This window comes from Styela clava, chromosome 9 (genome assembly GCF_964204865.1).
Source record: "Styela clava chromosome 9, kaStyClav1.hap1.2, whole genome shotgun sequence".
NCBI lineage: Eukaryota > Metazoa > Chordata > Ascidiacea > Stolidobranchia > Styelidae > Styela > Styela clava.
This window is the reverse complement of record NC_135258.1, coordinates 6,302,742-6,372,985: the sequence shown is the minus strand read 5'-3', so window position 1 is coordinate 6,372,985 and position 70,244 is coordinate 6,302,742. Positions and strand designations below refer to the sequence as shown.

At 36.2% G+C, this 70,244-nt stretch overlaps 6 protein-coding genes and 1 long non-coding RNA gene across 7 annotated transcripts in view; 4 read left to right on the top strand and 3 right to left on the bottom strand.

Annotated features, from left to right (window-relative positions):
• The window catches only part of LOC120340133 (uncharacterized), a 4,003-nt gene extending 3,591 nt beyond the window's left edge, over positions 1 to 412 (top strand). Inside the window, exon 5 of the mRNA XM_039408391.2 lies at positions 197 to 412. Coding sequence (XP_039264325.2) covers positions 197 to 276 — 80 coding nt within the window. The 3' untranslated portion in view covers positions 277 to 412. The remainder of the gene's footprint in view (positions 1 to 196) is intronic.
• Positions 413 to 5,855: 5,443 nt separating this feature from the next.
• Positions 5,856 to 8,232, top strand: LOC120339839 (uncharacterized). The gene is made up of 4 exons (XR_013477947.1): positions 5,856 to 5,888; positions 6,293 to 6,397; positions 7,224 to 7,344; positions 8,026 to 8,232. It is a non-coding gene; the product is annotated as an uncharacterized LOC120339839 (long non-coding RNA).
• Positions 8,233 to 11,540: 3,308 nt separating this feature from the next.
• LOC120340018 (cytochrome P450 2U1-like) lies at positions 11,541 to 20,336 on the top strand. Its single transcript, XM_039408271.2, has 9 exons — positions 11,541 to 11,777; positions 13,317 to 13,462; positions 14,286 to 14,382; positions 15,071 to 15,180; positions 15,699 to 15,820; positions 17,287 to 17,408; positions 17,918 to 18,062; positions 18,611 to 18,774; positions 19,709 to 20,336. Exons 1-9 carry the CDS (start codon positions 11,691 to 11,693, stop codon positions 20,024 to 20,026), a joined length of 1,311 nt encoding a protein of 436 aa, XP_039264205.2. The 5' UTR covers positions 11,541 to 11,690; the 3' UTR covers positions 20,027 to 20,336.
• Positions 20,337 to 24,104: 3,768 nt separating this feature from the next.
• LOC120339283 (vitamin D 25-hydroxylase-like) lies at positions 24,105 to 28,587 on the bottom strand. The gene is made up of 5 exons (XM_078116141.1): positions 28,515 to 28,587; positions 27,334 to 27,455; positions 26,479 to 26,623; positions 25,113 to 25,276; positions 24,105 to 24,604 (listed from the first exon to the last, which is right to left on the bottom strand). Exons 1-5 carry the CDS (start codon positions 28,585 to 28,587, stop codon positions 24,290 to 24,292), a joined length of 819 nt encoding a protein of 272 aa, XP_077972267.1. The 3' UTR covers positions 24,105 to 24,289.
• Positions 28,588 to 28,900: 313 nt separating this feature from the next.
• LOC144427305 (cytochrome P450 2H2-like) lies at positions 28,901 to 31,031 on the bottom strand. Its single transcript, XM_078116293.1, has 3 exons — positions 30,773 to 31,031; positions 29,585 to 29,730; positions 28,901 to 29,313 (listed from the first exon to the last, which is right to left on the bottom strand). The coding sequence occupies exons 1-3, from the start codon at positions 31,016 to 31,018 to the stop codon at positions 29,211 to 29,213; spliced, it is 495 nt and encodes a 164-aa protein (XP_077972419.1). The 5' UTR covers positions 31,019 to 31,031; the 3' UTR covers positions 28,901 to 29,210.
• A 13,083-nt stretch (positions 31,032 to 44,114) lies between these two features.
• On the top strand, positions 44,115 to 45,546 carry LOC144427110 (uncharacterized). Its single transcript, XM_078115781.1, has 3 exons — positions 44,115 to 44,676; positions 44,905 to 45,049; positions 45,358 to 45,546. Exons 1-3 carry the CDS (start codon positions 44,517 to 44,519, stop codon positions 45,506 to 45,508), a joined length of 456 nt encoding a protein of 151 aa, XP_077971907.1. The 5' UTR covers positions 44,115 to 44,516; the 3' UTR covers positions 45,509 to 45,546.
• A 3,505-nt stretch (positions 45,547 to 49,051) lies between these two features.
• LOC120339831 (phosphatidylinositol phosphatase PTPRQ-like) lies at positions 49,052 to 58,079 on the bottom strand. Its single transcript, XM_078116567.1, has 15 exons — positions 57,943 to 58,079; positions 56,758 to 56,875; positions 55,930 to 56,046; positions 55,514 to 55,599; positions 55,295 to 55,437; positions 54,483 to 54,621; positions 53,880 to 53,983; positions 53,305 to 53,393; positions 52,574 to 52,647; positions 51,990 to 52,172; positions 51,326 to 51,463; positions 50,558 to 50,704; positions 49,885 to 49,984; positions 49,476 to 49,611; positions 49,052 to 49,230 (listed from the first exon to the last, which is right to left on the bottom strand). The coding sequence occupies exons 1-15, from the start codon at positions 58,016 to 58,018 to the stop codon at positions 49,225 to 49,227; spliced, it is 1,656 nt and encodes a 551-aa protein (XP_077972693.1). The 5' UTR covers positions 58,019 to 58,079; the 3' UTR covers positions 49,052 to 49,224.
• Positions 58,080 to 70,244: the final 12,165 nt, after the last annotated feature.

Genomic DNA, 70,244 nt, shown 5'->3' with positions numbered 1-70,244 from the left:
CTGTCTGTGTAAGCTCATAGGTTTCCGTCCCTTTACAAAATTTGATGTAAAGTAGGCGAACAAAATTAGTTACCTCCATATTGTACACATACTTCTGGAGCGCCGATTTTTGTCACGAACAGCCGATTTTCTATCCAACTAATTTTTGGCTCTCACCAAGAACATACAGTATTAACCTTTTTTACTTCTATTTCAGAGGAATTCGACCAGTTCGTGGCTGAGCAAGAACTTGAACAAATTGCAGATTCCGACGAGCTGCTGTTATCAGATCATTAAAATGGAGTTTTCTGACGGACAGACCTACCAAGAGACGACCCGTTTTCATTTGATGTTTCATTTTTTTTTATTGTTTCTAACAGATATTGCAGATTCAAAAAAACAAAAACAAAAAATATAAAAAAAATGGCGCCACTATAAATTGCAGTTGTATTTTATTTTTTCCTGTCACGTACAGTATTAGATAAGATATCTTTAAGATAAACGTTGTTCTGGGAACCGTATATAGAAGCATGTTCGATCAGTGTTGGGTACTATAACTTCGAGTCGCGTACATCAAGTCGAATTACTCTTTACTTACTCCCTTTTCGAGTCGAATCGAGTCTGAGTGATAGAAGATTTTGAAATTGCAGTGTTGGGTGCTTGAACCTCAGGTCAAATCAAGTCACGTGTCATCCAAATTTAAAGTCATATTAAATATTTAGATCAGGGGTGTGCAACCTACGGCCCGCGGGCCAAATCCGGTCTGCAAGGAAAAATTGTTCGCCTCACGGGAATTGCCACGTTTCGAAGGTGTGCAGGCCTCAAAACGAGTTTTTAATTTAGAATAATCGGTTCGTGCGAGTAATTTCAATATCTCACAATGCCCCAACAGCCAGCTTGTACGAAGAGAACAACGCATGCCACAAGATCAATAACCGAATAATTTTGTACCTGCAACTACCAGAAAGGATATGTTAAATAAAGGTAAAGCCGCGGTTTCATCCAGTTATTTGTATTTGGCCCTCCTGTATTAAAGGTTGCACACCTCTGATTTAGATAAGTTACACTCGCGGCTAATCTACTATGAGACCGAGTCGTTTCATTCAGATAACTCGACTATCTTCGATTCATTGATAAATAAATATGACTCGTGTCCAACTTGAGTCAATTCAATGACTGTAGCAATATATGCGAAGCCTCTTGGCTTCAAATAGGCGGTGTCAATCCATTAGAAATTATGGAAGACTCGACGATCAGGCGAATACATTTGAGTACTAATTACTGATCGTCGAACACTTGACAGAATGCTACAATAACACAGTTATATTAATGTCCTTATTGCGGTGTTTTAATACTTCCAAGATGGTCTAGGACAGTGGTTCCCAACCGCTGGTCCGCGGACCGGTACCGGTCCGCGAAGCATTTTCGCCGGTTTGCGGGAAATTTCATTTTGTTGTTTTTCTCAATCGCTTTACCGGAGCCGAAAAGACGAAGTTGCGTTAGTTTATTACGCAATTTCTCTTCCGCCGTCATATTGCTGTTTGATACGTGCGGGATGGCCCGGCGACGTCTTGGCGCCGAGTAATCACACTTTTGGATTTTTCGGTTTCGATTCATCGCGACAGCGCTCCGTAAAATCTCGCAAGATTCAGAAAACCGGAAATCAGCATGCGTGCTTTTTCCGTTCTGCATGCTCCAAAAAAAAGTTTGAACACGATGCTAAATGTAAACGATGTTATGAGTTCTGTCCAAAGCATGCAAAGTCAATGTAATTGCTTATGTTTATGCAGGATTGCCAGAACACATGTTTGGTAATTGGTATACGATTGCATATAAGTGAGAATCAAAATTACTGGCTCATGACTAGGGTTACCATACTTTTGTGATCTCGAAGCGGGACGCGTCCAAAGACCATAGCTGTAATTTTTGCGCCTTTAAATGTTACATTGACGGCCTACATTTAAAACCATCCCGGCCGTCTTCATTGACCATATTGTAATCGAAAGTTCATGCGCTGTCTGTCTAAATATCGTTTCAGTTTATCGTTTCAGTTCGATAATAGAAATAAATTTACGTTAACGTTATTTAAGTACCCTTTTGGCGTACGCGGCTTACACGTAACAAAATGTAGCAATTATCCGCTAACAAAACAACGAAATAATCGAGATAGCGATCGGAGACCGCCGACTTATCAATCTTCCGCAAAAAAAAAAATCCTTGTCATTGATTAATTTAATTAATAAAAAACAATAATTCATTAATTAATTAATAACTCGCTAATTATACGACATAATTCATCCGAAATCAATAGCCTCCTGGTCCGAGATATCATGAATGCACATGCAAAATTTGGAGCAGATTCAACCTCTCGTGTCTTACAGACAGACAAATAAACAAACAAACAGACAAATAATTATCAACATACTTACCGATGAAGATCGATAAGTAACAAAACCACGCATCCACTTTCAGTAAGAAGGCTAACGGTACGCTACACAGCAACAACAGTTTTAGGAAAATTCGGATATTGGTCTAATATTATTTTAATTCATGGTATTGTTCATATATCATGCTGACTGGTTGAAAGCCAAATCGGGACATTTGGCTAACCTGTCGGGACCCGTTGAAAAGAGGGGCTGTCCCGCCAAAAGCGGGACGTATGGTAAGCCCACTAATAACGGAAGTGATTCCTGTCCCAATTTTACACGATATTTGTGAATTAATGACACTTACAATCGTGGTTTCATCGGAGGTTTCCTATGATTTCCGAGGACGACTGGATTCCACAGATAGATAGATGTGAAACTTATCAAACTTAACCAAAGGTGCGATACGGATTGTATAATGAGCAATAGATCGATTCTGCGTTTTCATTTATTTTTTTAATTATCTAAGTATCCCATGCAACTGTTGAAAATGATAAAAGTTGTATTCGTGTCCGATTTGGAAGTCGGATTTGGAACGATTCAAGATATAAGGGTTCTAAAACGCTTAGGGTTCAGGTATATTAAACTGTACTCCCTCACAATGACGTATATTTGCAGCAATTTGAGAGTTCATAGCTATTATAATGTTTAACTGAAAGGACTCAAAGAAGGCAATTGTGCCATCAGAAAAGAAAGCCTCGTGTGAATCGGCACAATTGTTTTTTGAAATTGGTGGCACAATTGTTTCTGTATTCACATATCAGGATTCGATTTGTTATAATTGAGTGCGGAAACGTTCAGGATTCAGGTATTAAACTGCACTGCTTCACAATGACGTACTAGCCGTCAATCAGGGTAAACATATTGCATATATAAATCATAAGACAATATAACACGTTACATATGGATTATTAGGAATTCAATCTCTGATTTATTTGATTCTTATAATGAATAAAATGAAAGTGAAATGTCGGCAATTGTGTTCAGGTGACAAAACATTCAATAAATCATATGGAAAATAATGGGTACATATGTTAAATACAAAAAAGCGAAGGAAAATGAATTAGAATAAACTAGTATTATCTTGTATAATTGAATTTTAATGCATTTTAATGCAATTGAGTTTTAATGCATTCATTTACCTTTGTTCTATTGAAATAGATACAAAGTTCCAATTATAAAAATTTATATAACTTTAGCTAAAAAAATAAAAAAAATATATGACGATCTGTTATACTTTTCACTCCAAAAAAGGTCTATGAAAGCGGCCACTGCTGGTCAAGGAACTAACATCGTTTGAAAGATCTCGAATCCTTCCGGTTCAGCATTTCCTAACAAATTTATTACACACTGGGTGATGTGGCGGCAACGGCTTTGAAATCGATGCCAACATTGTTAGATCTGACGCTTCAACTACTGGAGTCCGAGATTTCCCAAACTTTCTGGGCCTCAGACCCATGTTTGTCAATCTTATTTTGGACGGACCCTCTCGGCCTGTATTTTGTCATCATATTGGTAAGAGCTGGAAATGGTGCCTCACACACGTATGTCGTTGCATAAGGGAATAAAATTTTATTTAAGGTTTTTGACAGCAATGGATAGCTCTATTCGTCCGCAACGCCCAGCCAAAAAGGCTTTTTGATTGAAATCAATCATTAAATATCGATCAGCTCATTTTTATGCCGATGCAGACCACTGGTGCAGTCACCACCGATCCGACTTTCACAGAGCGATTCACGATAAAATAAAATAAATTACGTGTGATTGAATAGAGTCTATTCAATAGTCTGTAAGCAAGTCAATGGGCCATTTGAGAATGCATCGTTTGTGAAAGTTTGAGCTTTTATTTGTCACAGATTACGATTCGATTTGAAATAATTAACGTTCAGGATTCAGGTATTGAATTGCACTGTTTCACAATAGCGTACTAGCTGTCAATCATGGCAAACATATTGCAGATATAATTCATAAGACGATATATAACACGTTACATATGGATTATTGCGAGTAGTTCAATCTCTGATTAATTTAAATCAAATAATGATTGAAATGTAAGTGAAATGTCGGCAATTGTGTTCAGGTGACAATACATTCAATAAATCATATGGAATAAAATGGTTGCAGATGTTAAGTATAAAAAAGCGAAAAATGAACTAAAATAAAGTAGTACCTTCTAGCATAAGTGAATGGATTTTAATATAATTGAAAAGAAGCCAGGGTGTCGGCAATTGTTCTCATGAAAGAATGCATTCATTTACATTTATTCTATATAAATTTGAAATATATAAAATTAATATAGATTTCTTATAGAAAACAGGGATATAATGTAAGAATAGAATCTGAATTGAATATAATTTAATTGAAAGGATTCTAAGTAGACAATTGTGCCATTGATTAGACACAGCCTGAATAGAAACCATTGTGCTTAATTAAAATAATGCATTCAATAAATCATGCATCATTATTGTAGTATTGTAATATAGATATATGTACTATTGTATGCTATTAGTGAGTGCACAGGATACTGATTATGCAGATAATAAATATAAAGCCACGCTTTGAACGTCAAGACTACACTTTCGTCGAAAATCAACGACCAACTCTTCAAAAGAAAGAAGGTATTAACTCTTCAAAAGAAACAAGGTATTTATTTTTATTCTTTTGACCAGCAATTCAGGATCATCGAGATTCGAACCCAAGTCGTGTAATTGTGACGGAACTGAGATTAAACTATGTGAATTGCGTTAAATTCCTGAACCACTCAAATCTCTATGTTTCAATGACATTTAGCAACATGGTAACGAAAATATTTAAGATTGAAATCACTTAGACATACTGTGCATGACGTCTTGCAACAAGCAGTCCCGCTTCCTGTTTGATATAGTCTACTCTGGCAATTCGCTTAGTCTCGCAACAGCATTTCAGCAAAGAGAAATCGGTACCGCTTTGGTACGCGATCTCCCTAGCTTTAGGTTGATCCAACTTGCTAAAGTTTAATCTCATATCTCATAAATATAGGCATCTCCAATTAATACGTGACTTGGTGATTTAATTTCATTTTTAATGAACAATATGCAGACAGACAGAATGAAAGTTGTAACTAACTAATTTCGGTGCCATTCCGGTATGCGATCTTAGTCATAAAAACTTCTTCGAGACGTGACCTCACTTGCTTAACGTGATATCAATCGCATATGAAAATGGCACGTTTAATCTCATAAAGACATTCTCATAGAAATCAGTTACTAAGCCGAACCTAACTAAAATCAATGAGATCGCATACCAAAGTAGCCCCGAGATTTCGTTATATCGCACGATGAATTTGATGGGTTTCTGATTATTAGGCTTAATCACGTCATCAAACTAATTGTCTACTAATTTGTTTACATTATACGTTTCAGGATAAACAAAATCTACAAAGAAAATGCGTCTGAAAGCTGGTGGGGGTGGGGGTGGAGGTGGGGGTGGTGGTAAAAGAACTACGTAAGTTAATTCTAAATACATTTTCGAATAGTCAATTCATCCAACTTAGCAGTTTATTACCTTGGCGGATATTAAAACGTAATGTTTTAATGGAACATTACGTTTTTAGAAAAGACATATAGATAATTCATTTGGAATTTGGCCGTGATATAAAAAATGACTCGATAACTAAGTATTTATTCAAGTTATTTAGTTCGACAAAATTGAAGACTTAACTAATGTTATTCCGATATTTTCAGAAAGTCTGAACCTAAAACAATCAAAAATTGGATTACAAATTTTCCTCTTTGCTTAATTTTTGAAACATACGGTGCCAAAATGAGTTTAATCTGTAAACCTACTTCAGGGCCATCATGTGTATATTCATCATTAATTTGAATAATTACGACACTTTATTTTTATAGATTGGGCAGCCATGCAAAGCATGCATATACAAAGGGAAATATTACCTTAGAAATAATTTTGGCGATGGAAAAGAAATCAGTAAGCTGAGGGTGCTCAAATGGAAGGTAATCTGTCTAGAGGTTATTAAAGTGTCAGCCTTAACAGTTTTGGCATCGCATCCCATTTCAGGTTCAAATCTCATGTCCACCACCTCACCCGGGGTGTAATAAATAAGTTAGGAAATGTTGAACCGGGAAGATTACAGTGCTTCTGATAATAGCAACTTACTCTTTAAATATCTATCGGTGCAGGTTACGCGAGACTAACTGCCTATCATTCCTCAATGCATTTGCGTTAGTGGATTCGCATGCGTATCTCAAAAATCCTTGAACTCCTCTCAAAAGTACTTGAACTTCTCACAAAAGTTTATAAACTTTTCTCAAAGTTCTTGAACTTCCCTCAAAGTTGTTAAACTTCTTTCTAAAGTTGTTAAACTTCTTTCTAAAGTTGTTAAACTTCGAGTCGCGTATATCAAGTCAAAACTTGTCTCAAATCCGAGCACCAATAAATTTCACCAAACTTCTAAGTCGAGCTCGATTAATAGTGTATTTCGTAAATGCAGTGTTGGGTGGAAGTTGCGTATAATACAAAGATTCTGCAGCAGGGATAAACATGACCAATTCAAGAGTCCTGCTGTAGACTTAAACAGATGTTTTCATGTAAGGTTTTGCCTGACTATAGTCAGACTTCATCAGTCAAGTCATTGCTGTAAAATGCTAGAAGTACAATTATTTCTCTCGCAAATAATTATGCACGAAGAATTTGAATTTGCGGTGCGACTGCAAGCGTGTTCCTATAGCTCACCTCAATCATTGAGACGCACGAATAGTGCCAATGACATTACCTGTGTCTGTAGTTTCAACATTTCAGCACAACTTTCTCTTTGTTCAGGACGAAGAATCCTATAAGAACATAATGTCCATGATCGCTGATGGAATTGCAGCAGAATCTGGAGATGGTGAAGCTCAGATTATGATGGAAATGTTGGACGAACTTGCCAGCATGCCTGACGGTAATTTGTTTATATGAAATGTTTGTTCCAAATAAGAAGGAACTTGATATGTAGGGAGTTAAAACGGCGCTCCAGAAGTATGTGTACCAATGTGGAGGGAACTAATTTTGTTTGCCTATTTTACATCAAGTTGTGTGAAGGGACTGAAACCTATAGGCAGAGGGTTATTCACTTGGATAACACAGACAGTCCCCGAACTCGCAATAGAACTAAAATAAGAAAAATCAGAATAAAATTTTGGCCTAACACTAACCTGGTACACATACTACGGGAGTATCGTTAAAATGTTTAGAAATAATCCAGAACTTTACGATTCGGTATTTAGTCAAATAACTAAACTTGATTCACTGTAAGTTCATGAATTTGGTTACCTGAGTCCAAATTATTATCTATGCCTATGACGTTACAATGCCAGAACAGCTAGCTTGTGCCTGTGTGACGCATGTTATATTATGATTAAAGCAAATTTTTGTGCCTGCAACTACTAGAAAACCTATGTTAAATAAAGGTTTCACCCAATATGTTTATCTGGCCCTCTTGTATTAAAAGTTGCACACACCTGCTCTAAGTTGACAGCGCGTAGCAAGATTTTTGTCCCAAACAGACGATTTTCTATCCAAATGTAACTTTTAGCTTTCGCCAAGAACATAAAGTTTAAACTTCTATTTTATTCTATTTCAGAGGAATTCAAGCAATTCATGGCTGAGCATGAACTTGAAGGAATTGCAGACTCTGATGAGCTGCTGTTATCAAATCATTGAAAAATAGAGTTTTCTGGCGGACAGACCTACCAAGAGACAACCCGTTTTCATTTGATGTTCCATTTTTTTTATTGTTTCTAACAGATATTGCAGATTCAAAAAAACAAAAAAATGGCGCCACTGTAAATTGCAGTTGTATTTTATATTTTCCTGCCACGTACAGTATTAGATAAGATATCTTTAACATAAACGTCGTTCTAGTGACCGTGTATAGAAGCATGTTCGATCAGTGTTGGGTACTTTAACTTCGAGTCGCGTATATCAAGTCAAATTACTCCCTTTACTTACTCCCTTTTCGAGTCGAATCGAGTCCGAGTGATAGTAGATTTCGGAAATGCAGTGTTGGGTGCAAGTCAATAAACCTCAGGTCAAAACAAGTCACGTGTCATCCAAATCTCGAGTCAAAAAAATTATTTAGATCAGGGGTATGCAACGTGCGCCCGCGGGCCCAATGCGGTCTACAAGGAAAAATTGTGCGGCCCACGGAGAATTGCCAATATTTAAAGTTTCAAAGGTGTGCGGCCCGCGAAACGATTTTTTAATGTAGATTAATCTGGTACGTGCGAGCAATTCCAATATTTCACAATGCCCTAACGGCCAGCTTGTACGAAGCGAACAACGCATGCCATAAGATCAATCCACAAATAATTTTGTATCTGTAACTACCAGAAAGGCTATGTTGAATAAAGGTACGGCCCGCGGTTTCACCCAGTTATTTGTATTTTGCCCTCCTGTTTTACAGGCTGCTCAACTCTGATTTAGATAAGTTTCACTAGCGGCTAATTTTATTCAGATGACTTGACTCACTTCAAGTCTTTGATAAATAAATATAACCCGTGTCCAACTTGAGTTCGGCAATGACTCGAGCTCCATAACACTCTTTGCAGGCAACAGATCGACACAGGAATAAATTTCAAATTTGGCATTACATACTACAAAGTGACAGAAAGTTACAGAAATACATTTGAATATGGAAAAAAAATAGTCATATTTATTTCTGTTATAGCATCCCTGCAATATACGCTCAGGGTAGGGCTACTCACCTATTTTGAGAGAGGTTCCGTATACAAAGTCTAAAAACTACTTGGGTTCGGTCATCTCAGAAAAAAAATTACTTGATGCAAACAAAACTTCAGATGCATCGCTTAACAAAATACAAGAGCAATAACTAATGTACATCCTTATCGTTATGGCTAAGCTTTCACTATCTTGATGAGCGCTAACTTTGCTGAATATCGTGTTAAAACATAACTAAGCGTGACGAAATTTTTTCTATAATTTAAAAAAAGGAAGGCTTCAAGCATTGTTGAAATTTTATCACAACTAAACTATAACTACTGGTAAACAAAATATCCATAGGGTTGTTTGATTCATATTCAAATTTTGAAAGTATCACCCCAAACTATCAAATAGCATGCAAAAGCACGAAAACAGACAAATGTTTACCACCATGCCTGATAGTCTAGGTGAAAAATGTGCTTGAGTGGCCGCAAAACTTCTGATTATTACGCCACCGTTGACATCTTGATGATTTAATCAATATTAGCAAAGTAACAAGTAAGTCGATGCTCGGCAAAATATATATCACAATTTTTTGCTCATATGGTTCAGTGAACATGCTTTACTTTACAACTATGAAATGCAAAACGACGCTTTTAAAAACAATAAGCAGATATGTTCCGGACGAAACACCCGAGAGGTCAGCCAGTTGAGTAGCCTTGGCATAGGGAACCATTTGCGCAAATACATAGAGGTCGGTCACGGTCGATTGCGTCCGTTCAACGTACAGGGTCTGCATGAGATAATATTACGTGAAAAGCTTTTCTGGGAATGCAGTATTTAATCCTCACCCTCCACGGTAATTTTCATGTATATACCCTTGAATAAAATGTGGCTCCTTAATAAAATACTAACCTCTTACAGAGGGTTCCCTCTGGTTGGTATTTGTGAAAGCTGGAATACGTTGTGAAAACAACTAAGAAATGGCATAAAACGTCACGATTTGCATGTGCTGATATTTTTATACTCGATAAGCTCATCAGCTTTAAATTTTATGGGATGGGTGTTTCCAAATTTAAGGGGTGGTAAATCATTTTTATTATCGATGTTTGGAATTTAAGGGGGTGTTCGCTCTATAGGGAAGGGGATGTGTAGGGAAATCACCGCGCGTTATACGATTATGAAACCTTGCAATTATGCCCTTGTCAAATGATAGATGTGAATCATTACATTTGAATCATTATAAATTCAAATTATATAGATCAGCGTACGCAATTTGCAACAAACATACTACATCAATCGTAAGTTTATAGTTTGTTAAAATGCAAAATGTGAATTCATTTTCTTTTACAAATTAGGCCCCATGCAATCCGCATTAGTTAGGGTTGACTACGCTTCATGAAAGTGTTTGTTTGCTGTTCATTAAAACAAATATGCATTTTGAGCACGCAAAGACTGTGTCAATATATCTTGAAGGGGTAACAAATTTATATTTGATACAGTGTATAATACGTCTACGTGGTCTACGTATTGACCAAATGCTGGCGTTGCACTGCGATATCGCGCTCAAGAAGGGCTGTATAGGAACAACGACATAAGTAGCAGTAAGTAACAAGGCTATGGATGCATTGCCGATCGTAAGGTATAGACCTAATAATAAAACAAAGTGTTAGTTTCGACGGTATAGATATTTTATAGGGCCTCATTTAAATTTTGGTTGCGACGTGAAGGTTGCGACGCTTGTTTCTGGTACAGGTAAAATGTAGAAAATGTATGTACACGCATTCGCGAGAAATTACAATTGATTGCACTGAAAGCATTGAGAAAGGCAAAGATATACCCGCTTTTCTAGGCTATTCTTAATTTTGTAAAGACTGCGATGCTTATTTCGGTATGAGTGAATTTAGAAATATTTTATACGCAGGACTTGAGTTTTCAGTTCGACGAGAATCTGAACTTTTGGTTGAAACATTAAATGAGAGTAGATGTTTTTCGGGAAGTCATTGTACGTGTATATAAATACAGTTCCACATTTTCTCTTTGATCATGGCTATATTAAATGAACGACTAAAACCTTGGGAACTGCTAAGTATTTTTACTAACCCAAATCTTTTGTGTTTCCATACCCAACATGATCTGGTACATGACCAGTGAAGTAGTGGTAATTGGGTTTCAATCTTTAACCTTAACCCGCGACGTACAGGGCCAACGTATATAAAATCCCAAATGACTGTGAAATTTATGAATTTTAGCAAAAGTGAACTACGTTGACATCTCAGATTGAAACTTTAGTTTTGATCCCCATTTCCACCGTCTCACCCAGGGTGTGCCAGTAACCCAGTAGGTAGGCAAGGCCAGAACGCAAAGATTTCGGCGTTTCTTGTATAATATGTTTTTAACATAATCCTCTTTTTAGACTTAAATTTCAGAATGGTTTTGGAAATAATTTTAGCAAGCATTTCAATCTTATGCTTGTATTTAATAGTTACCCGACGTCCTAAGAACTTTCCACCGGGGCCGCGAGGATTTCCATTAATCGGATATATTCCCTTTCTTGGAGAAAATGCTGCAGAAACATTTCGACAAATGAGAGATAAATATGGACCTGTTATGTCGGTACAAGTTGGTCGTGATTACTGGGTTGTGTTGAATGATTTTGAAAGCATTACTGAGGTTGGTATTTATTGTTAACAAAGCATAAAAGCAAAGTGTCTGATGGAGCAAAGTGAAAGCAAAGTGTCTAGTGGCAATCATGCGCTTTTTTAAAGGTTCCCTTACATTTGAACCCACGTACATTTGAACCCATGGCAATTGCACCTGCATACTATTGCACCTATGGAATTTTTTGTTTTGTTTTACGGTTATTTGAACCCATACTAACCCTAACCCATGGGTTTCAGCACCCGCATATAGATTGAACCCGCGGATATACACATTGGTTGACATGTACATGGGTTCAAATGTACGGTCACCTTTTTTAAAGCATAAAAGCGTTTTTAAAATCTAGGTAAACTATTCTCCAGAGAGCTGATAGCTATATTTGCAGGCTTGTTCATGGCATATAGAATATTTTCCCGACCCGTCTGATCTCATTGCAATTTATGCCTGGGTAATTCCGAATCAATAAATACGCCATGCTCGTTTTTAAGCCGATATCACAGTATAAAATAGGTAATAGATTTAAAAGATGAAAGTAAAAAAGTAAGAGTAGCTATGATATTTTCAAGTTGCTATGGTAACTAACTTGTGTGCTGTTCTATCTCTTGGATGTTTCTGCGACAATTTTTGCAGCCGTTCAAACACTTTGTTTGGTCAGACAGATATCGAACATGGTTGTAAATATTGCCCGATTTCGCGATTTTGCGTGTTATTTGTCAGTTTTATCAGCGTTTTCAAAAATGAGTTGTAAAAATAAAGTAATTTAATTGTCTTCCGATTAGCTTCAGTTTAGTTGCGGTAATCGAAAATTTAGTCTCAGGAAAGCTGCGATAGACTAGGCGAAAAATTGACTATCAGTACCTGTAAGCGATACCTGGTTCTATATTTTAAAAATCATGTTTTAACACTTAAATCAGTTTGTAAGTGCCAATTCTCCAAAAACACTCGCAAAATAAGCATCCAAAATTTTGTAATAGTGAAGTATAGGGAATATTTTTCTGGGGTCAAATGTCGGAAAAACATCCATACCACAGCCAAGCCTATATATATGAAAACAAAGTCATATAAACGAAAGTTATGATCACGAAGAATCATTGTTGAATTATTCGACCTAGTAATATTCAAGCACAATTGTGAAATTTGGAAAACCCGATGTGTTTATGTTATCAATCTCAGTTAATTTAACCCCCCACGTACTGTCCAACTGCAACGACCATGACGAGAACGCAATTCAATACACAATGTCCAGCTGTCCTCTAAATATTACCACATTCATATTGGTATAGCTTTGATAATGCCGCCTCATAAACTCATACCTCGTTGTCCGGAAAATTGACAAATCCTAGAAAATACGTTATGAATTCTAATTGATTGAAGAGTCTTGCAGCACACTAGCACAAATATAAGACTGTTTAATTTTGGGTGAGTCTTTTGATTATCTTATACTCAATTAAGATACAAAGTACCAATACCATTGTTTTTTCGACCAATTGCACATTACTTCCCACGTATTTTCTGCCGACGAATTTGCTTTATATTTCGTTTCCTTTTCAGGCACTGGTGAATCAAAGTGAGAAGTTTTCTGGAAGAGTGAGCAATTTTATTAACGACCTGATCACGAAAGGGTACGGAATTGCAGGAGGCGATTACGGGCCAGAATGGAAGAAATTGAAAAAGTTCGGATATCATGCATTGAGAGGGTAAGTATTGTAGAACTCTCACAATAAATATGGTAACAATTGTTGTCACTTTTTTCAATCGCAAACACCGTGTGTGGCTGTAAAAAAAAAAACAATTATTACTTTTGTCTGTCTGTCTGTCTGTCTGTCTGTCTGTCTGTCTGTCTGTCTGTCTGTTAGATGCACGCGATATCTCACGAAAGCGAGATTGAATCTCCTTGAAATTTTGCATGTGCATTCATCATATGTCGTACCGGAAGCCTATTGATTTTGAATGAATTATATCGTATAATTAGCGAGTTATTGATTAATAAGTGATGGGACACAAGGTGTCACTATGGAGTAAGAGCGCTGTTTTGGGGGATCCCCTAACTTTCGATCGATAAGTCTTCGGTCTCTGACCGATATTCTCGTTTTACGTATCGTCGCATTTTTTATTCGACTGATTGAAAAATGGAAGCCAGTACACCGTCAATATCAACCCTAAATGTTTCTAGCAAAAATAATTTCAAACCTAATAATTTCGCAAACGTCACCAGGTAAGATAAGATAAATAATTTTGTGAAACCATAATTGAATTCAAATATTTGCAATTTGGCATTTTATCATAAATTTTGCCAATTTCTTTTGACCCAGTCTTGAACATTTTGACATTTTAAATTTGTGTATAATTTGAAAAAAATATAAATAGTTTTGTGTAGCACAATTTGACATTAAATACTTTGCATGCAGTATATTAGCACAAGGTTAGGGCAAATATTCTTAAACAAAGTTCAAATCATTTCCATATTTTAACATTCTATACCCCACAATTTCAACTTTATCTATATTTTTACAACCGCAGATTCGGCTTTGGAAAGAAGAGTATGGAACAAAATATAAACGAAGAGGCGGCGTGGTTAATTGAAAGTTTGACAAGTACGGACAAGAAAGAATTTCAAGTATGAACATACGAGTTCACATGACTAGTTGATTGTCAAGTATTAAAACAATTTTTCGCAATGGTTTTTCGATTTGATTTCGGATTTGACTTACAAGAGCAATGAAGCAAGCAGAATGCAGTGTAAACGTACAGACTGCGAGGGAACACAAAATATATCGCACATTTGGCTATGCTTGGAGATTTATGACGTTATAGACTAGCGGTTCCCTAATCGGGGGCTCGTGATGATCCATTAAGGGGGCTACATAACAGTAGGAAAGGGGCAAAATGCCATGCGCAAAACTGATTGTACTTTTTTCTTTACAAGAAACTTCCCTGTTATTCTTAGTTTTATTGTTTGATTAGGTTATTTCACACGGTGTTTTCGCCTTGTTGAGTATGAATTATTTGACCATAATTGGAAAAATAAAAATAACACTATAAATACTACTATAAGGAAAAATACAGGACCACGATTGCTAAACGATGCCATGATGGGGGCACGAGCAATAAAAGGTTCGTAGCCACTGTTATAGACGAACAGCCAGACGCGTAATAACTTTTTAATACAATAACGTAACACAACCCGACAAGCAATACAGGCTATAATACAACTCGTAATAATTAAGTGAAGTCATCACGATGCGCCATTTTTACTTATATACACCGAAACCAATTTTATTATTGGTTTGTTTCAATTTTAACAGACCAAAATCACTCAAGCAGTTTGTAACATCGTCAACCGACTCACGTTCGGGACAAGGCTAGACTACGAAGACAAAAGATTCATTCACATGACTGAAGTCACTCAAAAAATGTGAGTAGTGAATCTCAGAACATATAATTTCAACCTCCGACCAGACCTAGTGAAAGGGGATCCGTAACGAATAAACACTGCGTGCTGCTTCATACCACTAAATTACCTAATTTTGCATTTCAAGCAGTTGTTTTATTTGGCAAGTTCAAGCATGAAAACTCAACCTACGAAATCAAAAGAACAAAACCCATACTTTATTTAATTACTTCTGTGAAAACAAAGATAATTTATTTACCACTTGAACTACTTTTTGTTCATGATTGCACCCAACGTTTCAGTAATTTAGGATGCTTTGCGCAAAAGTTTTTCCTAAAATATGTTCCAAATGACCCTGGTTCTGTTACCGCTGGTAGGTCAAAGCCCCGCATCAAGGTCATTACACTCTGGTAGCCTCTGATATCGACCCACGACTGAGCCGTACAAAGGGCCGTTCAATGAGGAATTAACCGCCTTGTAGTCCTTTCTTTTTTGTCTGTAATAATTAAAAACTCTATATCCGATCTTACGTTATATCTCAGTTTTTCGGACAGCAGAGAAGCTAAGGTTGTTGCGTTGTTGGTTATGGCTCCGTCATTGAGGTTTCTACCAAATTTTAAACAAGCTGTGAAGGATTTTGTTGGGGATTTCGAAACATTTCTGGGTGAGAAATTAATTCAAGTGTTGACATTTGCGATCTGTAAATGCAGTGATAAATTATTCCGCACCCTCTTGGGATAATCCTCGGATCCAAAATCCCATTCTCACCACCTCATACAAGCAGTAGTGGGATTCAGCCGGTTCGCACCGGTTCTATAGAACCGTCTAACGGAATTTTATGAGATCAGCGAACCGGTTAGCACTACATGACTTTTTGTAAACATGTGTCAAACGTGACTTTTTGTAAACTCTTTTGTAAAATATGACCTTTGTATGATGGAACCGGCTGACAAAAATTTTTGAATCCCACCACTGCATACAAGATACAAGGTGTATTTATTGTGTAGGACCGATATGTATTTGCTGTAGAATTACTGATATTGTTCAGTTCTTCATCATTACCATAATACTTAATCACAACTATCAGTAGAAGTTCCACGAGACTAACTCCAAATCCTTCCTCGATGCCTTTGCGCTAGTGGATCCGCATGCGTATAATTCAAGGATGTTGTAGCAGGAATAAAAATACCATAGCCTACTATGCAAATCAAAAGTCTTGCTGCACACAAACACTAATGTATTTCTGTATTTCAAAATCAGATGAAACGTCACAGAAATACATTTGTGTTAGTGTGCAGCAAGGCTATTGAATTGCATAGTATACCTATTTATGCGCCCATTATAAAATACGTCCTACACTGTGCAAAAGCCAGTTGCGCATAAAACTAGATAAGGATTGCTTAAAAAAGTTTCTTACTTCTCAATGGTTGCTTGGAAGAATTATACGTAACCTGAAAATATGTTTCGCCCAAGTTAACTACACAGCGATAAATAACATGGTAATAATTCATTCTAAGTTTCATCCACTCATTCCAAGCATGGAACGGTACAAGCCGTCATTAATACGCACTGCGATGGCAGATTTTCTAATGGACTGACTTTTTTGGTTCGAATTCGCCCAACAAAATGGAAAAGCATTGGGTATGGAATCGAGTTATTTAGAATCTGCGGGAATGACACATTTGTAATACGTCTCGTGTGATGAACAAATTTTGTTTCCCATGAAAACTTGATTAATTAAGTCAGTGCTATCCTTGGTGTTTTTTCATTTTTTTATCCAGAGGTCACCAACGCTGTGCACATGGGCACCAATATCCTCGCCAGGGAGAACCACATGAGTTGCTCGCAGGTCTATTCTAAAATTAGCTCAAACAATCTTTAACAATATCAGTGTCTCATGGCTAAATACCATTAACAGTAATTATTATTGCTTGATCGAGCGAATTAAATTTTCAGAAGTGTGTGTGAACTGGTTGCCCTTTGCTTAAGCGGTACCCAGTAAGTAGCCCTTGGCTTCATAAAGGCTGGTTAGTTTCCAGGCTTGACCACGGGAGTGTTAGTCCCATGGGAAACGTGAGACGAACAAATAGTTTCCTTGGACATGTCTGAATTTGATTCAACCTATTCTAGGGTACTTTGAAGATATTATAGCTGATCATGAGGCGGATTTCGACGAACATGACATCCGAGACTATATTGATGTATTTTTGAAAGAAATGAAGGACAGAGGACAGAATGATCCTAGTTTCAATGTAAGATGAATTCTTTATAGTAGTAATATGTTTCATCGTATACATAAATCTAATACATAACTTTCGTCGCCAAATATAACGCTAGGCATCAGCTGCTTTGTCTAAAACTGACGTGGGCAAACTGCGGCCCGCGAGCCAAATCCGGCCCGTTGGGTGATTCAATCTGGCACACCTGATGCTGCAATGAATTTCTGCTTATAATCATGAACTGCACATCATTCTGCATGCACTTACATAAATAATGAAATCTCAAATCTGTTTTGACAATTGCAACAACCAAACTAAAACCAAATTTTGATGTTTTAATTAAAAAACAGCTCAAGGAATTGGTTGAGATTGCTATTAAATTTACTATTGGCACGAGACTTCTTGTTTCCTGTTTCGCTTTTGTAACACTGTTCATGAAATGGAACTTTTTACATCACACTTATTTGATCGCTAATCGGGATGGCAAAATTGTTGACACCTGGTACAAAAATTTACTGTTACGTGGCATTTTTTAATTCCAGAAACAACAACTTGCACATTTTGTTCGAGATCTGATCGATGGAGGAACCGGAACGACAGCTAGTACTTTGTGTTGGGTCATTCTGTGCTTCGCAAATTATCCTGATCATCAAGAGAAAATTTATAAAGAGATTTTGGAAAATATAGGTTAGTGAAGTAATAAATTCAAAATTTTATTATTCATTCCATTTTAAAAAACGACATGGAAACTTGCCCTTATGGAAAAATAATGGTTTCGAAAACTTGAAGTAGCTTGAGTCTTCTATATTAAGTGTGTGCATCTCGCGGCCCGCGGGCCCAATGCGGCCAATAAAGAAAAATTTTGCGGCCCGCGGCCCAATTTTGAATGGTATGCGCCACGCGCAACGCGTTTTCAATTTAGTTAAATATGGTAAATGTCAATATTTCCAATCTCTTTGCGTTGTAAAACCTATAGAAGAGTTCAATTTATTACAACACCCAAACAGCAAGCTAGCTTGTGCGCAGCGAAAAAGGCATGTCATAAGATCAATAACCAAAACTTTTGTACTCGCAATTACCATAGAATCTTGTTAAGTAAGTGTGGGACCCGCAGTTATTTCTATGATTCCTTCCTGTATTAAAGGTTACGCACTCTTGATTTAAATGAAATGACTAGGACTCGTACTAACCAGTGAGACTTGCTAAATAATATTTTTGGAACGTTGTATTTCAAGGGGAAAGCGGAATACCTTCAATGAAGCATCAAGACGAAATGCCGTACACTTGTGCTTTTATACAAGAAATACTGCGACATAGACCCGTGGTACCGTTTGGAATTTTGCATAAAACGACAGAGGAAGCAACTTTAAATGGATACACGATTCCAAAGAATACAATAGTGAAATATTTTCTTACTCAAGTTGCTAGCTTTACGTTAGGTTAAATTTAACAGTCACCGAAACGATTTTGCCTTTTTTCATTGAGTTAGGTTAATTTTGTCATCTGCGCACCGATTTGGCCCTCGCGGCCTTGGCTTAGGTAAGGTTACTCCGGTCGGCTTCAGCTCAATCCTCGATTATCCTGATCCGAACTATCACATATTCATGCATATCTAATTTATTGCTTCTCAAGTTATTTGGCGGACATTTTCAAATCACATGCTCCCCAGAGTGCAACAAATTTGATTGGCAATTCCGAACAGAAAAGCTTTCGATCTTAACAAAAATACCATCTCTTCGTATGTCGTTACTCGTTAGATATCAGTAACTGCTAGTAAACAGTTTTGTTCGGAGCAACGTGCATGAATAAGCGCCGTATAAAATGCTTTAAAATTCTGATAAGCTTTGAATACCCTCTAGTCAGTTACTCAAAACACCTAGTCCAGTAATTGTATACGTTTCTGCATTGAATAATGGCCACTCAGGACTTTCCTCATAAATGGGATTCATCCACATGGTAGCTAAATTTTATTTGCTTTCACTTTGCCGGCAATAAAAGTGTTTTGATTAAATATGAAAAACCTTCGGCAACAGCGTAGTTGCTCGAAGTATAATAGTGAACTATACGCTTTTAGCGGATGCCGCGACAACACCAATGAGTCGTACAATGGCTTCGTGCTATCCGGATTAATATTTTTCCGTTCTCCACTTTTTTCAGAATGTGCCTTGAATCGATTCGAATTTATGTCGATGCGAAACTCTTGGATTCAAGAGTCATCCATATATACATCCCTACAAACCTATATTCTTATATAATCGGAATACGATCAAAATGCGCGCAACTCTACAATAAAATATTTCAGTTACGTTATCTATCACTGTTAATCTTTTTAGATTGCACCAAATATGTGGGCAGTTCATTACGATTCCAGACATTTCAAAAACCCAAAAGAATTTCAACCAGAAAGATTCCTCGATCCCAACGGAAAATTTGTCAAGCCGAGTCACGTGATTTCTTTCTCTATGGGGCCCCGTTACTGCCCGGGAGAGAATTTGGCCAGATTAGAGCTTTTCATATTCTTGACGGCCATCGTTCAGAAGCTGAAAGTCGTCCCTGATAACACTAACCCTCTGCCCGCATTTGAAAGTGGTCGTTTCAACATGATGACGTACGAGTCTCCAAAATTCCATGTCAAATTTGAACAACGTTAATTCAGATAAAGAATTGTAATTTAAATTCAATCAAAATGAATAATTTTATGATAACTTGTGATGGAATAAAAATAAACTGGCAGAATCGCAACAATTTGGTTTGAATGTAAATTATTCTGTCAGTTTGGATTTCCATGTCATATTTAAATAACGATAATTCAGAAACAAAATTATAAATTAAATTTAATCAAAATGAAATAGGTTTATGATAACTTCATGCGATGAAAATAAACTGGCAGAATATCAGCTGTTTAATTTAAATGGAATTTATTCTGTCTGTTTGTTTTTCATTTGATTTTCTCACTACTGATTTTTGATTTCTTCAATGCCGAAAGTAAAAAAAAACTATAATGATTTATTATCGTGAAGTATAAAAATAAATTGGGCAGTGGTGTCATGTAAGATTTATAAGGGCGTGTTCGAACCCCAGTGGGGCTGTCAATATGAAACAACACAGAAATAATAACACGAAGGCAACCATACTGACAATTTCGCCATCAAATCCTAACGGAAAAGCACACCCGTGGCGTAATAAATTGGGAAACCAATGTCAAAGCGTGAGCAATCCCTCTTGAACGGGATGATCATTGCTTGCCAGTCGTCGATCTTTTCACAAATCGGCGCCATTGGTCCCGGTTCTGCGACATTTTCAACAACTGAAACATGTTGAGGTCCGCTATGTCTTTAACATTGTTGTTTTTGGTCATACACATACACGCTCCCTTCAATACCCAGCATTCTGATCCATTTGTTGCTATTGTTCAGAGAAATCATTGCAGTCTTCGCCATAGCTATATGCGTCGTCTTACTTCCTGCTTGTCATTTACTTTGTTTGTTGGAACTACACCTAGATAATTGAATTCTTCTACATTTTCAACACTCTGGTTTTCCAAGATTGAGTTTTCATCATTTATAATCTTTGTCAGTTTCATAAGTTTAGTTTTCTTGATAAGCTTCGCTTGTGATAGGGGTTGTCATAAAGCAGGAGTGGGGAAGGTTTTTGGACCAGGGGTCATTTATGTGTGATGTGGAAAATTACAATGTATGAACAATATTTTCAGTGGTACAAAAGCAACCGTGGACAACAATAGACCTAACTATAGACTTTAATCGCAATCTCAACAAATTTCATGAGCTATTTTTTAGCTAAAACTTCAATATTTGGTTTCAGCTTGGCTTTGTGGCAGCATCAGCCGGGCCAGATTGTATCACCCAACGGGCTGGATTTGGCCCGCTGGTCGTATTTTGCTTATGTCTGTTATAGAGGTTAACACACTAAAAAGTAATAAAAGAATAATAGCGATAATACCGACTTACTAACGAAACGATCCATATGTACTCTTCGTACCGAATAAATACACAACCTAAACAACTTTCGGTCCGTTACAATAAGAAGGATCGGGAAGTACTTAGAGCTTCCGCCGTCAAGAATGTCGTCTTCGATCGCCTACGAATTACCCAATACCGGTTTAGCCCCTCAAGGAGAAATAAAAACATGGTCAGAGAATATAATGTTTATTTTCACGTAATTCGGAATTTTTATGGATTAAAACATAAACATATGAATTGACTTAAGAACGAGCAATGGTACTCCCATAGTGTGTGTACAAGGTTAGGGTTAGGCCATAATTTTATTCCGATTTTTCATATTTCAGTTCTATTTTGAGTTAGGAGTTTTGCAATCGTGTCAACGCTCTAAAAATATTGCTTGGAACTCTGGAGCTTCGTAAATCAAATTGATATGGCCACCAAAAAACGAAGGCGGTGCTTGTTTTGGATCTGGCAATATATTCAATTTCTGCACAATTGCCGTGAGGAATATGAACAGCTCCATCTTGGCTAAATGTTCTCCCAAGCAATGTCTTGGACCCAGTGAAAACGGAATCACGTGACTTGATTTTATGACCACATGACCACATGTTTGGCAAAATCTGGAATTTGATTGGAAGGATTAGTAAAAAATATCAGAGAAATTTAAATTTATTAATAGACAAGTTTGCTTATAAACAGGTTCCGTCGCAACTCTGATCACCTAGCGTTGGCTCACATGTTGAAATCACGTTGGGGAATAGTTAAGTGCGAGAAGTTTCAAGTCCATGAATCTTAAACAAATGACTGGCTAAACTGTTTTACTAATACCGTGCCCGACATTGACTGGATATCGGACGAGAGTCCGTGTTACACCATATAATTAAGCTGTCCTATCGGCTTCGGAGATATTTTGGTTACTTTTCCGTAAATTAAGAAAAATATTTGCGACAATTTGAATAATTCAGATTCCATTCAGATATTCAATTCAAAATGTTCAGCCCTACACAATAGTAAAAAACGTTTTCAGTATTTGAACATTTACCGGAGTATTCTTTGGAATTGCGTATCCATTTAATACAACATCTTCTGTTGTCTTATGCAGAACTCCCATAGGAAGCACAGTCCTATGGCGCATTATTTCTTGTAGAAATGCACAAGTGTATGGCATGTCACTCTGATGATGTTCTATTGACGGTATTCCACTTTCACCTACAAAAGAAAAGTTTATTATTTATTGATGTATAGTTGTATGAATGTATTCTGTCTGTTTGTTTTTCATTTGATTTTCTCACTACTGATTTTTGATTTCTTCAATGCCGAACGTAAAAAAAAACTATAATGATTTATTATCGTAAAGTATAAAAATAAATTGGGCAGTGGTGTCATGTAAGATTTATTAGGGCGTGTTCGAACCCCAGTGGGGTTGTCAATATGAAACAACAGAGAAATAATAACACGAAGGTAACCATACTGACAATTTCGTCATCAAATCCTAACGGAAAAGAACACCAGTGGCGTAATAAATTGGGAAGCCAATGTTAAAGCGTGAGCAATCCCTCTTGAACGGGATGATCATTGCTTGCCAGTCGTGGATCTTTTCACAAATCGGCGCCATTGGTCCCGGTTCTGCGACATTTTCAACAACTGAGACATGTTGAGGTGACATGCTATGTCTTTAACATTGTTGTTTTTGGTCATACACATTTTCGTGTTCCAGGCGTGGCACCAAAGAGCAGATATTTTGTCAGACTTTCGCCTCTTAAAATTTGTCGCAGAAAACGCAATTTCCTGTCGTTTATTGTTTCCTGGAGTTTTAGTTTTCTTCAGAACCGATTAGTTTGTTTGCTTATATACCCAGCTCACACGAAGAAGTCTGCGGCAGCACCACAACTCAAAAACCACATTTTTTTGACGTTGGCTCCCTTCAATACTCAGCATTCTGATCCATTTGTTGCTATTGAGAAAACTAAAGCTTGACGGAGCCGGTTTTTTGTCCGTTAGAAAACCAATCAGTCTTTTTCAGATATTGTTCAGAGAAATCATTGCAGTCTTTGTCATAGCTATATGCGTCGTCTTACTTCCTCCTTGTCATTTACTTTGTTTGTTGGAACTACACCTAGATAATTGAATTCTTCTACATTTTCAACACTCTGGTTTTCCAAGATTGAGTTTTCATCATTTATAATCTTTGTCAGTTTCATAAGTTTAGTTTTATTGATAAGCTTCGCTTGTGATATAGGTTGTCATAAAGCAGGGATGGGGAAGGTTTTTGGACCAGGGGTCATTTATGTGTGATGTGGAAAATTACGATGTATGAACAATATTTTCAGTGGTACAAAAGCAACCGTGGACAACAATAGACCTCGTGCCAAAACTGAATTTAATCGCAATCTCAACAAATTTCATGAGCTATTTTTTAGCTAAAACTTCAATATTTGGTTTCAGCTTGGCTTTGTGGCAGCATAAGGCGGGCCAGATTGTATCACCCAACGGGCCGGATTTGGCCCGCTGGTCGTATTTTGCTTATGTCTGTTATAGAGGTTAACACACTAAAACGTAATAAAAGAATAATAGCGATAATACCGACTCACTAACGAAACGATCCATATGTACCGAATAAATACACAACATAAACACCTTTCGGTCCGTTACAATAAGAAGGATCGGGAAGTACTTCGAGCTTCCGCCGTAAAGAATGTCGTCTTCGACCGCCAACGAATTACCCAATACCGGTTTAGCCCCTCAAGGAGAAATAAAAACATAGTCAGAGAATAGAAAGTTTATTTTCACGTATTTCGGAATTTTGATGGATTAAAACATAAACATATGAATTGACCTAAGAACGAACAATGGTACTCCCATAGTGTGTGTACAAGGTTAGGGTTAGGCTATAATTTTATTCCGATTTTTCATATTTTACTTCTATTTTGAGTTAGGAGTTTTGCAATCGTGTCAACGCTCTAAAAATATTGCTTGGAACTCTGGAGCTTCGTAAATCAAATTGATATGGCCACCAAAAAACGAAGGCGGTGTTTGTTTTGGATCTGGCAATATTTCCAATTTCTGCACAATTGCCGTGAGGAATATGAATAGCTCCATCTTGGCTAAATGTTCTCCCAAGCAATGTCTTGAACCCAGTGAAAACGGAATCACGTGACTTGATTTTATGAATTTTCCGTCACGGTTGATAAATCTCTCGGGCCGAAATTCTCTCGGATTTTCAAAGTATTCCGGATCGTAGTGAACTGACCACATGTTTGGCAAAATCTGGAATGTGATTGAAAGGATTAGTAAAAAATATCAGAGCAATTTAAATTTATTAATAGACAACTTTGCTTATATATAGGTTCCGTTGCAACTCTGATCACCTAGCGTTGGCTCACATGTTGAAATCCCGTTGGGAAATAGTTATGTGCGATAAGTTTGCTTGACTCCTCGCAGAGGGTGGTTTATGTTACCGCTGGTCAGTTACGGCTTCCTCGACATCAAGTCCATGAATCTTAAACAAATGACTGGCTAAACTGTTTTACTAAGACTGTACCCGACATTGACTGGATATCGGACGAGAGTCCGTGATACACCATATAATTAAGCTGTCCTATCGGCTTCGGAGATATTTTGGGTACTTTTCCGTAAATTAAGAAAAAATATTTGCGACCATTCGAAATTTTTGTCTGAACCGATTTGAATAATTCAGATTCCATTCAGATTTTCAATTCAAAATGCTCAGCCCTACACAATAGTAAAAAACCTTTTTCAGTATTTGAACATTTACCGGAGTATTCTTTGGAATTGCGTATCCATTTAATACAGCATCCTCTGTTGTCTTATGCAGAACTCCCATAGGAAGCACAGTCCTATGGCGCATTATTTCTTGTATAAATGCACAAGTGTATGGCATGTCACTCTGATGTTCTATTGACGGTATTCCACTTTCACCTACAAAAGAAAAGTTTATAATTCATTGATGTAGTGATTTTTATGTTTTCCAGAATATACTGACAAACACCGTGACTTCCACCTCTCCGACACTCCAAGACTCCATAGTGTAATAAGATAGACAGACAATGCCGATCCAGAAAAATTCTAGGATTTCAAAATATAGTACAGTATCTCCGTAACTATTTGTGGCTGCTTAATTGGAGCCTGATTCAGTGTAAGCTACGTGTAATACGTTCTATGAAAAGTTCTAAGGCTTATTTATAGTCGCAAACCGGACAAGCAATGGATAGGATAGGATTTACATATTTATCCCGGGGGAGAGGAAAGCCGATAAGACGGCTTATCCATTGGGCGAACCACGGCCTCTCGTCCGGTTACCATTCCAAGTCGGGTATGGGATTAGTTTTACTGTATTGTTTGTTTTCGGAAGCATGGACTTGGTGGTGGAGGAAGCCGTAACCGACCAGCGGTTACGTGAACCACCCAAGGACGGCGAGGAGTCCAGCAATCCTCTCGCACATAACCATCCCTGCATGGGATACAAACCTGCGAACCCACGCAGAGTGATTAGAGGTGCGGTGGCGAGCGTATTCCTAACGTTTAGCCCGTTGAGCCACACCGCCGCGCCAGATGCAGATACGAAAAATTCCGGGTTATCGTCACGTATTAGTGAGAGGCATCTTGTTTCGAGTCTTGTTCAAAGCAAAACTGAGAAACACCTATATTTCTGACAGTCATTTCAAATATTTCAACTCAAAGATTAGGAATTACTGTTGATTTTATGCAACCTTTTTGGATAAAGCTTTCCAGCTCAGTTCGCCAGCGTGATGTCCCAGTGGGTAATTAACAAATCGGACTTGACTATTTCAGTAATTTATATCTCGGGTTCAAAACTTCAATGATGCATTAAATCGGCAATGACGAACAGCATGTATTTCATCGTAGTAGCTCCAATTGGATACGTATATAGAGAATTGTTTTCAGAGTGAAATGCGCTAAAACGCCTTAAAAAGGGCCAAACGTTCCCCTTTTACCGCAACAATGTTATTGAAGAGTTGAGCTCAAAATTTCTAAAGTTTCCCTATTCTCGCAAACTGGTCATAAAATGCCAAAATGGAAATTCCCGATACGTAATAATTAATGATCATGCTAGAGCCCTGTTCAGAGTAAAATACGCGTAACTAAGCTAAAAATCTCACCAATAGTTGCAGCGATCTCTTCATAGATTTTCTCTTGATGTTTCGGGTACTTGGCAAAGCACAGCAGTGACCAACATAATGTACTGGCTGTAGTTCCTGTTCCTCCATCAATCAAATCTCTGATGTATTGAACAAGCTCTTGTTTCTAAAATTAAAGCACACGCGATAATATTCGTGCATAATTTGTATTATTAGTAACATTATAGACATGGCCAACCCTCGACCCCGAAAAATTTTCTTTCCATACTCTACTAGTGCAAATTATTTTATACTTATTTCGATAGTGTTTTGGCGCTTATGATATAGATTACCTGTTTGAAACCATCATTTTTAAAAAAAAAATTTTCAACCACGCGCCGCTTACAGGTACCGATAGCCGATTTTGGCCAGCGTATGCGAGACACATTTTTGATTATTGCAACTAAACTAAAGCTCTCCAAAAACATGATGACAATTAGGATATATCATTTACAACCTAAAAACACAACTAAAAACCGACGAACAACACGCAAAACCACAAAAACGGTGCAATGTTTACAACCATTCTTGATTATCTGTGTCTGAGCGATAGAAGTGCAAATGCAATTGTCCCGTTATTGATGACTTCTTGGACATTGGTTACTGTTAAGGAAATAATCAAGGAAATCGATGATCGGGACAATGGCCATACTCTCTGAATTAGACCGTATCGCTACTCAGCAAGAATTGGTCAAAGCTAGCCAATTTGTCGTGGATACTGAGAAGAACAGACATCGGGGGGACACTAGATTCATGAGACATCGAACCACTAAGGCATCCACAAGATAACGGATTTCCTTGCGTTGTTGAATTTATCAATGAAGATGCATTACTCACATTGAAAACTGGATCGTCACCTCCCCTCTCCTTCATTTCCCATAAGAACGCATCGATGAAATCTCTGATATCATTTGCATTGAAATTTGCCTCATGCTCAGTTATGATGTCTGCAAAGTAACCTGATCAGAAACAACAAATATAAACATCAACAGCCGTAAAAAACAATATATATTTCAAGGTATATTCAACCTTTGAGATGCGATTTCTAATTTTCATTCCGGAAAAACCTATCCAGTTGCTCGTTCCAGATTCTTGAACTTGGATGATGTGTGGGGTCGCCACAAACTACCGTTCATTTATATCCCATTCTTTCACGACAGAATCATTATTGTACCTAACCCGCCTACGGTAATCCGTAGCGCGATAAAAAGTATGTTTCTAACTCAATAACTGAAAAACATTTACCAGATGGCAATGCCGTTTATTCAGTGCTTGTTTAGTTCTACTCGTAGATAATGTTCGACCATTGCCCGATTTCTCTTCACTTACCCAGATGACTTTAAAATTTTTCGTTAAAATTTCCCGACTCCCAAACAAACTATATATTCCATAACACCCTGGTTTAGGGTGGTCCAAGATGCGGCCCGCCGACACATTCCGGCGGCCCGCAGAGCAATTTTAGCGTACACTACACAAAACCATTTTGATTTATTTTAAACCAACTTCCAACTGGAAATTATCCTTTCCCTAATCCCGATGTCGGGTTTGATGTTTTTTAAAACCACAGAATTTCAATGTTGTATCTATAAACGTCAAGACTTGTGCAGACGGTGCAAAGGCGATGGGATGAGCTCGCGTCAAGTGGGGTGACTCATCATTTGAAAAGGCGTTTTGTGCCTTTATTTGAGTAATAACACTCCTCTATTTTCAAGCGTTGGCCATGTTACAGCAGTGGCAAACCGCAGAGCTGACTTAGCTCCGCGCGATCTATTTTTTATTTTATATATCGGGGTCCGAGGTCTCAACTAAAACAGACTTGCTTGTTTTTTGACGGTAGCACTAGGTCTGCTGACTCCAATATAATCAAATATAACAATTCATCATACAATGAGTGTAGAAAGGTGACCGAAGTAAACTGAGAGCGTTAAGCGTACCGCAGCGTCCGGGATACCACTACTGTCAATTCATTTTGAACGCTGATCGTATCTCAGACCTTTTACGCATGCAATAACGGTTACCGAAACTGACTGTTACCGAAATTGCCTGATCATTTTGAACGCTGTGCGTCTGCTTTTCATCGTTGCGTTGCATAATACTAGGATGACAGGTTGACCCACATGAGAAATTTCATCTAAATTGATCCAGCCGTTTGGAGGCTACATCTAAACAGACAGACAGATACACAGACAGACAGAACGACTGAGAATAAGGGTCTCCTATAGAGCGGAGATCCAATAATTATTGAATAATATTACGTTTTAAAATTATATTGAAATTTGTATTCAGGGTGATCTGAACAAAAAACAGATCATTTGGACCATACAAGAAGAAGTTAATGTTATGTCAAATAATTTTTCGTTCATTTTCATAAAAATAATTAAGAAATTTGCAGGTTTCGGTGTTTGAGTCACCTCGGATATTTTCTGTACAATTTAAATTAGTGTAAATGTGCTAAATTTTCACTGAGCTTCAATGAAAATAAATAATCTAACCAATGTTGTGTCGAGTAGATAAATATAGAAAACTATAAACCGGGAATCGTAGAGCAAACTAAACCGAATCATTCCCGAAAATTTGTTCACATATAACATCATTCGTACACCATCACATAACCCATTGTGCACTAATTGGGGTAACACCGAAGTTTCCGGTGCTGGCATATAGCTTTGTTCAGGGTGAAGTCGTATAAAGGGCTTGGTTTTAATACCTGAATGCTATACCTGGATAGTTTTATTTCCCGAGCTTGTTAAGCTTTCCAACAGAAAGGGAATTTCTTCAATAATGTGTTCTTCCATACTTTTCTTACCGACTCCGAATCTACAAGAAAAACGATGAATAGTTTTAAAGCGTTAGCAGGCATATCAGTGATCACTTTGGTATTTCAGAGTGTGTGACCTCGATTAAAGCAAATTTAAATGTAAAACCGGACACATGCAATATATATAAGAGCTGTGAGCAAATCGGACTCTTGCATTTAGAATTTTTCGCATCATTTCGAATTTAATATTTTTGTTTTCTTGATTTGATTACTCCCGAACAAATTACTGACAGAAAAATGCAAAATGAGTTGTCCAGATCTTATCCTCACCCCTTCAATGCCTGGTTGCCAAACTTCCGCAACGTTTTCCACGCTGGTCCATAATCAACACCTACAAGTCCTTTTCCTTTTGTTATTATTTCAAAGATGTAGTTGCTCGGCCTCCCAGAGAACTTTTCCCCTTCTTTCAATAAAGCCTGAAAAAACAATTTTCCTATTTATGATTCAAGGTTTTTGTGTTGGATGAATGTGCTGAAGAAAGACATGCGTGGGAGTGCAGGACAAATGGAGAACAACATTGTTGAGTCACCGAACCATATAGACATTGTATCCACTAGATGTCGGACTGCCTCTGTCATACGCTGTTGTTTACTTGACTGTTTCGGCAGTTGCAAGTCTCGGTCCCATTACATTTGAACCCATGACAATTGCACCTGCATACTATTGCACCTATGGTTTTTTTTTTCGTTTTACGAATATTTGAACCCATACTAACCCTAACCCATGATTTTAGCACCCGCATACAGATTGAACCCGCGGATATACACATGGGTTCAAATGTACGGTCACCGCAAGTCTCGTATAAACCACCATTAGTGGAACTATATATAGCTCATATTCCCCTGGAATATCATTAATAATATTTCTATAGCTTGTTCAGACAAACACTAATAACATAAAATCTGAGAATTGGTCTGACAAAATCGTAATCAGATGGTAACATTGCCAAACTGTCGCAATATATTTCTAGTGCCGCTACGAATAATGCTCTATACAAGCTGTAGCCATATGTTGAGCAATTTTTAAACTACTATTAACAACAACAATAACATTACAATAATAATTCGGCGCTCCAGCAGTGTGTGTACCAATATGGAGGTAAAAATTTTGTTCGCCTACTTTACATCAAGTTGTATAAAGAGACTGAAAAAATTATGAACAGGGGTATATTCACTCGACTAACACTTACAGTCTGCGAACTCAAAATAGAACAAAAATATGGACAATTGGAATAAAATTATAGCCTAGCCCTAACCTGGTACTTACACTACGGGAGTACCAGTACCGGAATCGGCCCCAAGTCAACAAAAAACGAATGTTAATAGAAGTTTTTTGAATAACTTCAATTCCGCCGCTTTTTTATTTCCGTATAGAGTTGGAATGTTTTAATTTTGATTTCGCCCTGACTTTATTTAGAATACAAGGAAGTCAACCACAGACTTGTCAAAACTTACTTACATTGTGAATCGTGTCAAAACCATTCAGTATCACCCAATATTCACGTCCAACTTGAACAGACACAACAGTACCGTACTTTTCTTTTAGTTTATAAAAACTTTCACCAGGATTTGTACCGAAGAATGGGAGGTAGCCCACCACAGGAAAGCCTCTTGGTCCTGGCGGAAAATTCTTGGGCCGATTGGAATATTTGAAGTAAAGGAAAACCAAACATGTGGCAACACTAAGTAGTATTATCGTTAACATTCTTATGTAGCTGTATATATATTATATATCTAAATTAGAACATACATATTATTTGTTATGAAGTGCAGAACTACGTCTCTTTTAATGAAACACCGACCCTACCATCCAACCGCGCTGCTGACTTGATAGCGATTGAACTAATTTATGACAATATTTATACGATACATTATAGGATATTAAATTGAAAACGTGAGTGAAATATAATGTGAACCACATGCATAGCAAAGGTCCCTATATACAGAATAGAATAATTTATTACAGTTTAATCTTCAAGTTGACACTTTTTCGTTTGCGTCTTGGCTTACACGAGAACTTGAACATTATCATGATTTTTTTGTAAATTGGATTTTAAAATTCTGCAGGCAAACTTCTCGCTATAACTGAAATATGTCGGTATTTGCAAAGCGAGTATCCGAATAGCCGGCCTCTACCAAAAATGAAGCGTGAAATGATTATGAACGTGCTTCAATTCGGAGACGTATGTTACGCTTGCAAAACTTTAATGGAAATCATTTTCCCATGCATGAGAATGGCCGGACCGGGCCATCACTAAAACAAACAAATTGGACTATTAGAGCAATCAGGCTGCTGTACTCTAATTAATCTCGATGTAATAGCGAAGCGAGCTTAACACGTACTTGCCGATATAGATCAAATGCAGTCGTGACTTTGCGCCTCCATTATAAATCTCTGAAAATATTTTATCCAAACATTCAAATTAATACTGGACGTCGCTGTTTCGGCATTATCACTAATTTTCTAAATTGTCGTTTAGTTTAGGTTAGGTATTGCCCGTATACATATAAAAAATCGAAGAAAATCAATCAAAGAATTAATGATACACAAAATACTTGAATTTGCTTTACCAAGCTTCTCTTTGAAACCTGTAGTTATATTGTCGGCCGGGCTAGGATTGTCAAAATATAAACAACTAAAGACAAACTAAAACTGCCCCGAAGGGAATCGGCAATCATGAAAACCAAACGCACCGCTGTCTTAGTTAAGTATGACGCAATAGCGTTCATGTAAAGTCGTTGGCATTATTTCAATTCCAATGGTTTTGTTATTCACTCTAAACACTGAGGAATTCACTTACAAATAAATCAGGAAACCATAGATGGGAACTGAATTTTTAGTTCTAACCTGTACTTCCAATATTTCTTTGAACGAAATTGATCGTGACCAAAAATGCTGACTGCGTACTGATTTTACTACCTTGCTAGAGGATAGCACTTGAGGAGTCAAAGTTTGACTGTATTTGCGAAATTTTTTCATATCGAATTGATTATGACAAAAATGCGAATAAACCAGGTTTTACTGCTCTGCGCAAGCTTGTTGCTCTGAAATACAAACATAGACATACGAACTCAACATACGTCTGCATGTCGCATGCTTTGCGACTGTGGCCAGTCGACCATGCGAAGATATTCGTACAGAGTGCAATATGAGATTGAACGCTTTCATGTTTGTTTGATATGTATCATTGGATTTCATGAAACTATTCAAGAATAAAGCCTTGTAAAAGACCTAGTTTTATTGTAAGGAGAATAAGCATTTATTATGCCGCACTTTATCGACAGTATTGTGTATTGAGTGGTAGGTAGCTGTCTACATGAAAGCCCAATATGCCTTATTTAGAGTAGGACATACAAATGGCAATGGCATTCATATATCTATCTCCATGGCCGGCTCTTAAATCACTACTCAGTCCAAATTGAACCTCCTCCTTTTCGTAGAAAAAGATTCTTCAAAAAAATTGATCCGTGTTTTTTTAATATTCAATAAATCGTATGTCCACCAAAATCTTTGCACTGTTATTATTTTAATGCTGGATATAGATTTAAGTACTTACAATTTATCTGGTGACAAGCCTCCATGTATTGTCGCTCATAAATTACAGATAATGAATGTTTTTATATACCAAGTCATATTTCATATTAAACTGATTGACGATACGCGTATTTGGTGGCTTGGTTCTGAAAATTAGTCTCAGTGAAATTAGGTCATGGTTATTACCTATCGATTTTAATCGGTAAGTATGTTGATAGGTATTTGTCTGTCTGTATGTCTGTTAGATGCACGCGATATCTCACGAAAGCGAGATTGAATCTAGATTTTGCATGTGCATTCATCTTATCTCGGACCAGAAGCCTATTGATTTTGGGCGAATTACGTCGTATAATTAGCGAGTTATTAATTAATTAGTGATGGGACACAAGGAGTCACTATCCAAAAACAACAGGCTTCTGGTACGACATATGATGAATGCACATGCGAAACCTGGAGCAGATTCAATCTTGCTTTCGTGAGATATCGCGTGCATCTAACAGACAGACAAACAAACAGACAAACAAATACCTATCAACATACTTACCGATTAAAATCGATAAGTAACAATATATTGCCTAGTGTTTTCAAGCATATACTAGGGTCGGGAAATTTCACAAAATTTATTTTTTAAAATATTTAGATTGCTTGAAAAATGGTTGGAAACCACTGCTCTAGTTAGTAATAAACATTCAAATAATGGCGATAACCGATAGCTTTACTAAAAATTCGTCTCAAATAGCGGTCTGGTGGAGATGAATCAAGAATAATAAAACAGTTTTTTAAAAAGTGTATCAAAATTTGGTTCTGAATAAGTGTTTGGAAAAGCAGATGAAGTTTTGCAAAATTATTATAAAAATGAGGAGTATATCCCGCTTATACCAACGTATCATTTTATTCAATAGCAATAGGCGAATAATAAAACCACATTTTTTTGTATCTCGTCTCACAACAAGGAATTAGGCAGGCAGATAAGCTTGTAAATTTAAAATATGGAGGGCCGTAATAGGGCTTCACACTTTTCTAATAAAGCGTTTTACGTATTCGCTGAAAAGATACCCAATAACTAACATACCCCGTGTTAATTTTTACCACGGCATAGTCGTATCAACGTATACGTAGTCGTATCATAGTCGTATATATCACGCCTGACTAGTTTGCTAATCGCATAATTCTTCTCTCGTTTAATGAAGGTCATTTAAAGTTGATCAAGTCAATGCATCATGTGCGAATATTCCCAGGCCTCACATGGCATGGGGAAAACAAGAGAGCAATGCTCAAATATGTGGACACGAAAACTATTTGCAATAATTGCATCACGCTGTTAAACCGGCAAATATTATTTGCATTGATAAAACCGCGACAACCATATTTCATAACATGTTGAACACTATTGGAAAGATTGTAATGCTTTTTATTCGCATATTGATGTTGTTTACCGCAGAACTGTAATGAAAAAAAGCAAAAAGATGAGCATAATCAAATATGTGGACACGAAAACTATTTGCAATAATTGCATCACGCTGTTAAACCGGCAAATATTTTTTTTGCATTGATAAAACCGCGACAACCATATTTCATAACATGTTGAACACTACTGGAAAGATTGTAATGCTTTTTATTCGCATATTGATGTTGTTTACCGCAGAACTGTAATGAAAAAAAGCAAAAAGATGAGCATAAACATTGCAGCTGTGCAAGCGTACAAAAAAATGGAATAAGTTAATTTGACTGCAAATGCAGTAAGAGTAAACATGTAAATAAAATTGATATGATTTGGCACATACCTACGTCACTGGTCATATATTTCATTCTCACATCTGCAAAATGCAACAATTTGATTTTTAAAATAGGTGAATATCGATCAATTTATATTTGATAAAACTGAACAATCACAGCAATATAAAAAACAGATGGCAAAATGACTTATAGTTTGTCTTTAAACGTGTTCCCATATACAGTAAATGAAATATTATTTACTGCTTAACAAATTTTTGTATGCCTCTTCCAGGACATGATTCCATACACGAATCATATAAAAAGCATTTTTAATTAACTTTCAGCCCATGCATTTGGATAAAAAATTAAATACTGATTCATATTTATTAAACAAGTTTGTCACATATAGTACTGTTACATAGTGGGTGACAAAAATGCATTCTTCACTACAGCAGTGTTATTTTATATTACTGAAAAAACGATAGATCAAAGCATATTTCAATACTGGTGTTAAGGAGCCCTGTTCTTATGCTATCCTTACCAGCTGGCGACTGGCAAGCATAGGTGGTAGTAGAAATAGTTTCATTTTGCTCAAGCTTTTAGACGTGTACTGGAACTGCATCATTATAGGAGAAGAGCACATTGTAAACTTGATGAGATTACCCTCGGAAAAATACATCCGTCATTGAAGTGTTTTTGAAACAAATCCAGTGATACTTACCGCACATCAGCTAGTTTTTGATTTTACACTATTGAATTGAATTCAAATTATTCTTTCAAAACACACAAAGATTTACATCCTGTTTTATGAAGTTCTCCATTGTTTGTTCAATTGCTAATAAAGGACACTTTTGAGTGAATTGCAATTGTGACATATTTCTTCCTAATGCTTTAAAATCTCTAAAAGTTTTTTTTAGGCCTGTGGTATTGAGCACAAACAAAAGTCATGTTGTACATGAACTTGAAGCCGCAACAATAATTGCAACATGCCGTTAACCCAGCAAATATTTTTTGCATTAGTAAGACCGCGACCACCATATTTCAGAACATGTTGATCCTACGATACAAAAAGTTGTAATGCTTCTTTCTTGGCATTTTTGTTGTTTCTGTGTTTACAGCAGAACTGTGACAAAAAAGCAACAAGATGAATATAAACATTGCAGCTTGCAGGCATAAAAATAAAATGGAATAGGTTAATTTGACTGCAATAAAATAACAGTAAACATGTAAATGAAATGAAGTTGGTATGCTCTGGCATTAAGACTTACATGCGTCACATGTTAAAAATTTTCGGAGAAGTTGAGATCCTTCCTTCGTAGCATATTTTTGTTGTTTCCAGCAAAACTGTATAAAAAAAAGAATAAACATGACAGTTGCGAGAATAAAAAGATATACGTTAGGTTAGACGTTAATTTTACCGCAGGTATCAGGTTAATAAAGAAAAATAGACAATAATTGAATTTCCTTGCAGACACACTACAAGTGTGGCGGGACTGGAGTTGTACTATTTTTTATTGTTTATTATTTTATTTATATTTAGTGTCTAGTTATGGCATATGCATTGGTGTGTGGAGTCTGAGCCCTAATTCGCCCAATAGTTAGATTTAGTTACTCGACTCCAACCACCACTGCATATGGTCAGCCTCTTTCTTTGCTTCGGCTGTCGCTGGGTAAGGACCGTATTTTGTCGCTCTTATTTTATCTGCTTTAAGCGTGGATTTTACACTATTTTACACTAGTCTCTTCGTTTGCATCGTGAACTTCGAACCTATTTGTGTGTCTTTGCAGCACATTGGATCTTCTGAACTAATTATTACAGTATTACTAGACTGTATCAATGGCGAGCACCTACCGGTATTCCGGTTAAGTCGTACCGTTGCAAATTGACGAGCTAGCGCCAGAATTGGAAAATCGACAATTTTTTGATTAAAAGTTCCTGATGTCACACCGAAGAAAGAATTGCGACCAGGGACGAGATGTAATATGGGTTAAAATCGCCCAGATGGGAACCAAAAACAAAGAAATTGAAAACACAAATAAAGAAATACTAATGGCAAACAAAGAAATTGAAGATAAGAATAAAGTACTAGAAGCTGAAAATAAAAAACTGGCTAGACAACTGCAAATAGTCTATGCTAGTGTTGCGAAACTTGAAGAAAGAGATGTTGGCATGAAGGAAGTACTTGAACGGGTGTTGTGCCGTCTGGAGGGCATTGGCGAGGCCATGGCTGAGGGTGAGGTGCCATCATTCATTCCTAAACCTATTTTAAAAACCCCTGAGGGGCCTAAGAGTGTTGATAGAAATGGGGAACCAGACTGTCCTGATAATGAATGTTTGATGAATGGTACCGGTACTATTAAAAAATTGAATTTTGCTGATGAGTGTGTGGTTGACCAGTCTACACTTATGCATGCAAGTGTGAATGGTAACGTTACTGATTGCAAGGCTGTTCCTTTTGGTATGAATAATAGTCTGAGAATGGATATACAGCCTGATACTTTTAATGGTTATGGTATGTCTTTGGATAATTATTTGTGTCATTTTTCATCCATTACTACCTGTAATGGATGTACTGATAAAATTGCTGGTGTTCATTTTGCTGCATGTATGCGTGAGAAGGCTTTGTCCTTGTTGAATGAATTATCCCTTCCAGATAGACACAGTTTGAGTGTGGCAGTGAATCACTTGAAAAAGCGGTATTATCCAGAGGGTAAGGAGTCATACTTTGCTACTTTGTTCAATAACAGGAAGAAGTTGGCCACTGAGACGCCAACGGAATAAGCTACTTCTCTTCGTGCATTGTCGAGAAAGGCTTAACCTTCTTTGGATGTTATTGCTCGTGAGAATCTGATTAAGGAGCGTTTCATTTCAGGTTTTCCTGATTTCGAGATGTGTAAGACTTTGACAATCAGGCAGACTCAGAGTTTGGATGAATTAATTACTGTGGCTGATGTATGTCATTCTATTGATGCTACGCACAGTGCACCTGGTTGTAATCGTGCTAGTAAGCCCATGGTAGCTGTTGTGAATAAATCTGAGCGTGATGATGGTGTGTGTGAATCTGAATTTAGTAAGCCTACGAATGGTTTTAAGTAGATACTTGACCAATTTCGTGTTATGTTAGACGATAGTCGTCGACCCCGAATTTCCCGTCAGAAGGGTGGGCGTAGGAATGAAAGTATTTCTTGCTATGGTTGTGGTGCCAAGGGCCACTTACGTAGGAATTGTCCGGAGAACTTGTGCCAGAGATGTAATAGCAGGGGTCATATAGCTTCTCAGTGTGATAGATATTATGTTCCACAGAATTCGCAGCCTTCTACTGCGTATTCGGCGCAGCCAACGTTCAATGGCTCAGTAGGAAATTTCTCACTAGGGAATAGCTCAAATTCTGCCTGGGGTGGGAATGACCAAACTCCCCAGCTTCACCCTGCTCCCAAGAATAATAATATGTCTTCAAACAGAAATCAGTAGCACGGGGGTCCTCAGTTGCTACTGGAAAGATGACGAATGTATGCATGGGCCATGATTTTGATAATTTGATTTGTTCTTTGAGATTACCCACTAGCTGGTATGCCATGGTTGATGTGAATGGCATCACTGTACGTTTTCTTATTGATTCTGGTAGTGCTGCCACGCTTATAGATTATGCAGTTCTTTGTTCTATTGGTGGGAAGGAGTGTGATTTGTCTCCTTGTGATGTTTGTTTTCAAACTGCTAATGGTACTTCTCTGAAAGCTCGTGGTATGATTGACTTGAAAATTTGTATTGATTCTGTGTGTGCTGTTCAGAGAGTGATTATTGCTGATCTTGGTGCCCCCTGTGGTTTGCTTGGTATGGATTATTTCCATGAGCATGACTGTGTTTTGCATATGTCTGTAGGTCAAATGGAGGTTGATGGTAAAACTGTTTCCCTGACTAAGCCTGTTTCGTCTGTTCCTAGTTGTAGAATTGTTGTAGATAAATGTGTGACTGTTCCCCGAGGGAGTGAGATGGTGATTTATGGTCGTTTGAAACCCAATAGTGACGTCATAGCTGTGGCAGAGGCTGCGTGTGTTTTGAGAGCGAGTATGGCCATCGTGGTTTATTTTTATTTCCCGGAGTGGTGGACGCCTCATGCTCTCTAGTGCCTCTCATGGTGGTCAATGTTAGCAAGGAAGCGGTAGAAATACCTGCGGATTTGCTTATCGGCATACTATGCCCAAGAGAAAACCTGACTGTCTCTTCTCTGGAACAAGTGGTGCCTGGTGATGTCATGGACACCAGGGAACTACCTGTACATTTAAATAAGCTCGTCGACGATCCAGAAGATTTAACGGTTGAACAAGGTCAAGGTATTCGTGATTTGCTCGTCGAATTTCAGGATGTTTTTGCTGGTCCTGATGGCAAACTGGGACAAACTTCTGTAGTCAAACATAAAATTAAAACGTCAACATCTGAACCAATCAAAGTTCCACCGCGACGTATGGGATGGGCGAAAGAAGCAGAGAAACAAGTGCAGAGCATCCTTGATCAAGGTGTAATAGAAACGAGTGAAAGTCCCTATAATTCGCCTATTGTTCTCGTTCCCACGAAAGACGGAAGTTGTCGTTTTTGTATCGATTTCCGTAAAATGAATCTGGTAACCATCAAAGATGCCTACAGTTTGCCAAGAATTGATGATATTTTGGATGCCTTGGGTAAAGCAAAGTGGTTTTCATCTTGGCGAGTGGGTACTGGCAAGTAGAACTCGACCCAGAAGATCGGGAAAAAACAGCATTCAGCTTGCCAGGGAATAACCATTTTCAATTTCGTGTTCTCGCTTTCGGATTAGCCAATGCGCCATCTTGCTTCCAGCGTTTAATAGACAAAGTTTTGGCTGGAATTCTATGGAGGATATGTCTCGCATTTTTAGATGATATTTTGTCTTATGGCGAAAACTTTGATCTGGCCATGAGCAGCTTACGTGAAGTTTTTGTAAGAATTCGTGCTGATGGAATTAAATTCAAGCCGGAGAAGTGTAAACTTTTTCGTCGTAAAGTGGAAAATTTGGGACATGTAATATCTGAATATGGTGTAAGCTGTAGCGATGGAAAAATTGCTGCTGTTCGTGATTGGCCCAAGCCTGTTAATGTCAAGGAATTGCCGTCATTTCTTGGATTTTGTAGTTATTACAGACAATTTGTTGAAGATTTCATTACCATTGCACATCCTCTTGTTCATCTGACGAAAAAGAAAGTAGAATTTGCTTGGACAAAGCAGTGTGATGTCGCTTTTCTTCGCTTGAAAGAACTTTTAGTTCGTGCTCCTGTTTTATCATTTCCACAGGAAGATGGAGACGAATTCATATTAGATACTGATTGTTCTGGTTTTGGAGCTGGCGCAGTTTTAAGTCAAATTCAGAATGGCGAGGAAAAAGTCATTGCATATGCCAGCGTTATCCTTAACAAGGCACAGAAGAGATATTGTGCAACGTATCGAGAACTTTTTGCGTTGTAGTGGGGGGTCAAACATTTTCGTCATTTTCTGTGGGGTCGCCATTTCAAACTGAGAACTGACCATGCTTCACTACGTTGGCTTCTGAATTTTTGAAGACCCTGTAGCTCGTTGGATATCAGTTCTGGACACTTACGATTTTACAGTTGAACATCGTGCTGGTTCCAAGCATGGCAATGCTGATGGTTTGAGTCGTATTCGTTGCCGATGTAAGCGTGATTCCTGCACTAGTTGTGGGAATGGTGATCAGCCGTGTGAATTGGAAACTGTCAAAGTTGCTGCTTTGCAACCGAGTCATGGTAATTCTATGGAATGGCTCGCTTCGTATTCAGCGACCGATATGCGTGAGATGCAGATGAAGGACGATAACATCTCTAAAGTACTGACAATGAAGGAAACGTTGGATCAACCAACTCCAGCTGCAGAACTCTTGTTTTTCTCCAGAGAAGTTCGAATCCTGTGCAGCCAGTGGAAATTATTGAGAGTCATTGATGGAGTGCTTCATCGCCAGTTTTTGCCATCTGCGCCTGTAGGGAAATCCATTTTTCAAATGGTGTTGTCTTTAGTTTTGCGTCGCGAAATGTACCGACAACTCCATGAGTTGCGTACTGGTGGACATTTGGGTAAAGAACGAACTTATAAAAAATTGAGGGAACGATTTTATTGGCCTAGAATGCACAGTCAAGTATCCTCTTGGTGTCGTTATTGTAAAGCTTGCACTGCTACCAAAACCCCTCATGGAAAACGTCGTGCAGAAATGTGTAAAATTATTTGTACTGAGGCACTTCTCAGAATTAGTCTTGATTTTGTGGGTCCTTTACCTAAAACTGAACGGAGCAATGAACATCTTTTAGTGGTCACAGACTATTTTACTAAATGGGTTGCGGCTTATCCTTTGCCTAATCAAAGGGCCAGTACAACAGCCGATGTACTTGTAACGGAATTTTTTAGTAGATTTGGTACTCCGCGAATTATTCATTGTGACCAAGAGGTTAATTTTGAATCTCATTTGTTTAAGCATATGTGTTCCTTATTTGAAATTGATAAAACTCATACGACTCTTTATCATCCTAGGTCGGATGGTCTATGTGAAAGAATGAATAAGACTTTGCAGCAAATGCCCAAAGCATTTGTGGATTCTAGTCGCACAGACTGGGATGAACACATTCGTTATCTTTCAATGGCTTATAGAACTACTGTACATGAAAGTACAGGTTTTACTCCAAATCGTTTAATGTTAGGCCGTGAAATTTCTTTGTGAACTGATTTACTTTTTGGTAAACCTCCTGATCATAATGTCCCTAAGTATTATGATGAATTTGTTAAATGGTTTAATAATGCTACATCTGAAGCTTTTGAATTTGCTAGAGAACAGTTAGGTAAATCTGCTGTTCGACAGAAACGTAATTTTAATGCAACTGTTAAGCCTTTATCTATTAATGTTGGTGATCGTGTGTGGTATTTTTATCCTCCTAAGAGTAGAAAACTTTCGACTGGTTGGATAGGTCCTTTTGAAGTGTTAGATTGTTTTTCACATTTCGTTTATCGTATCAAGAATGTTAACACTGGTAATTGTAGAATAGCTCATGTTGATCATCTTCGTTTATATTTGATGGAAGATTGTGACAATTTACCTAATATTAATGCCGATTTTCCAGACAATATTGCTATTTCCAATGATGATGTACAGGATGTTGTTATTCCTGTTGGAGTTGAACCAGAAGTTAATTTAGATTTGCCTGTAGGGGGGGTCTGATGAAAATCAGGTTGTTACTCGTTCTGGTAGGACAAAGCGTAGACCTGCCTACTTGGATGATTTCCATACTTAATTTATGGTTTTGTAACATTTTGTTTTGATTTACATTGGGAATTGTGCTATAATGTATATATTTAGGTAGGACTAGTTAGTGTTTTTAGATAGGGTTTATTTTTATTGTGTATTTTGTATATAGTATGCTTTATATTTGTCATACTTTCAGGAATGCTTTCTACTGTTTAATATTTTGTTCCACTGTGTTACATATTTTGCTAATACCTGCCGATGGACGTACATATTGTGTTTTTTACGAGTTTCGTATTCCTACTGTGTCAATAATACCTTCCTTAGGGGATGTTTTTATTTTTTTTTTGAGAGTAAATTCTTCTGAATTTTCTCTAATGAAAAGGGGGGTATTGTGGCGGGACTGGAGTTGTACTATTTTGTATTGTTTATTATTTTATTTATATTTAGTGTCTAGTTATGGCATATGCATTGGTGTGTGGAGTCTGAGCCCTAATTTGCCCAATAGTTAGATTCAGTTACTCGACAAAGTTATGACAAAATAGACTATTCTTATTTTTACTGATAACTCCTATTCTATTACGGTACCGGTATTACTGTATTAGGTAGAGTTTGTTTTTAAGTCTGACAGTCTACCGGTATCGAACCCATAAAAAAACTTTCAATACCGTCCCGCGTCCCCACAGAAAACTTTTCAATTCCAACGTCCGCTAAGACGGTACGGTACGGTAACGGTACAGCGCAGAGACTGTCAGACTGTCGTGGTTATAACAGTGGGTGCAAGCCCCGCTTTTACGAGACAGTTACGAGTTAGTTCAGTGTAACCGATTTTGCTTTTATTAAAATTAATTTGCTAGAAAACCAACCTTATTGCAATACAGTAGTACCGGTAAGAACGCGTAAGGAACAAGAGAGCTACGCCCAAATATATGGACACGTCTGTTTGCAGTACGGTTTACCGTACCGTCAGATCAAAGTTAACAAATATATTCACACCGAGCGAAGCAGTACAGTAGGACTTCCAACTTTCGCTAAGGCGGTAAGGTAACGTCCCCGCAGAACAGAAAACCAACATTATTGCTGTACGGTACAGTACCGGTACCGTAGTAAGACAGCGTAAGGAAAAAATCGTAGCAAAGTACCGTAAGGGCAAAACCAATTGGTAAGTGTACTGTGAATATAATATGATATCGATACCAAGGTACCAAGTAAAGATGAAGTAATGTTGTTGGAACCATTTGCCATTACTTATTTTGGTATCGATATCACGCTAAACAATCACAGTAAATTTACCAATTAGTTTTTCCCAGAAGTTTAATCTATAACTTCTTCTCTTTGCTACTAATTATTTTTGCGCTGAAAACTAATGAGTTGTGTATTCGGGTGCAAAGTAAATACTCCCACAGCTCATATTGTGGATTAAACTCGCGAAATATCACTGCTGGGGGAGCCAAGGATTTTACCACAAGTTAATAGGAAATATTTACACCAGGAAATAAATGCAGTGAGGCCTCTCTCAAATATTCTTCATAAGTTTTTATAGACTCTTGTTCTGAACAAAGAATTAGACAAGCAGACATGAGTAGAATATGTAGGATTAACGGTAGAAGAGGCACTAATCAATTTATCAAGCGTTTTATTATAGCTCAGAACAAAGCCGGAATAAGCCAAACCTACTTTTCAAATAGGCTAGTGAAATTTTAACTTTTGTTTGACTTATTTTTTAAAATTGTTTTTTCTTTTGGCAGTTTGGTTTTATTTATCTTGGTTTGAAATGACCCACCTGTAGTATCAGAAAAATCTGAAAATGGAGGAAAATATAGAACCTGAAGCTGAAGATAGTCAAGGTTTGTTTGTACTATTGTTTCTTGCTTGCAATTGCTTCGTGAACCCAACCTTTCGATCAGTATTAGTATTAGATTCTTAAAGGTACTTGGTTATTGAGGTTAAGAAGTTGAAAGAATCTAGCAATATTTTAAATTTTACCTGATTCGTCATTTTAGCAATAATTTATGTGATAAATAATTGAAATCTTGTTTATTTGTTGCATTTAGTCTCTTTTTCAGATTCGATCAGACTCTCCGACTCTATTTTGTTGTTTCGTAATAAAAAAATTTCAAGCCATGGTGAAGTAAAATTTGTTCAATACAACAAACAAAGTGTGGAAGAAGCAAAAATTCTTTTCCTACTGAACCCTCACACTCATGTCGTCTTTGCAATTCACTCAGACGAATACCAACAAGGCCCAATGAAATATATGTATATTGCAATTTGCAATGGACAGATGTAATCAAGATAACTTGAGAAGTTATGTGGAAAATCGGAAGAAGGCCGAAATCCCATTTGATCCTTAACTCGCACTTGACTTTGTAAAACAGTTATTTGCTGGAATTCAATACATTCATGATAAACTTGTAGTGCACAAAGACCTTAAACCTGACAATGTGTTTTTATCCCTTGATCAAAAAGTTGTCAAAATTGGTGATTTTGGCATAAGTGAAGTCATAGAGTCAAAGACTCTAACAGTTTACACAAGAAAAGGCCTCGGTACTGACGGTTGCAGACCCCCTGAATCATTTGTGTCTGGATTTCCAACTTCTCAAAAAAATGACATATATTCACTGGCTGTCATTGTTTACTACGTATGGAGTGGCGGCGAACATCCCTTTGGTAATGAAAGAGATCTTTGGAATCATCTCATGAAAAACCACAACAACATGAATCTGGATGGACTTTTAGTTCCAGACAAAGAAATTGCAAAAGATTTACTGGAATGGATGCTGCAGTTTATTCCTCGTAAACGTCCAATGATAAACGAAGTTCTTTCTCATCAATATATGGCTCCACCAAATGTAAAAGGTAGGAACTATTTCGACGGTTCGAGATATCCAGGTATATTTATAGTTTGCTGACTGCTGATTATATGCAGATATTCCGAAGCTGTCAGTAGTTAGGTTTACTACATTTTCATTCATAAGATTTCGGTAGCTTGCTTGAAAATATTGTGATTGTCAAAGGCCCAATTATATAGTTTGACCGCTAAGTGAAAGTAACGATTTATCTAAAAAGTTAATTTTCTGTGTTCAGGTTTACTATTCCGAGATCTACAGAAGGAATCTCCACTTGGCAGATCACAAAGCTCTCCGACAAGTAGTCATGATGAACTTTTGTTTCCACATTTTGAAAATGGAACTTTCAAATCAGATTTGTCAACAAAACAGAAAACCAAAAGGTTTGTATATTTATATGTAGTAATACCTGGTCCCTATTTAGTCACAGTCTTATTTGAATTCTTGTCCCGAGCATTGTTTGGATGGATGATAACCTAATAATCCAAATGTTATTTTCTATGTAGCAAGAAAATCTCTTGTCTATCACATGGTATAAACTGGAATTAGCCAGACATGTTTTGTAGGTATTATCTTCGAACAATATATTTTGGAATTACCATGATTATTCAACACTGCAGATATCATTATGACACAATACCAAATAAACTCAATTAAATTTTCATCCTAAAACTAATCAATATTAATTCAGTCATTCTTCACAAGTTGCAACTTCATTATCAAAGCTTGTTAATAATTTCCACTTTGCAAAATATCTTGAAGAGAAAGAAAAGATTAGAAACGCATCTTTGACATCAGAAGGTGTGAATATTGATTTCATCTTTACTTTCATTCTTTTTTGAAATTGTTTTCCAAATTATCTTACATTTTCTTTAAACGTAAAATAAAGTACTGTAATGACCTCATTGAATAAACTGATTTTAAGAATTTGCCTATTAACAGTATTGTTTGTTCATCAATAAAATTAAAAAAAACTCTACCTTTACCTCTACCTCTACCAGTAAAGCTAAAACGAGAATATCGCTCGGTGATCGCCAAAAACAGCGCCCGTACTCCATAGTGACACCGTGTGTCCCATCACTAATTAATTAATAATTCGATCAATAGGCTTCTGGTCTGAGATGTGATGAATGCACATTTGTAGCAGATTTAACCTCATCTTCGTGAGATATTGCGTTCATCTAACAGACAAACAGACAGACATACAAATACCTATCAACATATTTACCGATCTTAAGATCCATCAGTAAAGATTCCACCTTCAATCATTCTTCGTGTCGTTCAATAAGTCGTTTAGTGGTAAACATGAAAACATTTTTGTAACTTCGCACTTTTTATTTTGAACAAGTAGTACAAAGCATTTGCAGTTTATTCAAGTCAGAAATTTTATTTTTCTTCAAATCGTATGCATCATCATGTTTTACTTTATCCCACAGTGTGATGATATATTTTTTTCAAAGCATCAAATCCGCTTCAGATCAGGGTTTCACATTTTTAGATCGGATACAAATCACTGATACCATCTGGTGGTTCAAAGAAAAAATGATTTTAAGGAAACGGGCCACCAAGTCCATGAAGGCCAATTGCAACTTCCAAATTCAGGTACACAACCTGTAGAAATATGGCTGTATACTAAATTGCTTCAAGACTCACCTCACATAATGAAACGTATCCAACAACTTTCACCTCATTCAAATGTAATATCCGTCTTTGCTCATGGTCCATTGAGGGAACGTTTGAGATATTTTGTTGCTACTGAAAGATGCCAGTTTCGACTTCTTGGTGGATATTATAAAGAGAGAAAGGAAAACAGATTTCCGTTTGATCCAAGACTTGTTCTCGTACAAGCAAAACAGATAGTTAGTGGTTTACAACATCTGCATAAACATAATGTTGCTCATGGAACATGGAAGTGGGGTATTCTGTTTTCACTTGACATGCAAAATGTGAAAATTGTTTATTTTAACCGTGCGGCAAGGTTTTTATTGTCAACATTCGACGATATTCATAACTTGGGTTACATCTTGTATAAATTATGGTCTAATACGTCGAACATGAATTATTTAGGTCGACAATTTAAAGTTATTGATCCCAGTGATTTACTGATTCCTTACCCTCACTTGGCCCATGATTTGATCACAAGAATGACACATGATGATAAACATCAGCGACTAGCAATTCAGCAGGTTGTCGATCATGAATTCTGCAAAAATATCAACATTCAGTTATTTTAATTGTTTAGATTTGTACATATTTGCAAAACATTCTAATATAATGAATCATAGTCGTTTATACTAATCGTCTACAATTTTTTAACTTACACTGCTTGAGCTTTGAAATAACTATAGGACAATCTTGATTGTCAAATGATCCAAAGTTGTTCTTTTGATTTGTATTCATTTAATTTTTTACATATCTGATCATCGGGAGTAAGCCTGGTAGGACAAGTATTCAACTACTCATTCTTCTGATGGTAAAAACTGTAGTCATTATTTATATTTCATAAAATCAAAATAGATTTAGTAGACAAATTATGGGAAAATCACAGATCAGCAATCTTTGTTTCAGTGTAAACTACTACACAATATATTATTATCTTCTAAATGTTCAGTTAGTTTGTAATATCAAGTTAGTCTTGATTATCAAATTTGTCCAAAGTTTTTCTCTCGATTTGTAATTCTTTATCAGAAAATTTTGGTACGTAACAAGTGATTTTATCTTGCATATCTGTAATAAACACTTGGGGTCATACGACTTTGAATTAAATTCTAGAGTTCACAGCGAAGAGAGGTTAGGAAGGTCCTAAATCCTACAATACCAATTTTATTCATTGGAAAATCTATTAAAAATATGATTCAAAGAGACAACATTTCATTTTATGAATGCGTGATATTCAGTAACATGTCGCTTCAGAATTTCCGCTGATAGTTGAGGCCCGCACTCTAGTAATCAGTAACCATCCATAGAAACTTGCTGATCTATAACAGCAGCGTTAGTAAGTGAGCGGGTTACCAAAACTGCCAGTTCATTCCAGGCTCTCGGCGTTTTGTAGACATACTCACGTGACTGATATACTGTGGTTACAAAACAAAATAATGTTCACTAAAATTCCTAAGTCTTTTCCAGTTTATGGACAATCGAGGCAATTTTCTCATGAAAAAGGTAGCGTTCTCGGAATTTCAATGTCCAACTTGGTTGACGAAAAAACGACGATAAATTGTGAAAAAATAATTTCATAACGATTAGCGCGTTTTTCGTTGTTGCCATGGAAACAAAACCTCAATCTAGGCTTTATATAAAACGCACATTACTAGGGTGACAGGATAACCCACTTAAGCAATTTCATCCAGATTTAGTCAGCCGTTTTGACGTTACATCTGAACAGGCAGACAAACAGAACGACAGAGAATAAGGGTATCCTAGAGCGGATATTCAATAAAATCTTGTAATACAACAACCCATGAAGTTCGCGTTTTATAGGTCGAACCAAGAGTTGCGTAGAACTGAAAGGTACTAAACGGAGCTTTGTTTAATGTGAAACAGTACTCACAGCTGATACGTTGCATTTTTCCCATCTCCAATCATTTGTAATTATGTTCATAAATTTATTGAATTTATTTAACAATTTTCATATTAGTTTGTGACACTTACCTAATTTTGTTAATAAAAACTGGTTATATAAATTTGTTTCAACATGAATTAATTTAAAGTTTTTTTAAATTAATTATTTTTACGATTATCTGCATGAGCCCCTTCCTCGCTTAAAAGCTTTTTTATATTCTCTCAATATATAGTGATAATCCTATTATACTGACTGGTACGATACTAATTTTGTTCTCGGAAATTCAATAAATTTTTATAGCTCACGGAGACAACATTTACTTTCCTGAATTCGTGATATTCGGTAATGAAATCACGTCATAAAACAATTTCTGATGTGTGTGTGTTAACGACCGAACAAAGAGGCGCGTAGAACTTAAAATTACTAGACAATCTTTGTTTAATATAAAAGAGTAGACTTCTCACAGCTGGTGGCACAAATGTGTCCTGAAACACAAATCAGTTTTATCTTCTGAGGAGGCTTTGAGCATCCCTTTAGTCAGCTTTAATACGAAAGTTTTTAGAATTTTAGCAGTTATTTCAATTTCAAAATAAATTTGGAAATATTTCGTTTACTTCCAGATTAATCGTTCAAATAATCGTTGTTGTTTTTAATATATGGGTTTTCACATTGAGAATAAAACGCAACTTTTAGACAGGACAATATCTTCGGGAACGCGCAAAACAAAATCGGGGTCGACCGTTAACTGACCGTAGACTGACCATTGAGTAACTACATTTGTTAGTTTTCTATGTTTTGGCTGATTCATTCATGTTGGAGAATATGTTATTACGATATATGAAATAGTTCCATTTTTAATTTCCACGAGAAAACAAATAGTTAGCATAATTCATATTAAAGTTATTTTAGTAAATTAAAAAAAAAAATTCTGTCTGAAATTTTTATGGCTTGTAGATTAGTATTACAGCTTCTTTCAGACCGTCATTCTTCTCCCTGTTATGCCTGAAAAAAAATTAACAATGTGAAGTAGGCTATCGTATAAAATTTATTATATATTTTGTATAAATTGAACCTCAAAAAAACTAAAACCCTCGCCTCCTGAAAGGTTGCACGAGAACTATGAAAACAAACAGGAGATTTGACGATTGTAATAAAATGTTCTCAAAACAAATTGACTGCTAACATGAAGACTATGTAGAAGCAAAAATTGAGATTTTCAAAATATGCTTTTTTAATGAGATACTCACAACTGCTGGTTCGGTGTGTTGTGTCTGAGGCTCAGCTGCTGAATCCGACTGATCTTTTTGTTGACTCATCGTAAAATCAACTGCCGGATTTTGTTTTCCACTTCTCGATACTCTATGTTTTCGAATATGAGATCGCCTGGTAAAAAAAATTGTAAGTCAAAAAAAGGTTATCAATATGAATAAGACTTCAGAAGACACTCGTCTTAAAAAAAAAATACACTTTTTTATAATTTTTTTCATTGCTATATAATTATAAAAGAAAATTCAAAAAGCCAATTAAACACAAATAACTTTCTTGATTTGTAAAGAAACGATGGGATCAATCTATCTATCTATGATGTGCTAAGATAGTCTGTCTAATATTACGCCATGGTACAGTGATAATGCTATTGATATCAAATATGATTACCTTCTTTCCACGCAATATACAGTAATGCGAATGATGATAATGAGTACTAGAATATAGCAAAGCATAATTGCAGCTACTTCCCCTGCAGTAAGTTCGCGTACTGAAAAAAGAAGGGGTAAAACGCATATTAACATTTATTTTTAAACCTAGCTTTTAAGGTTAGTTTCTTTGAATTCTATTTTGTAAACCACATCTTATATCAAGGATTCTCCAAATTTTATTCTATCGTTTTCCAATCGCCAAATTTCAAAAGCAAAATTGAATTTATCAACGGTGATATAAAATTGGGAACTGCTGTTTGTGTACCGTAAAGAAAATATGAACAAGTGGTGATTATCTGGACAGTCTCTCCCTAGTAAGATGAAGAATCGTCAATTATTGCACAACCGCTATATGTGATACAAATAAATATGTTTACATACATTTTTGTTGTAAAATTTACCCCAATCCAGCCCTGATGGATGAACGTATTTTCAATATAAAATCTCTGGCTCTAATGATATACGAATGTTTCAGATTCAAAGTTTTGAGATCAAGTTTATATGACTGACTTGTTGTTCAGCAATAAATGTTTGAATATGAAGAAGGTACAGGTTCTCATCCATGCCTGACAAGGTCATATAGTTCACAGTCAAAATACATATATATAATTCACAAAGTGTATTTTTCTTACATGAAGTTTTTACAACTACACTCGGTTTAGTACAAACTGAATTGTTATCTTCATTCGCACCACATACTCGTATAGTGTAGGCTGTGTCTGGTTTCAATCGTCCATTACATTCTGTATTCGTACCCGTTTGGCAAGTATTGTCAGCACCTTTATGCATGGAAGTATGTAATGATATTTTGAATCCATAATCAGCATAAAAGCGATACATGAATGATAAAAACCACATTGAAAGCATGAATATGGATGCCAGGAAAGATACTGTAATCAAGTTTTAATGGTGTTAAATTATACAAAATGATTATGAAGACATTCGAAAAAGAAGGTGCACATCTTTTCTTAACCATGAGTAAGATTAAAACGGGTGTTTCCCCGAGAATCGACTCCCATGTTAACCTCCGTAAGAGCAGTTGCTCCGAACTTTTTGTCACTCAGAAATATTTTCAGGTTTGATTTTAAACATTCATATCGTTCTCGTTTTTTGACTGCCATTGGACAGTTTTAGACATGGTCGTAAATATAGGCATAATACAAAAAATGCAGTGATTTTCAGAGTTTCAATCCCGAAACGGTCCCGAAGAATAAGATAAAATAGACTATAATTAGCTGTCAGTAGTTCATCTGGGAGTAACTCGATTATTTAAAAATAAATTGTGCTTCTGAATATGTATAATCGTTGACACGCTCATACACACCAAAACATTTTTAAATGAAACATCAGAAAAACATAGTATGCTTTTGTAAAATTATCAGTCACGATACTAAACTTACCAATAACTACACCATTGTTCACAACAGCACGCTTTTTTCGATTACTGGTATTCTCGCATCGAACGGTAAAAGAAACATAAGGAGAAGAAACATCTTCTTGACCAAAAGTTGCCCAAAATCTTGATAAATCAATGCTCACTGCAAAATAAATAGGCACAATTAGTCTTTTATCATGTTGTACATAGTTCCATGGAAAATTTTTTATTTTGAAACAAAATGAACAACAGACTATGAATCGTTCTGCTAGAGCCTTGTTGCAAGGATGAAAATCGCGTTATTATTAAACCATTACTGGGAAAATATCTTTCAAATTTTATGTATAGTTGAATATGCAGGTTGCTACTAGAAGGACATATCATGCAAAATCCTCAAACCGATTGTTCCCTACTGGACATACCAAACAACGTTGGTTTTTACTAATTTGGTATCGCAGATTAAAATGGGTTCTAATCACATGCACAATAAATTACCCCGAGTGCAAAAATATGGATAGGGAATTCTGAATCTAAAAATAACTGATCATTCCATAATATATTAGCTTCTGAGTCTTACATAAAAATGGCTTCTTATGAAGAGTACTATATGTAGAGCAAGGCATAACCATAAATATATAAATATTTATGAATATCATCTAATTTTTCAAAGTAAGAATAATTCCATTTACCTGTTGACCCATTTTGAGTAACTATATAAATCATTTTTGTAATTACTCCAGTATCTTCATTAAATACAACAGACTTTTCCTCACATACGTTGTTAACTGTGACAGTGTAATAGGGAGGGTACGTCTCTTCATCGCTCGTATTTGTAAAAGATGTTGTGTAGTTTGGATCTCTGAGAGTAGGAGCTTGAAAGTGTAAAAAAAGTGCAATGTGTGGGTACATATATTTCATCATGTATTTGGCAGGTTCCACATTTGTATATTTGATCTGGCATGGGGTTTTTACATTGCAAAGTCTACAATGGATGTATATATAAATATTTCGCATTTTTTGACTTCTTTAACTCAATGTCATTGACTGCTTCTGTAGCATATGATTGGTTTAAAATCATTCCTCTCGGACAGTTTTTAATTTTGTAAACAAATGCAAAAACAGCAGTCGTTTTAACATCTACAATGGCATTTGGCTTCCTGTCAGACACATTTGTATTGCATTCAAAATGTTCACACAAAATGGGTGAGTTGGATTATTTTATAGCACAGAAAATAAACATTGTAACAACGCTATCCGAAGAAAATAAACTTACTTCCTGCTCTTGTCCGCTGTGATAAGGTAGTTCTTGAACTGGTTCCAGCTGCGGATACAGCAAATGCAGATATTCTGTAAATATAGAGAAGAAATAAATTATTGGAGGTTGAAAAAGTGTTGACACAAAATACAAGGAAGAGATTCAACAGGATAGCGGGTCTAGGTGAAAAGTTCGGTATAAAATTTCCTTGTGGAGGTAAAAAGGAGAATTGCAGCAAATCAAGCAGGTACATTGAACAAATATCTTCTATTTGAAGTAGTGAGAGCAGCAAATTCAGTTTTAAATGGAATACCAACGTTATGATGCAAAGGGAGAATTGTAATACGTCTCGGTGCAATCATATTTGCTTTTGTTTTTGTGATCCGTCTGACAAGTTGAAATATAGAGTGACAAAAAAGAACAACTCAGGTCATTTGGACATAATCTGGACAAACATACCTTTTGCGTAAAGCACACTAGGACTACTGGAAAAACGTTTGTCTACAGTGTCATGTAAATTTTCTTTATTTTAGTAGATACAATTAAGAAATTTATGGGTTCTGTTTTTAATTCACCTTGTATAAAAAATTTCACCAGTCAAAATATGACAAAAATGATTCCCACATTGGCATATCATTCATTTGCACATTTTTAAAATCAAGTTTTAATTATAAATACAATAGTCAATAGTAACAGGTGTAACAAACTTGGTTATGGCTTCATAACCTAAGCAATAAAACTTAACATACTTGTATGTTGTATATGCTATGAGTTCACTCAGAACCACAGTTGTGTCAGTAGACGTTAAAGTCTGAGCAGTGCAGTTGGGACAATTGGCCTGAAATGTATGAACATATATTAATATTTATAATCTGTGAAAAGGCTTTTAATTAATAACTGTGGCATCAACTTCAAATGTTTAAAAACAAAAAATAGCAAGCTAATTTATTATGTAAAATTTCTGCTTTTAAAAGTTTATAATCCTTGACATTAGATAATATTTATAGTATTAACAGATATAGATGCTTTAACACTTGTCAGTTTGAATTTGAATTTGATGAACTGCACTGCAACAAAGTTTTGATGATTGTAGTATTTTTGAGAAATTCAAAAGTAGAGTATAATACTTTTTTTGCAATATATAAAAAGAGTTGATTTCGTATTCGCTTTTTGCATCTTCAACCATTTATGAAATCAAAGTATTATCGTCAAAGTATTTGCAATTACTGGGTAATTGGACGTGAATTCAATAGCAAGCTACAATTGGTCAGTACAATGCACGAAGCTTGCACATAACGTATATTGTAAAAAACAGTCATATTACCTGTATATATGAAACCAAGTAAGATGTTGCTCCATCAGCTTGTATTGTCAGTGTAAGCTGAACGTCACTATCACGTGCCACGGTGAATGACGGACTTGAAGGTACTGTAAGACAATTATATCAACTTCTGAAATTTCGTAATTTTAAATTGTATCTACTAGACTATTTTATTTGATATTTTATAGGGGCGATTTTAAACGGCGCCTTGGCATCAGCGTCATTCTTGGCAAATATGGTTTGAGGTAGAGATGAAAATTTGCTATGATTTATCGACGTAAGGTGTCGGTAGATTCATTACTCTACGGGTGTTAAGAGCTTGAAATTACATTTAAACCAGTATCTACTGACAATATTGCTAAGAAATACACAAGTAGCTATTTGATGTGTCAATGATTCGCGATTAAACTGCACACTCTTCACCTAATCCACGTATGATATTTTTGATATGCGATACTGGGGCAAAAAGGTTCGCGTTCTCCGAAACACATAGTACATCTTGTATGTACGTACAGCTAGGCTTGTTGTCCTGCCTGATACTAGTTTAAAGCAAATCTGTGGAACAATTTGTATAAAATATAATACATGTTCACGTAAATTTCATACCTGATGTAACGGTTGTTCCTGGTGGTAATTGAGATGAACCAACATCGTTTACGGTTGATGTAATATGAAGCTTATAAACAGTATTATATGAAACATTTGGAACGGTTATAGATATCGAAGATGATAATGATGCTGTAACCTGGAATAACGATTTTTATTTAGACTTAATGTTTCTGCATTTATTGAACGCAGATATGATTTATCAGTAGTTCCAAATCGGGGGCTCGGGGATAAGTTAATGTGTGTTCACAAGGCTAGAAACAAAACTGATTTTACCTTGCCCTTGCCTTGTTTTACTAAAAAAACGTTCTTCCTATGCTCATTGCTCGCTAAGGTTATTTTATCGGGTACTTTCACTCTGTTGAGCATTAACATAATGGTAGTCGGAATCTATCCATAAAAATAACACTATAAATACTACTGGAATCATAAACAGCGAGCCCATCAGTATAAAATGCTTACGAAAGGGGGCCACGAGCCATAGGGCTTGCCAGAATGCTTCAAGCCAGTAACAACATATTTTTTTATTATATATTTAATTTTCCTTTCCAGATAGTATCCAACTCGTTATTTGTTAACATTCCTATCCGTCGCGAAGTATACAGCAAATAAAAAAAAAAAACTCAACACTAGGTCTAAATCACAACACACTATGGTTATAAGTCTTTTTAGTTTCCATTAGAGATTCCGACTTTGACGTTTAGTATATAATATTTGAATCTAAAAAACGCACAACATTGTTTTGCGGAAATAACTCCAACATATTCTAAATTATTTGCGTATTTAAATATTATATATATGCGCGTACTAACCGCCGCTTGCCGAATTGATCCATCGGGCGCTATCAAGATTACTCCATGAGATGTAGGTCCAGTAATCGGGGTTCCGGCATTGAACGTCACAATAATTACTTCCGGTAGTGATACAGTCACTACATTAAAGATGGGGTTTGGTCCTGTAAAAAAGTATATGTTAAAATTAAAATGGTAATGTAATTGACATTCAGAGAATATATACTTCAGGATACTTACGTCCAGCGGCTGTAGTAAATGTAAAATTCGAACTTGATTCACCTCTCCCACCGAGAGATACGGCGACCACAGAGACGACGTATTTTCTATGTTAAAATGAGAAATGTTGAATATTATTATTATCTCATGTATTTACTAGATTTTATCAATTTATAACCTTATGTTATTTAGTGTTGTTTAAAATTACGAATAAGGCTGCAATGCTTACACATGACTGTACTGGCTAAAGCATTAGCTCAGAGTTTAATCGTTTGTTGTCACACTGTGCTTTTCGCCATTTAAAAATCAGTAATCAGCTTCAACCTATGTTGTTTAATTTTATGTTTTCCTGGATATTCCAACATAAAATATATCTGTTTATTATTTTATCACCAAATATTGTAAAAAATAGCATTGTAATTAATAAAAAACTTTACCTGTAGGCTTGTAGGCCAGTTATTGTGTATCTGTTGTCAGCTGTAGCTGCGAATGTTTGCTGGTCGTTCTCATGGCAACTTGCGTCATTAAATGAATTGCAGTCATCGATATCTTGTCTATGTTAATAAAAAGAATGTAAATATGTTTCACAAAGTGATATATGTATATAGAGGGGAGTTATCAATATAGAAACCTGAAATATATGATTTCATACTAACAATATGTGATGCCAGTTTTTTAGTGTGGGTAGCAGGGACCATGGAATTAGGAAGAAAAGTTTTGCAGTCGTAGTCGTATTTTATTACCCTGGGTCGAAACTGGAGAAGAATTTGGTAAAGAATTGAGTAAGAAGTCATTATTTCTGAGTCAGGAACTTAAGCGTTTTCATTATTGTTACCTATCGATCTTAAGATCGTTCGGGCGTATTGTGACGTTCAATGCCGTAACCCCGATTACTGGACCTACATCTCATAGAGTACTCTTGATAGCGCCCGATAGATGGTATATTGATAGGTATTTGTCTGTCTGTCTGTATGTATGTCTGTTAGATGAACGCGTTATCTCACGAACGCGAGGTTGAATCTGCTCCAAATTTTGCATGTGCATGCATCATATCACGGACCAGAAGCCTATAGATTTTGGGTCGTATAATTAGCGAGATATTAATTAATTAATTATCGCTCGATCAATAAGTCTTCGGTCTCCGACCGATATTCTCGTTACATTATTGCTGACAAGAGTCGTAATATACAATCAGCTTAATGGATATCTCTAACTCGTGAAATGGAAAAACTTTTCTCTACTTAAAATATTTAATAATATGTTACCTCACTGTTATGATATATTGTGTGACAGCAATTAGAGTATTGTTTGGAGGTGTGATGACTGCGACTACTGTTGAACTGGTGATATTACTTATTGCAACGTCTTGAGGCACTTCGGGGACTGAATAGAAAATAAAATGAATTTAATGGGAAATTCGAATCTATTATATATTTAATTTTAATGGGATATCACGTAATATCTGTCGGTTTTGGTTTACTTTTATAATCGTTATTATTAAAAAAAAATCTAGTTTTAATCAATATCTACAAAATTTGGTGACAAAAAAGTTCGTTCTTCCTATGGTGCCTTATCATAGTAGAGAGATTTCGATTTAAACACCATGCTCAGGAATCTACCCAAAGTGAATCTATGCTCTATTTGAAGTATTCATGTTTTCTATAATACAGTTGAGCGCATGTAACATTGTTTCATGTCTAAAACATTAATTAAAATGAACGCTTTTCAATGCCTTGACTTTGAAAAGTTTACTTAACAGAAGATCAATATGAAAAAGCTGCAAAGAAATTGAGTTTGACAACAATAAACGTTGATTCTGTAGGTTACGAAGTTGTGAAAAATAAAGTTATAATATATACATGGAACAAAAAACATATTCACATTTCAATCAGCTTTTTACGGGAACAATTTAAATAAAAATTTGATTGGTATGTTAAATGTCTTCAAATGAGTGTTTACGCATAAAGGGAACCAAAGAGAACTCTCTATATACCAAGTGTTATAGATATGAGAAGATGTTTTTTATGTACAGGCAGTCCTCAACTTACGACGTGGTTTCGTTCATGAGAATCGGTGTAACCCGAATTTCAGTGTAAGTCGGAACATTATACCGTACAGTACATAAATTACTCGTACGTACTCATATCGTACTGTATTGTCCACGTCATTTACGATGTATATGACGAAAACCAATGAGCCCAAAGCACTGATTTTTGTGATCACAATGATCCAGTTTAAGGGCTTAGATATTACAGTACAGTATTATCTTTTTTATTTTTATGGAATGCGTAACCTCGAAACAGCGTAAGTCGCGACCGTCGTAACCCGAGGACTCCCTGTATATTCATTACGCTATACCTCCTATCGATAGCTTATCGAAATGGAATTCGAAATATCACATTGCTCAGACCATATGGCAAACTCGACATTCTATAAGACTGAAAACTCACCAACTGCAGTATTACTTTCAATTAGCCCCTTCGATATCCGTACTAAAAAGCACAGAAAAAGAATAATTTTCCACATTTTGGTTTTTCTAACTATTTTTCAATATATTCCATAAGTTATAAACAATTCTAATACCCCCTGCAAAACGCAAAAATTGCATATTCAAGTTTAAAACTTGTTTGTAGAGTATAACAGAATACTATAGTTTGGCGATGTACAATACAAAACAATGTTAATCAAAAAGCATAAAGCAAGCAACTGTTAGGGATCCAATGGAAAATTGTTTTAAATATTTTCACGATAAAGCATATAAGTTGCACAGACCAGCGTTTGGGCGTTACACAGAACCTACAGCGTTATAAGTGGCGTTATAACGTATAATATAACGTTACGTTGCGAAATTGTAGCTTCGTCCAAAAATTGAAAAATAAATTACTTCATATTAAGTTATTAAGTAAAAACCTTAAACTAATATTGACTTTTGCGGATGCCCAACATGGATTACAACATGCAATCCTGAGTTTAGAGTTTTATTTGTAATATTTGGCCTGAATTAAACTGACCTTACCCATACAGATACAGTACATACACCCATCCAACGTTTCCTCCAAGCTGCGAGGTGCGCGGCCGCGCAGCTGTACGTCAATCCCCGCGCAGTACTTTCGTTCTGTGTTCTTTTCTATTTTTCCGCGCGGACCTTTTTTTTGGGCGCTCACATGGCCTTCAATTCCGCGCAACTAAGCAAGCTCTTAGAGGGAACGTTGCCCATACACATGCACATACAGTACCTTACACATACAGTACCTAGTTTCCATGAAATAGTTTCTATAGTTTTCGATAAAAAATACATATTGGAAAATGCTTGTCTGAAGAAGTCTGACCTCGGTCAGACGAAACGTTACAGAAATATATTTGTGTTCGTGTGCAGCAAGACTTTTGAATTGAATAGAATGCTCACATCTGTTCTCATCATGATCTTCGCGATATATATTTCATCGGCCGCAGTGGAAAGTCAAATTATTTGGGAGCAATGTTTGATTTAATTGGTAAAATTATGCAAAATTAAATTTTGTCTATTTGTCTAAATGGCAAAATGATACAAAAACAAATTTAGGTCTATTTGTCTTAAAATAAAATGTTTTTTAATTTATTCAAAATTTTAGGTAATATTGTTTGTCTGATCCTATGCCTTTGTCATCCCGAAATATCGAAAAAGACCAAAATTGACGACAAATGTGTCGATAATTCAAATCAAAAATCATATTATAACTATATGAAAAAACATTGACAATTGTTTGATATAATTACTCTACAGGAAATTCCTTTTCTGCATTCGCATTGTTCGATCAATTTTGGAATCACAACAAATATGTTTTTTTTAAATTTTCTTGCGTTAATACAGTATCGGTGTGTAATGTGTATTATGTGCTAAGAAAGTAATATTATTTTTTTAATGCGAAGTAATTGACCAGAAAGAAAAGTCGGCCTGGGTTTGCCCAATACGCGATCAATTTTAAAAGTATTTTTCAAAGCCACAAGTTTAAAATTTATTCATGTCCAGCCAAGCGTTGTTTCGATTTTGATTTAGCAAAGCTTGATATATGATTTGGTCTATATAAATCTTTTATTATCTTGTACATAGCCACGACTGTGTCGCGTTACGCTTTGCAAAAATGAATTAATATTCATTATGTGTACTCAGTTAAGAGTGCTTTCACAAAACTTGCTGTCAAAATATTCAAAATCATGTGGGTGATGCAAAGTTTCAAGTTTCACTCCCTTCTTATTTATGTGAACCAAAACTTAAAGCTTGGCTTGACTTTATTTTTTGGGATATGTTTGGGCCCATGGAAGTTATGTTTTCTCAACATTTGACTCCAGACAAAGACTTTTCCGATAACTTCCAATTGCAAAAATGTTTCTTGCTTTTTTAAAGAAGTTTTCTCAAAGTCAGGTCACGAGAACTTACTCGAAATGAGAGAGAAGGGTTCCTGAGTGAAGCTACTGGGACGACTAAAATGACAAAAGCTACGGACATTATAAGTTGTGAATTCCACATAACTGAAATTCTTGGAAAACTTTGGGCATAAATTTTTTTGTGTACATTGATTTGATTTACATTGACTGTAGTCGGATGAGAGCTCACAGCCAACCGAATTTGGCAGATAAAATCAGGATATTTTGCTAATTTTGATTTCACTTATATGGCTTTTGGAAACGGGTTGTCTGGGTAAACTAATAATTATACGATAATTAAGAATGTAACAAGTTAAAAATACCTAAAAACTTACAAATAGGAAAAACATAAAAGTACAAATCTAATTAATGTTCACATATCACGGTGGCAAATATTGATGAATGAAACAAGTGACTGGCCACCTAATATTCTATTGTTGCGTCACCATTATTGCTGCTAAGCCTTTGCTAAAAAAACATAATTAAATAGATGCTTGAAGAAATGTTCATACTACATTCCAGATTCTAGAGGGTTTGGATCCGTTTACACACTCGCGATTTCAACTTGTTTTAATTTGTCTTGTAGCAAATGTGCTTCATACAGCATCAGCGCACGATCGAAAATGTATCTTAAAGGAACGCTAATTTGTAATAGCCACATTCGTGAAACTCTTTTAGAACCGTGATGGGAGAAATTGTTATTCAACGTTAATCCAACGTAGAATAAGTAGGATTGAAAGCGTGAGAATAACTATCCTGCATATTTCTCTGTAACAAAAATTTATCATAGACTTATAACGCTACACAATCTCATAAAAAATACCTTGAATAATATTTGATTATTTTTTCCGCCAAACGACCACGCAAATCAAACTGTCTTTCATTATTTCAACCTAAAGTCGGAGCTTTACTGGGACCCGAACGTAGTCTGACTAACGCCACTGCTTAAACTGGGTGTCCTGGTCTAAAATACTTTCAGATCTATAGGACATTGTAGTAGTTTGTTTCTTTTTAATAGAAACCCATATATATGACAGAGAATTCTATATATTATTTAATGCTGTATACAAAAGGGTGCCTGAAAATCTCCAAAATCTGATTCTCAGCTAAATTTTAAAAAAAATCCGATCCAGGCACCGCAAAACAAAATGTTTACAATAAAATCGTTTGATATTTTCGTTTTGTTTTTCAAATTTCCAACCCCAATTTTAGAAGTCTCAACTTATGGCTTCGAATTTTGACTCTGGTTTTCCCTCTAATACCAGACAATTCCTGACCCAGGATCCGACCTCACAGTCTCAAAAATCGGGACATATGTTAATCCTAACTGATATACCAAGTGTTATAGATATGAGAAGATGTTTTTTATGTACAGGCAGTCCTCAACTTACGACGTGGTTTCGTTCATGAGAATTGGTGTAACCCGAATTTCAGTGTAAGTCGGAACATTATACCGTACAGTACATAAATTACTCGTACGTACTCATATCGTACTGTATTGTCCACGTCATTTACGATGTATATGACGAAAACCAATGAGCCCAAAGCACTGATTTTTGTGATCACAATTATCCAGTTTAAGGGCTTAGATATTACAGTACAGTATTATCTTTTTTATTTTTATGGAATGCGTAACCTCGAAACAGCGTAAGTCGCGACCGTCGTAACCCGAGGACTCCCTGTATATTCATTACGCTATACCTCCTATCGATAGCTTATCGAAATGGAATTCGAAATATCACATTGCTCAGACCATATGGCAAACTCGACATTCTATAAGACTGAAAACTCACCAACTGCAGTATTACCTTCAATTAGCCCCTTCGATATCCGTACTACAAAGCACAGAAAAAGAATAATTTTTCACATTTTGGTTTTTCTGACTATTTTTCAATATATTCCATAAGTTATAAAAAATTCTAATACCCCCTGCAAAACGCAAAAATTGCATATTCAAGTTTAAAACTTGTTTGTAGAGTATAACAGAATACTATAGTTTAGCGATGTACAATACAAAACAATGTTAATCAAAAAGCATAAAGCAAGCAACTGTTAGGGATCCAATGGAAAATTGTTTTAAATATTTTCACGATAAAGCATATAAGTTGCACAGACCAGCGTTTGGGCGTTACACAGAACCTACAGCATTATAAGTGGCGTTATAACGTATAATATAACGTTACGTTGCGAAATTGTAGCTTCGTCCAAAAATTGAAAAATAAATTACTTCATATTAAGTTATTAAGTAAAAACCTTAAACTAATATTGACTTTTGCGGATGCCCAACATGGATTACAACATGCAATCCTGAGTTTAGAGTTTTATTTGTAATATTTGGCCTGAATTAAACTGACCTTACCCATACAGATACAGTACATACACCCATCCAACGTTTCATCCAAGCTGCGAGGTGCGCGGCCGCGCAGCTGTCCGACAATCCCCGCGCAGTACTTTCGTTCTGTGTTCTTTTCTATTTCTCCGCGCGGACCTTTTTTTTGGGCGCTCACATGGCCTTCTATTCCGCGCAAATAAGCAAGCTCTTAGAGGGAACGTTGCCCATACACATGCACATACAGTACCTAGTTTCCATGAAATAGTTTCTAAAGTTTTCGATAAAAAATACATATTGGAAAATGCTTGTCTGAAGAAGTCTGACCTCGGTCAGATGAAACGTTACAGAAATATATTTGTGTTCGTGTGCAGCAAGACTTTTGAATTGAATAGAATGCTCACATCTGTTCTCATCATGATCTTCGCGATGTATATTTCATCGGCCGCAGTGGAAAGTCAAATTATTTGGGAGCAATGTTTGATTTAATTGTTAAAATTATGCAAAATCTAATTTTGTCTATTTGTCTAAATGGCAAAATGATACAAAAACAAATTTAGGTCTATTTGTCTTAAAATAAAATGTTTTTTAATTTATTCAAAATTTTAGGTAATATTGTTTGTCTGATCCTATGCCTTTGTCATCCCGAAATATCGAAAAAGACCAAAATTGACGACAAATGTGTCGATGATTCAAATCAAAAATCATATTATAACTATATAAAAAAACATTGACAATTGTTTGATATAATTACTCTACAGGAAATTCCTTTTCTGCATTCGCATTGTTCGATCAATTTTGGAATCACAACAAATATGTTATTTTTAAATTTTCTTGCGTTAATACAGTATCGGTGTGTAATGTGTATTATGTGCTAAGAAAGTAATATTATTTTTTTAATGCGAAGTAATTGACCAGAAAGAAAAGTCGGCCTGGGTTTGCCCAATACGCGATCAATTTTAAAAGTATTTTTCAAAGCCACAAGTTTAAAATTTATTCATGTCCAGCCAAGCGTTGTTTCGATTTTGATTTAGCAAAGCTTGATATATGATTTGGTCTATATAAATCTTTTATTATCTTGTACATAGCCACGACTGTGTCGCGTTACGCTTTGCAAAAATGAATTAATATTCATTATGTGTACTGAGTCAAGAGTGCTTTCACAAAACTTGCTGTCAAAATATTTAAAATGATGTGGGTGATGCAAAGTTTCAAGTTTCACTCCCTTCTTATTTATGTGAACCAAAACTTAAAGCTTGGCTTGACTTTATTTTTTGGGATATGTTTGGGCCCATGGAAGTTATGTTTTCTCAACATTTGACTCCAGACAAAAACTTTTCCGATAACTTCCAATTGCAAAAATGTTTCTTGCTTTTTTAAAGAAGTTTTCTCAAAGTCAGGTCACGAGAACTTACTCGAAATGAGAGAGAAGGGTTCCTGAGTGAAGCTACTGGGACGACTAAAATGACAAAAGCTACGGACATTATAAGTTGTGAATTCCACATAACTGAAATTCTTGGAAAACTTTGGGCATAAATTTTTTTGTGTACATTGATTTGATTTACATTGACTGTAGTCGGATGAGAGCTCACAGCCAACCGAATTTGGCAGATAAAATCAGGATATTTTGCTAATTTTGATTTCACTTATATGGCTTTTGGAAACGGGTTGTCTGGGTAAACTAATAATTATATGATAATTAAGAATGTAACAAGTTAAAAATAACTAAAAACTTACAAAAAGGAAAAACATAAAAGTACAAATCTAATTAATGTTCACATATCACGGTGGCAAATATTGATGAATGAAACAAGTGACTGGCCACCTAATATTCTATTGTTGCGTCACCATTATTGCTGCTAAGCCTTTGCTAAAAAAACATAATTAAATAGATGCTTGAAGAAATGTTCATACTACATTCCAGATTCTAGAGGGTTTGGATCCGTTTACACACTCGCGATTTCAACTTGTTTTAATTTGTCTTGTAGCAAATGTGCTTCATACAGCATCAGCGCACGATCAAAAATGTATCTTAAAGGAACGCTAATTTGTAATAGCCACATTCGTGAAACTCTTTTAGAACCGTGATGGGAGAAATTGTTATTTAACGTTAATCTAACGTAGAATAATAGGATTGAAAGCGTGCGAATAACTATCCTGCATATTTCTCTGTAACAAAAATTTATCATAGACTTATAAATCTACACAATCTCATAAAAAATACCTTGAATAATAATTGATTATTTTTTCCGCCAAACGACCACGCAAATCAAACTGAAAATTTGTCTAAAGTACGAATCAGTCTTTTATTATTTCAACCTCAAGTCGGAGCTTTACTGGGACCTGAACGTAGTCTGACTAACGCCACTGCTTAAACCGGGTGTCCTGGTCTAAAATACTTTCAGATCTATAGTACATTGTAGAAGTTTGTTTCTTTTTAATAGAAACCCATATGACAGAAAATTCTATATAATATTTTAATGCTGTATACAAAAGGGTGTCTGAAAATCTCCAAAATCTGATTCTCAGCTAAATGTAAAAAAAATCCGATCCAGGCACCGCAATAACAAAATGTTTACAATAAAATCGTTTGATATTTTCGTTTTGTTTTTCAAATTTTCAACCCCACTTTTAGAAGTCTCAACTTATGGCTTCGAATTTCGACTCTGGTTTTCCTTCTAATACCAGACAATTCCGGACCCAGGATCCGACCTCACAGTCTCAAAAATCGGGACGTATGGTAATCCTAACTGATAGTCAGTCTATCCTAATATAAGCACGTAAACAGCACCCAGGAAATGAATCGTACTGAGTATCAATTGTGAATAAACACCGTCGGTATAAATCAATAAAATGAAACTAGTGTCTCGGAGAATTATAATTGCGCCAAATATGTATATCTGCCAGAAATCTTCCGGAACAAAAGACTATGTAATTTTTTTTAAGTTAGCATAGAAATATAACGTCGAGCACTTCAGCTTTAGTTCAGCTAACCTAGAATGTCATGATGTTTGTAATTAGAGAAATATCTGAGGCGTGAATTCGAATATTTTGTCTGAGTATTGCCACACACTGTTTTCAGTGGCGGCACGTCAATAGGGCATTGCCCCGGTTGTTTTTTCGGTATAATAAAAAATATTCGAAAAATACCTCAATATCGGTTGCACAGACTGTCTACACTAGCCATATTCTCCCGATTGCATATTCAAGTTTAAAACTTGTTTGTAGAGTATAACAGAATACTATAGTTTAGCGATGTACAATACAAAACCATGTTAATCAAAAAGCATAAAGCAAGCAACTGTTAGGGATCCAATGGAAAATTGTTTTAAATATTTTCACGATAAAGCATATAAGTTGCACAGACCAGCGTTTGGGCGTTACACAGAACCTACAGCATTATAAGTGGCGTTATAACGTATAATATAACGTTACGTTGCGAAATTGTAGCTTCGTCCAAAAATTGAAAAATAAATTACTTCATATTAAGTTATTAAGTAAAAACCTTAAACTAATATTGACTTTTGCGGATGCCCAACATGGATTACAACATGCAATCCTGAGTTTAGAGTTTTATTTGTAATATTTGGCCTGAATTAAACTGACCTTACCCATACAGATACAGTACATACACCCATCCAACGTTTCCTCCAAGCTGCGAGGTGCGCGGCCGCGCAGCTGTCCGACAATCCCCGCGCAGTACTTTCGTTCTGTGTTCTTTTCTATTTCTCCGCGCGGACCTTTTTTTTGGGCGCTCACATGGCCTTCTATTCCGCGCAACTAAGCAAGCTCTTAGAGGGAACGTTGCCCATACACATGCACATACAGTACCTAGTTTCCATGAAATAGTTTCTAAAGTTTTCGATAAAAAATACATATTGGAAAATGCTTGTCTGAAGAAGTCTGACCTCGGTCAGACGAAACGTTACAGAAATATATTTGTGTTCGTGTGCAGCAAGACTTTTGAATTGAATAGAATGCTCACATCTGTTCTCATCATGATCTTCGCGATGTATATTTCATCGGCCGCAGTGGAAAGTCAAATTATTTGGGAGCAATGTTTGATTTAATTGTTAAAATTATGCAAAATCAAATTTTGTCTATTTGTCTAAATGGCAAAATGATACAAAAACAAATTTAGATCTATTTGTCTTAAAATAAAATGTTTTTTAATTTATTCAAAATTTTAGGTAATATTGTTTGTCTGATCCTATGCCTTTGTCATCCCGAAATATCGAAAAAGACCAAAATTGACGACAAATGTGTCGATGATTCAAATCAAAAATCATATTATAACTATATAAAAAAACATTGACAATTGTTTGATATAATTACTCTACAGGAAATTCCTTTTCTGCATTCGCATTGTTCGATCAATTTTGTAATCACAACTAATATGTTATTTTTAAATTTTCTTGCGTTAATACAGTATTGGTGTGTAATGTGTATTATGTGCTAAGAAAGTAATAATATTTTTTTAATGCGAAGTAATTGACCAGAAAGAAAAGTCGGCCTGGGTTTGCCCAATACGCGATCAATTTTAAAAGTATTTTTCAAAGTCACAAGTTTAAAATTTATTCATGTCCAGCCAAGCGTTGTTTCGATTTTGATTTAGCAAAGCTTGATATATGATTTGGTCTATATAAATCTTTTATTATCTTGTACATAACCACGACTGTGCCGCGTTACGCTTTGCAAAAATGAATTAATATTCATTATGTGTACTCAGTTAAGAGTGCTTTCACAAAACTTGCTGTCAAAATATTCAAAATCATGTGGGTGATGCAAAGTTTCAAGTTTCACTCCCTTCTTATTTATGTGAACCAAAACTTAAAGCTTGGCTTGACTTTATTTTTTGGGATATGTTTGGGCCCATGGAAGTTATGTTTTCTCAACATTTGACTCCAGACAAAAACTTTTCCGATAACTTCCAATTGCAAAAATGTTTCTTGCTTTTTTAAAGAAGTTTTCTCAAAGTCAGGTCACGAGAACTTACTCGAAATGAGAGAGAAGGGTTCCTGAGTGAAGCTACTGGGACGACTAAAATGACAAAAGCTACGGACATTATAAGTTGTGAATTCCACATAACTGAAATTCTTGGAAAACTTTGGGCATAAATTTTTTTGTGTACATTGATTTGATTTACATTGACTGTAGTCGGATGAGAGCTCACAGCCAACCGAATTTGGCAGATAAAATCAGGATATTTTGCTAATTTTGATTTTACTTATACGGCTTTTGGAAACGGGTTGTCTGGGTAAACTAATAATTATACGATAATTAAGAATGTAACAAGTTAAAAATAACTAAAAACTTACAAATAGGAAAAACATAAAAGTACAAATCTAATTAATGTTCACATATCACGGTGGCAAATATTGATGAATGAAACAAGTGACTGGCCACCTAATATTCTATTGTTGCGTCACCATTATTGCTGCTAAGCCTTTGCTAAAAAAACATAATTAAATAGATGCTTGAAGAAATGTTCATACTACATTCCAGATTCTAGAGAGTTTGGATCCGTTTACACACTCGCGATTTCAACTTGTTTTAATTTGTCTTGTAGCAAATGTGCTTCATACAGCATCAGCGCGCGATCGAAAATGTATCATAAAGGAACGCTAATTTGTAATAGCCACCTTCGTGAAACTCTTTTAGAACCGTGATGGGAGAAATTGTTATTTAACGTTAATCTAACGTAGAATAATAGGATTGAAAGCGTGCGAATAACTATCCTGCATATTTCTCTGTAACAAAAATTTATCATAGACTTATAACTTTACACAATCTCATAAAAAATACCTTGAATAATATTTGATTATTTTTTCCGCCAAACGACCACAAATCAAACTGAAAATTTGTCTAAAGTACGAATCAGTCTTTTATTATTTCAACCTCAAGTCGGAGCTTTACTGGGACCCGAACGTAGTCTGACTAACGCCACTGCTCAAACCGAGTGTCCTGGTCTAAAATACTTTCAGATCTATAGTACATTGTAGTAGTTTGTTTCTTTTTAATAGAAACCCATATGACAGAAAATTCTATATAATATTTTAATGCTGTATACAAAAGGGTGTCTGGAAATCTCCAAAATCTGATTCTCAGCTAAATGTAAAAAAAATCCGATCCGGGCACCGCAATAACAAAATGTTTACAATAAAATAGTTTGATATTTTCGTTTTGTTTTTCAAATTTTCAACCCCAATTTTAGAAGTCTCAACTTATGGCTTCGAATTTCGACTCTGGTTTTCCCTCTAATACCAGACAATTCCGGACCCAGGATCCGACCTCACAGTCTCAAAAATCGGAACGTATGGTAATCCTAACTGATAGTCAGTCTATCCTAATATAAGCACGTAAACAGCACCCAGGAAATGAATCGTACTGAGTATCAATTGTGAATAAACACCGTCGGTACAAATCAACAAAAGACTATGTAATTTTTTTTTTAACTTAGCATAGAAATATAACGTCGAGCACTTCAGCTTTAGTTCAGCTAACCTAGAATGTCATGATGTTTGTAATTAGAGAAATATCTGATGCGTGAATTCGAATATTTTGTCTGAGTATTGCCACACACTGTTTTCAGTGGCGGCACGTCAATAGGGCATTGCCCCGGTTGTTTTTTCGGTATAATAAAAAATATTCGAAAAATACCTCAATATCGGTTGCACAGACTGTCTACACTAGCCATATTCTCCCGACATGGTTCATTTTTCGCTCGCAAAGCCTTCGCCGAACGTCGACGGGGCGACGCCGATTTTGCCCCGGTTGCTCATTGTATTTCGTATTCTCTCTTTTATCTTCCACTCGCCGCGTTTGTCTCGTTTGTTTTCTGTTTCTTTTACTAAATCATCGGGGCCGATCGGGGCTAGCTCCGAAATTATGACGACACAATGCCGACATTTCTTACAACAACGTGTTGACATATTCACGCATTCCTTCTCGTTCGTTGGTTGCTTGAAGAGTTGATAGTTTCCTCGCCATCGTTTTTGTCGCTTGTTTCGCTATTTGAATCAGTTGGAGACCTTTAGTCCATTTGCTTTCGATTTTCCACATTCCTTTTGAGCTCCTCACTTCTTTCCGGCTTCGTATTTATTAGCCTTAGACCTCATAATGAATAAGGTTGATGCACTACTTCGCACTCCGTTTTCGCAGCTGCCGCTGGAACAAAAATTAGAGGTACAACGTCTTGGGCCTTATCAACCAAAAAATTGTTCACTGGAACAATCCCATGACGGAGGAAAGCGTCGGCGTACATATTGCGCAGAAACTTGGTATAAGAAACACGAATGGTTGTGTTACAGCGAGGACAAAAATGCACTTTTTTGTTTTTATTGCCTACTTTTTGCTACCGCTCGTGACTCACGTTGGTGTAAATTTGGTTTTAGAGATCTTAAACATTTTTCCGAGCGTGCCAGGGATCATCAATCTTCTATGGAGCATCTGGACAATGCAGTAAAATACCGAACATTCGGAAATGTTAATATTGCAGCACAGTTGGATGGAGGACGCGCGGTTTCTATTCGTCGGCACAACCAAAACGTCGAGAAAAACCGCCATGTTCTCGGTCGATTGATAGATGTTTTGAAGTTCATTGGTTGTCACGAGCTGTCCCTCCGTGGGCACGATGAACGGGCTGGCTCTTCTAATAGAGGGGTATTTTTGGATATGGTGGAATACACCGCATCTCTAGATACAGTATTGAGAGATCATCTTGATGCCGCAACTGTTTCGAAAGGGACATCTAAGGATATCCAAAATGATTTGCTCGACTCAATGTATAAAATTTATTTACAACATTTGGCTCTGGAAATTGATAATTGCCAGTTCCTTTCGATTCAGTCTGACGAGACAACTGACATCACGTGCGTTTCCCAACTGGCTGTGATTTTTCGGTTTGAGAAAGATGGTAAACCTACCGAGAGATTTCACAGCTTTGTACCAATCGTTGATCGCACGGCTTGCGGGATATCGGCTGTACTGAAAGAAGTGTTACAGCCTTACAACGCGAAG

Bases quoted from the DNA above. Each gene is read 5' to 3' on its own strand.
- LOC120340018 (XM_039408271.2), top strand. From the start codon at position 11,691: ATGAGAGATAAATATGGACCTGTTATGTCGGTACAAGTTGGTCGTGAT. The intron at 13,463-14,285 runs GTAAGTATTGTA...TTACAACCGCAG, and splicing joins GGATATCATGCATTGAGAGG to ATTCGGCTTTGGAAAGAAGA. The intron at 18,063-18,610 runs GTTAGTGAAGTA...TTGTATTTCAAG, and splicing joins AGAGATTTTGGAAAATATAG to GGGAAAGCGGAATACCTTCA.
- LOC120339283 (XM_078116141.1), bottom strand. From the start codon at position 28,587: ATGCAACGCAACGATGAAAAGCAGACGCACAGCGTTCAAAATGATCAG. The intron at 26,624-27,333 runs GTGAGTAATGCA...CTTTAATTTTAG, and splicing joins GTGACGATCCAGTTTTCAAT to AAACAAGAGCTTGTTCAATA. The intron at 25,277-26,478 runs GTGAGATTTTTA...TTTCTTTTGTAG, and splicing joins AGAGATCGCTGCAACTATTG to GTGAAAGTGGAATACCGTCA.
- LOC144427305 (XM_078116293.1), bottom strand. From the start codon at position 31,018: ATGTTAACGATAATACTACTTAGTGTTGCCACATGTTTGGTTTTCCTT. The intron at 29,731-30,772 runs GTAAGTAAGTTT...TTGTTTTTTCAG, and splicing joins GTTTTGACACGATTCACAAT to GCTTTATTGAAAGAAGGGGA. The intron at 29,314-29,584 runs GTGAGGATAAGA...TTTTTCTTGTAG, and splicing joins GGCAACCAGGCATTGAAGGG to ATTCGGAGTCGGTAAGAAAA.
- LOC144427110 (XM_078115781.1), top strand. From the start codon at position 44,517: ATGAAAAACCACAACAACATGAATCTGGATGGACTTTTAGTTCCAGAC. The intron at 44,677-44,904 runs GTAGGAACTATT...TTCTGTGTTCAG, and splicing joins GGCTCCACCAAATGTAAAAG to GTTTACTATTCCGAGATCTA. The intron at 45,050-45,357 runs GTTTGTATATTT...ATATTAATTCAG, and splicing joins ACAAAACAGAAAACCAAAAG to TCATTCTTCACAAGTTGCAA.
- LOC120339831 (XM_078116567.1), bottom strand. From the start codon at position 58,018: ATGTGGAAAATTATTCTTTTTCTGTGCTTTTTAGTACGGATATCGAAG. The intron at 55,438-55,513 runs GTAAGTATCCTG...ACTTTTTTACAG, and splicing joins ATTTACTACAGCCGCTGGAC to GACCAAACCCCATCTTTAAT. The intron at 52,173-52,573 runs GTAAGTTTATTT...TACACTTTCAAG, and splicing joins ACAGCGGACAAGAGCAGGAA to CTCCTACTCTCAGAGATCCA.